This window comes from Chiloscyllium plagiosum, unplaced genomic scaffold (genome assembly GCF_037043375.1).
Source record: "Chiloscyllium plagiosum isolate Xiang-an unplaced genomic scaffold, Cpla_swu_hap1 HiC_scaffold_18, whole genome shotgun sequence".
Lineage (NCBI taxonomy): Eukaryota > Metazoa > Chordata > Chondrichthyes > Orectolobiformes > Hemiscylliidae > Chiloscyllium > Chiloscyllium plagiosum.
The window spans coordinates 9,573,761-9,645,849 of NW_028270156.1; the positions used below are offsets into that span (position 1 = coordinate 9,573,761).

Below are 72,089 nucleotides of genomic sequence, written 5' to 3' on the forward strand. Positions count from 1 at the left end.
TCCTTTCCACCACTGTAATACTATCTTTGACAAGCAATGCCACACCTCCCCCTCTTTTACCCCCACCTCTGACCCTACTAAAACATTTAAATCCAGGAACCTGCAACAGCCAATCCTGTCCCTGTTCTAGCCATGTCTCCGTAATAGCCACAACATCGAAGTCCCAGGTACCAACCCACGCTGCAAGTTCACCTACCTTATTTCGTATACTTCTTGCATTGAAGTATACACACTTCAAGCCACTTTCCTGTTTACAGACACCCTCCTTGGAAATTGATGCCATGTTCCTAACCTCCCTACACTCCAGGCCCTGCACCCTGAAGCTACAATCTGGGTTCCCATGCCCCTGCAGAGTTAGTTTAAACCCTCCCCAAGAGCACTAGCAAACCTCCCCCCAAGGATACTGGTGCCCCTCAGGTTCAGGTGTAGACCATCCTGTTTATAGAGGTCCCACCGTCCCCAGAAAGAACCCCAGTTATCCAAAAACCGGAATCCCTCCCTCCTGCACCATCCCTGTAGCCACGCATTTAAGTGTTCTCTTTCCCTATTCCTCGACTCTCGATCACGTGGCACGGGTAACAAACCAGAGACAACAACTCTGTTCGTTCTAACTATGAGCTTCCAACCTAGCTCCCTGAAAGCCTGTCTAACATCCTCTGCACTCCTCCTACCTATGTCGTTGGTGCCAATATGGACCACGACTTCGGGCTGCTCCCCCTCCCCCTCCAGGACCCGGAAAACACGATCAGAGACATCACGTACCCTTGCACCTGGGAGGCAACATACCAAACGTGAGTCTCTCTCGTTCCCACAAAACCGCCTATCTGTGCCCCTAACTATCGAGTCCCCAATTACTACTGCTCTGCTCTTCTTCACCCTTCCCTTCTGAGTAACGGGGACAGGCTCCGTGCCAGAGACCTGAGCCCCGTTACTTACCCCTGGTAAGTCATCCCCCCCACAAGTATCCAAAACGGTATACTTGTTCTTGAGGGGAACGGCCGCAGGGGGTCCCTGCACTGGCTGCTTCCTCCCAGTCCCCCTCACTGTCACCCATCTATCTGTCATCTTTGGAGTTACTACTTCCCTATAACTCTGATCTATGACCCCCTCTGCCTCCCGAATGATCCGAAGTTCATCCAACTCCAGCTCCAGTTCCCTAACACGGTCTTGGAGGAGCTGGAGATGGGTGCACTTCCTGCAAGTGTAATCGGCAGGGACGTCGATGGCATCCCTCACCTCATACATGTTGCAGGAGGAACATTGCACTGCCTTCACTGCCATCCCTCTGAAGCTAACTTTTATTTAAAAAAAAAACTGGGTCTAAAGAATACAACAAGCAAAATTCAGCACTTACCTACTTACCACAACAGGTGTTATTATTAGGTTAGAGGAGGAGGGCGGGTGGGAGGCACTACCCGTGTAGTGCCTCGGGTTCCTCTCCTTCGCGCTTTTAAATGTGTTTGAGTTTTAACTGCCTTCTAGTCAACTAGAGATAGACAATAAATGCTGGCTTAGCCAGCAATGTCTGCAGCACATGAACAAACTTTAAATAAAACAGATGAGGTGGGGGGCAAAGGGGTTGCCTCAAGGGAGGGGTAGGCCTCGATCACTGTCTTTCGGATTCAGAAGCTGCCAACCTCTGATTGTTCAGCAGTTCCTGACACCCAGAATTCCATGGCAAGGCGTGGAGTAGGCTGTTGGAGGTCACTTAATATTTCTAACCCCAGACATTGAGTAAAAGCAGGGGAAAATCACTGAAACCCGTGTCATCTCTGCATAGATCTGAGATATAAAGCACCCCTACAATGCTTTTTTTAGCTGCTTTGCCTTCCAACAGAAACATCTAAGGTGCCCCATTGCGACATTTGTCATTTACTGAAACCCTAGCCACTGAAAATGGAATGACGTGTTCTCCAATCGCTGAACACAATTGATGTGCAGTCACCTTTGACCCAGTTAGACACCCCTTCCATTAGCAGAGGCTGAACAATAACACTTGGAGAGTGAAAATTAAGAGCTACAGGCAGGGAGAGAGAAAAAGATGTGTGTGGGAACAATTGAATGCCATGAATGATTATAATGAGCTTTTATTTGTGTACAGCTGAGTTGCTTGCTAATTGGAATTCTACCTATCTCGGATATAGATGGCGGGGGATTTACCTATATCATTTCTGCTTTCACTTACACAGTTTTGTCCAGAAAGGCTCTTTATATCAGGTCAGGATTTTGGAATAACGAATGAAGCTTTTTGCTAATACGGTACCAGTTCGAAATGAAGTGAATTTTAGATGAGGTAAGTGATATTATTCTGATTAGTTGTGAAAGTTCTGAGCACAGATAACTGATATGCACAAGCTTCAGTGTGTTACAATGATAAAGGGTAATACAGAAGTTCAGAATCACTATTTGAAATCAAATCTAATCCAATTTTCTTCATAATGTGATGGAAGTTTTGGCCTTTTTTAAAATCTTTAACCAGGGCTACGTTTCACAAATGATCAGCAACAGATTGCACAAACTTGAAAATAAGTCATGCAATTTAGAATGAGAATTAGGGTTTATTGTCACATGTACTCAAGTACAAAAGTACAAGAGAACAATGAAAATATTACAGTATTACCAACACACGTTGCCATCTTAGGGACAAAGTACCTAGTTATTTTTTTATTCATGGGATGAGGACATCGCTGGCTAGGGCAGCATTTATTGCCCAACCCTAATTACCCAGAAGGCAGTGAGAGGCACCCACATTGCTATGGGTCTGGAGTCACATGTAGGCCAGACCAGGTAAGGATGACAGTTTCCTTCCTTAAAGGACATTAGTGAACTAGATGAGTTTTTCCTGACAATTGATTCATGGTCATCATTAGACTGTTTAATTTCAGATATCTATTGAACTCAAATTTGACAATCTGCTGTGGCGAGATTCAAACCTGGGTCCCCAGAACAATACCTGGGTCTCTTGAGTTAACAGGTCAGTGATAATATCACTAGGCCATCACCTCCCTGCTACAAGTTACAATCTTAGGAACCAAAATAGATGAGGTACAAAATTAGACAAGCAAATTAAAAAGCTAAAAGTTTTATGTTATGGTTCTTTGCAGTATAAATTAGGAAAAATAAAGAAATAAAGTTAGAAGATAAATATTACAGTCCTTCTGTAGCGTGATCAGATCAGGATTTCGGAGTAACTAATGAAGCTGCTTGCCTGTACAGTAACAGCTCTGCATGCTGGGGGCTGTCCACCGTGTAGGCCAACCCCAACCAGGCTGCCAGACCACTGACCACCCTCTGTAACAATCTGACCGCTCTGGGCCCCAGTCTGCTGACCATCCCACTCCACTCCAGCCTGCCAAGCCACTGACCACTATCTGTAACAGGCTGACCGCTGTGAACCGCAGTCTGCCAACTTTCCCTCTCTGTTCCAGGCCGCCAGCCCACTGACCACCCTCTGTAACAGGCTGACCGCCCTGGGCTCCAGTCTGCCGATCATCCCTCTCTGTTCCAGGCCGCCAGCTACTCTGCTTAGGGCCCAACAATCATTGGCTCTGGGCCTTCAGCTGCTGCAATGCTCCAATACCATCACTGTTGCTCTCTCCACAATATAAGTTTTAAAAAAAACAAACAAAAATTAAAAAAAGAGAAGAACGAGGAAAGGAAGAAGAAAGAAAAGTGGACGGAAAGGGTGAGCTCCAGGCTGAGGCCAGACCTACCGATGTCATCTTGGTAATATTGATCTGATCATCGGAACACAGATCTTCACGAGCAACTGATATTGCTGGGAAAAAACACACTAAGTCTAATTTGAACACCATGGGCACTTAGGAAGGACATACTGGCACTGGAACATGTCCAGCGGAGATTCACACGGATGATCCCTGGAATGGTAGGTCTAACATATGAGGAATGGCTGAGGATCCTGGGATTGTATTCATTGGAGTTTAGAAGATTAAGGGGAGATCTAATAGAAACTTACAAGATAATACACGGCTTGGAGAGGGTGGACGCGAGGAAATTGTTTCCGTTAGGCGAGGAGACTAGGACCCGTGGACACAGCCTTAGAATTAGAGGGGGTAAATTCAGAACAGAAATGCAGAGACATTTCTTCAGCAAGAGAATGGTGGGCCTATGGAATTCATTGCCGCAGAGTGCAGTGGAGGCTGGGACGCTAAATGTCTTCAAGGCAGAAATTGATAAATTCTTGATGTCACAAGGAATTAAGGGCCACGGGGAGAATGCGGGTAAGTGGAGTTGACACGCCCATCAGCCATGATTGAATGGCAGAGTGGACTCGATGGGCCGGATGGCCTTACTTCCGCTCCTGTCTTAGTTTATGGATCCAAAAAATGGTGATCAATATGCTATATTTTACTTTTACAGAATGCCACATTACGTTCCCCAGGTCCCTCTCTGTACAGGAGGTTCATGACATTGGTAAATTGATCATGCAGAATTTGGGACCATCTTCTGAATCACTTGATATAAGCAAGGGAGCCACAATGCAATGTTGAAATGAGTATCCCACATTTAGATCTAGAATCCCAAACATATTTTTTCCGAGACAGACCCTGATGAAGCAAACAGGTGCAACTCAAAAAGCCCCACTTAGAGAGTCATAGAGTCATAGAGATGTACAGCATGGATACAGACTCTTCGGTCCAACCCATCCATGCTGACCAGATATCCCAGCCCAAGCTAGTCCCACCTGCCAGCACCCGGCCCATATCCCTCCAGACCCTTCCTATTCATGCACCCATCCAACACATCCTCTGGCAGCTCATTCCAAACACATACCACCCTCTGCATGAAAACAGTTGCTCCATAGGTCTCTTTTATATCTTGCCCCTCTCACCCTAAACCTATGCCCTCTAGATCTGGACTTCCCCACCCCATGCTCCTATCCATGCCCCTCATAATTTTATAAACCTTTATAAGGTCACCCCTCAGCCTCCGACACTCCAGGGAAAACAGCCCCAGCCTGTTCAGCCTTTCCCTATAGCTCAAATCCTCCAACCCTGGAAACATCCTTGTAAATCTTTTCTGAAACCTTTCAAGTTTCACAACATCTTTCCAATTGGAAGGAGACCAGAATTGCACGCAATATTCCAGCAGTGGCCTAGCCAATGTTCTGTACAGCCACAACATGACCTCCCAACTCCTGTACTCAATACTCTGACCAATAAAGGAAAGCATACCAAACACCTTCTTCACTATCCTATCTACTTGTGACTCCACTTTCAAGGAGCTATGAACCTGCACTCCAAGGTCTCTTTGTTCAGCAACACTCCCTAGGACCTGACCATTAAGTGTATAAGTCCTGCTAAGATTTGCTTTCCCAAAATTTAGCACCTCACATTTATCTGAATTAAACTCCGTCTGCCACTTCTCAGCCCATTGGGCCATCTGATCCAGATCCTGTTGTAACCTAAGGTAACCCTCTTCACTGTCCACTACACCTCCAATTTTGGTGTCATCTGCAAACTTACTAACTGTACCTCTTATGCTCGCATCCAAATTATTTATGTAAATGACAAGAAGTAGAGGGCCCAGCACCGATCCTTGTGGCACTCCATTGGTCACAGGCCTCCAGTCTAAAAAACAACACTCCACCACCACCCTCTGTCTTCTACTTTTGAGCCAGTTCTGTATCCAAGTGGCTAGTTCTCCCTGCATTCCATGAGATCTAACCTTGCTAATCAGTCTCCCATGGGGAACATTGTCGAAAGCCATACTGGAGTTCATATAGATCACATCTACTGCTCTGCCCTCATCAATCTTCTTTGTTACTTCTTCAAAAAACCTCAATCAAGTTTGTGAGACATGATTTCCCATGCACAAAGCCATGTTGACTATCCCTAATCAGTCCTTGCCTTTCCAAATACATGTACATCCTGTCCCTCAGGATTCCCTCCAACAACTTGCCCACCTCCGAGGTCAGGCTCACTGGTCTATAGTTCTCTGGCTTGTCTTTACTGCCCTTCTTAAACAGTGGCACCACGTTAGCCAACCTCCAGTCTTCCAGCACCTCACCTGTGACTATCAATGATATAAATATCTCAGCAAGAGGCCCAGCAATGACTTCTCTCGCTTCCTACAGAGTTCTCTGGTACACCTGATCAGGTCCTCCGGATTTATCCACCTTTAACCGTTTCAAGACATCCATCTATTTCCCTACAGTCTACATCTTCCATATCCTTTTCCACAGTAAATACTGATGCAAAATATTCATTTAGTATCTCCCCCATTTTCTGTGGCTCTACTTAAAAGTCGCCTTGCTGATCTTTGAGTGGCCCTATTTTCTCCCTAGTTACCCTTTCGTCCTTAATGTATTTGTAAATACCCTTTCGATTCTCCTTAATTCTATTTGCCAAAGCTATCTCATGTCCCCGTTTTGTCCTCCTGATTTCCCTCTTAAATTTCCTCCTACTTTCTTTATACTCTTCTAAGGAGTCACTTGATCTATCCTGTCTATACCTGACATATACTTCCTTCTTTATCTTAACCAAACCCTCAATTTCTTTAGTCATCCAGCATTCCCTATAACTACCAGCCTTCCCTTTCATCCTGACAGGAATATATTTTCTCTGGATTCTTGTTATCTCATTTCTGAAGGCTTCCCATTTTCCAGCTGTCCCTTTACCTGCGAACATCTGCCTCCAATCAGCTTTTGAAAGTTCTTGCCTAATACCATCAAAATTGACCTTTCTCCAATTTAGAACTTCAACTTTTGATCTGGTCTATCATTTTCCATCACTGTTTTAAAACGAATAGAATTATGGTCGCTGGCCCCATAGTGCTCCCTCACTGACACCTCAGTCATCTGCCCTGCCTCATTTCTCAAGAGTAGGTCAAGTTTTGCACCTTCTCCAGTCGGTACATCCACATACTGAATCAGAAAATTGTCTTGTATACACTTAAGAAATTCCTCTCCATCTAAACCTTTAACACTATGGCAGTCCCAGTCAATGTTTGGAAAGTTAAAATCCCTGACCATAACTTCCCTATTATTCTTACAGATAGCTGAGATCTCCTTACAAGTTTGTTTCTCAATTTCCCTCTGACTATTGGGGGGTCTATAATACAATCCCAATATGGTGACCGTCCCTTTCTTATTTCTCAGTTCCACCCAAGTAACTTCCCTGGATGTATTTCCGAGAATATCCTCCCTCAGCACAGCTGTAATGCTATCCCTTATCAAAAATGCCACTTCCCCTCCTCTCTTGCCTCCCTTTCTATCCTTCCTGTAGCATTTGTATCCTGGAACATTAAGCTGCCAGTCCTGCCCATCCCTGAGCCATGTTTCTGTAATTGCTATGATATCCCAGTCCCATGTTCCTAACCATGACCTGAGTTCATCTGCCTTCCCTGTTAGCCCCCTTGCATTGAAATAAATGCAGTTTAATTTTATAGTCCTACCTTGACCCTGCCTGCCCTAACTGTTTGACTCACTTCTGTTCTCAGCTGTACCCATCTCAGATCGATCTCTTTCCTCACTATCGTCCCGGGTCCCACCACACCCCCCGACCTTACCAGCTTAAATCCTCCCAAGCAGTTCTAGAAAATGTCCCTGCCAGTATATTAGTTCGTTTTCAATTTAGGTGCAATCCGTGCTTCTTGTACAGATCACTTCTACCCCAAAAGAGATTCCAATGATCCAAAAATGTGAATCCTTCTCCCATACACCAGCTCCTCAGCCATGCATTCATCTGCTCTATCTTCCTATTCCTGCCCTCACTAGCTCGTAGCACTGGGTGTAATCCAGATATTACTACCCTTGAGGACCTCCTTTTTAAATTTCTGCCTAATTCTCTGTAATCTCCCTTCAGAATCTCAACCTTTTCCCTTCCAATGTCGTTGTTTCCAATGTGGACAATGACCTCCTGCTGGCCCCTCTCCCCCGTGAGAACATTCTGCACCCTCTCTGAGACATCCTTGATCCTGGCACCAGGGAAACAACACATCATTCTGCTTTTTCTCTGATGGCCACAGAAACGTCTGTCTGTACCTCTGACTATAGAATCTCCTAACACAATTGATCTCTTGGAAGCCGACGTACCCCTCATTGCATTAGAGCCAATCTCAATACCAGAAACTTGTCTGTTCATGCTACGTTCCCCTGAGAATCCATCACCCCCTAAATTTTCCAAAACAGCATACCTGTTTGAAATGGGTATATCCACAAAAGACACCTGCACTAACTGCCTACCTCTCTTACCCTTCCTGGAAATAACCCATCTATGTGACTGTATCTGAGACCTTCCCCTCTTTCTATACCTGCCATCCATCACATACTGTTGCTGTTGCAAATTCTCATTGCTTCTATCTGTCTCTCCAACCAACCACTCAATCTGATAAGATTTGCATCCAACAGCATTTATGGCAGATATAATCCGCAGTAACCCTTAAACTCTCTTTAAACTCCCACATCTGACAAGAAGTACATATCAGTCTATTTAAGGCATTTTTGCTCCTTCACAATCTACAGACCTAGAAAATAACACCGTCTTATTCCTTTACAAACACTGCCCCAGGTTAAATTAATATCTATGGCTTATATTTTAAGTTTAATCAAGAGACTTATCTCCAAAAACATATCATCAAGAAAGAATCCACTATAGTCACTACTGCAGCCTTTCTCTTGGACAGACTTAAAACAACGATTAACTTATCTGATTCTGTGCTGTGAACTTCGCTCAACAGTTCCTCTAAGATTAGTTGTGAATTTCACTGTTTATTAATTTTCCCAGATGCACTCTGATGTCCAGTGATACACGAATTCAAACAGCAAAGGCGGTAACTGTGCAGGTTCTCTCTCTCTCTCTCCTGCACTGTCCTCACCATGTGCTTCCTTTGTCTGCTCTTCTCCCTTTTAAACTGCTGTTGTTTTGACTTTTTTTTCCAAAGTTCCAAAACAATGCAACAGCATATAAAACAGTAATTGCTGCTCCTGGAATTCAAGGAAATCACCTCCAACACCTAAAATTTAATACTAAGAGTATTTGTGGAGTGTGAGGGAGTAGCAATGTTTTGTGTGCTTTCTTGATCAACTGCAAGACACTTATTGGCTCAGTCTCATCCCTCCTCATCACCTTCTCACCCAGGAAGCAGCTTCCCACCCCCACCCCAATTTTACATGATAGTAAAGCTAAACAGCATCATGTTTGGTGCTGGACACTTTCCAATCTTCTCGCAGAGTACTAGCACATCTCTACTCAGGTCACAGTCAGGTCATCGTTTATTTCAGAGGCTCTTGTACAAATTAATTAAATTCTATCACTCCAGAGAGAGGAATCTGTCATACCTTCTGTTTCCCCTCCAAGTATAATGGCCAAAACTGAAACTGTATGTGCAGCTTAGCCAGAATTATTGGAGCACCAATTTGATGGACTGTTGTACCCAATTCACTGTGAAAAGTCAAAGCTTATCTTCAGACCAATTTGTATTTCTTCGTTCAAAGGACGTGGGTGTTACTGGCTAGGCTAGCAATTGTTGAGCCACTCCCTAATTACCCAGAGGACAGTTAAGAGTCAACCACATTTCTGTGGGTCTGGAATCAAGGTCAGAATCAAACATTCCCTATCCTAAAGAGCATTAGTGAACCAAATGTTTTTTTTCCCTGACAATTGATAGCAATTTCATGGTCAGCATTAGACTTATTTCAGATTTTTTATTGAATTCAAATTCCAACAGCTGCCATGGACAAGATTTGGACTCAGGTCCCCAGAACATTACCTGAGTCTCTGAGATTAGTAGCCGAGCAATAATATCACTACTGCATCCCTATAAAGTACATAAACTATTAACAAATATATAGATCCTGTTGGAGAGGTGCAGAGGAAGCAACACCAATGAAAATGCTGCCATAGAAAACTTTTATACCTCGGAAACAGTATTACAGGTTTCAATTCATTAGTGCGAAAAGGAAATATGATTCACTTTCACAAGTCTGCTCATGAACTGTCTTCTTTTCACACTTGTCAGTTGAATCCAGTAACGCAGTGATACTGATAGGTTAGTCTATGTCTGTGATTAACCATACTTCTTCCAAACTCTCAGCTTATTTAAAGATGTTACAGAAAGGATATTATTAAGCAAGAGAAGGTTCAGGAAAAATTTACCAGGATGTGTAGGTTATGCAAGGTTTGAGTTATAAAGAAAGATTGGATAGGCTGGGACTTTGTTCAGTGGAGTGTACAAGATTGAGAAGTGACCTTATAGAGGTTTATAAAATCAGTGAGAGGTATAAATTGGATTAATGGTAGGTGTCTTTTCATTAGAATGGGGATTTCAAAACTAAGGTTTATATTTTTAAGGTGAGAGGAGTGGGATTTAAAAAAGGCATGAGGGGTAAATCTTTTACACAGAGGGTGCTTTGCACATGGAATGAACTTCCTGAGGAAGTGATGATGTGAGTATAGTTCAATGTTTAAAAGAGACTTAGACAAGTACATGAATATGAAAGGATTGGACGGAAATGGGCCAAGGGCAGGTTGGTGGGACGAGTTTAGTTTAGGATTATATTTGGCATGGACTTGTTGGACCGAAAGGTCTGTTTCCATGCTGTGTGACTATATAAAAGAATGATGTGGAGATGTCAGTGTTGGACTAGGGTGGACAAAGTTAAAAATCCTAATGAAGGATTTCCTCATTCCTGATGAAGGGCTTTTGCCCAAAACATCGATTTTCATGTTCCTCGGATGCTGCCTGACCTGCTGTGCTTTTCCAGCACCACTCATCTTGACTTTGATCTCTAGCATCTGCAGTCCTTACTTTCGCAAAGTTAAAAATCACACAACACCCCCAGGCTCTCGTCCAACATGTTTATTTGGAGTACCGAAAGCTTGTACTTCCAAATGAACCTGTTGGACTATAAACTGGCGTTGTGTAATTTTTACATTTGTATAAAAAAATCCATTCCATTTATCTGCATTCATAAATCAAGTGCAAATCTATACATTATTTTCATCTCGCTGATCCTTGAAAGAATTCAGAGAGTTTGACTCCATCCTTCTGACCAAAAGCCCCTTTTCAATATTTAATCAGGCTGTACGAAGAAGACCTCCTGTATATTGTTTCCTAACCTTTTATGTTATTCTGTGTTCCTATATCTTCCTCCAGTTTGGTCAAAAACAAATTTCTGAGTAAACATCCTTTGAATACTGAGTGTGATATAATATTTCCCTCTTAGAGGCTCCTTTCAGGAATAAAAGAATGACTAGGGTAGGAATAGGTCCAGTCAAGGATAGTAGTGGGAAGTTGCGTGTGGAGGCTGAAGAGATTGGGGAGACCCTGAATGAATACTTTTCGTCAGTATTCACTCAGGAACAGGATATTGTTGCCGATGTGAATACTGAGTCACAATTAATTAGAATGGATGGCTTTGAGGTATGGGGGGAAGAGGTGTTGGAAATTCTGGAAAGGGTGAAAATAGATAAGTCCCCTGGGCCTGATGACATTTATCCTAGGATTCTCTGGGAAGCAAGGGAGGAGATTGCAGAGCCAATTGCCTTGATTTTTATGTCCTCGTTGTCTACAGGAATAGTGCCAGAAGACTGGAGGATAGCAAATGTGGTTCCCTTGTTCAAGAAGGGGAGTAGGGATAACCCTAGTAACTATAGGCTGGTGAGTCTCACTTCTGTTGTGGGCAAAGTCTTAGAGAGAATTGTAAGGGATAGGATTTATGAACATCTGGATAGGAATAATGTGATCAAGGATAGTCAGCATGGTTTTGTGAAGGGCAGGTCGTGCCTCACAAACCTTATTGAATTCTTTGAGAAGGTGACTAAGGAGGTGGATGAGCGTAAAGCGGTAGATGTGGTGTATATGGATTTTAATAAGGCATTTGATAAGGTTCCCCATGGTAGGCTACGGCAAAAAATACGAGGTAAGGCATTGAGGGTGAGTTGGAGGTTTGGATTAGGAATTGGCTGGCTGGAAGAAGACAGAGGGTAGTAGTTGATGGTAAAGGTTCATCTTGGAGTGCAGTTACTAGCGGTGTTCCGCAAGGATCTGTTTTGGGACCATTGCTGTTTGTCATTTTTATAAATGACCTGGAGGAGGGGCTAGAAGGTTGGGTGAGCAAGTTTGCGGATGATATGAAAGTCGGTGGAGTTGTTGACAGTGAAGAAGGATGTGGCAGGTTACAGCAGGATATAGATAAGCTGCAGAGCTGGGCAGAAAGGTGGCAAATGGAGTTCAATGTAGGTAAGTGTGAAGTGATTCACTTTGGTTAGAGTAACAAGAAGATGGGGTACTGGGCTAATGGTCGGATACTTGGTAGTGTGGATGAGCAGAGGGATCTTGGTGTCCATGTACACAGATCTCTGAAAGTTGCCACCCAGGTAAATAGTGCGGTGAAGAAGGCATATGGCGTACTGGCTTTTATTGGTAGAGGAATTGAGTTCTGGAGTCCTGAGGTCATGTTGCAGTTGTATAAGACTCTGGTGTGGCCGCATCTGGAGTATTGTGTGCAGTTTTGGTCGCCATATTATAGGAAGGATGTGGAGGCACTGGAACGGGTGCAGAGGAGGTTTACCAGGATGTTGCCTGGTATGGTAGGAAGATCGTATGAGGAAAGGCTGAGGCACTTGGGGCTGTTTTCATTGGAGAAAAGAAGGTTTAGGGGTGACTTGATAGAGGTGTACAAGGTGATTAGGGGTTTAGATAGGGTTGACCATGAGAACCTTTTTCCACGTATGGAGTCAGCTATTACGAGGCGGCATAGCTTTAAATTAAGGGGTGGTAGGTATAGGACAGATGTTAGGGGTAGATTCTTTACTCAGTGAGTCATGAGTTCATGGAATGCCCTGCCAGTAGCAATGGTGGACTCTCCCTCTTTATGGGCATTTAAACGGGCATTGGATAGGCATATGGAGGATAGTGGGCTAGTGTAGGTTAGGTGGGCTTGGATCGGCGCAACATCGAGGGCCAAAGGGCCTGTACTGTGCTGTATTTTTCTATGTTTCTATGTTTCTATGTTTTCTTGTGGAAGTCTCACTGATTTTCTCGTAACTCAACAACAACAACGCAGCAGCTATGATGTGGTAATGCATCCTGCAGCACTGTCACCTGCATAAACATAATGACTGTTGGATTTCTGCTGACCACAACATTTCAGGGCACTTTAATCCAAAACTTCACTTCTTCACGTGTCACACCTATTCACATGTTAAAAATCAGAGCCGAATGAATATCTGGTCATCAATCCAAGCAAAAGGCAACACCATTTAGTTATTACAGATTCATGTCAGTTCTTCTGCTCTCTGATTAATTTTTCTTTCCTCAGTTCTCTGCTAACTCCATCTCATCACCTCCCATGAATCATTCATTTCATTTTTGCTGCGCACTGCCAATGGTACCTCTCATCACCACTACCAATCTTCTGCTTTCAGACAGCCTCAGCTGTGCAAAGTATTCAAATGAGTTTTTGCGGCTGCTTATGCATAAAGCGTGGAGTAATAGCAATTCATGTTTCACCCGCCCATACACATATGGAACATGGGGCTGTGGGAAGTGCCAAAGCAGCCAATACTCTGCTCTGCCTGACTGGTGGCAGGTCACACTGGATGGCTGCCTGCAATCAATATCCAGTTGTTAGCAAGTAAGAGCTATGTCTGTTCAGGATGGTTGAGCAGGTGAAAACATTTTTGTTCAGTTTAATGTGACAATGCTCTGCCAAATTAATGGGTGAGATCGCAGAGGCTGGGCTACTTAATCCTGTGATGCTTCAATGACAGTGAGTTATTGCCAACACTTTCGACACATCTGATAAAGGCATGTATCACTTTAGATATTAACCTTTTAAACCTGAAAGTGTTTTGTCAGTTTTGTGGCTTACATTTGTAGTCTTAAAATTATATTTCTGTGTCGTGTCCCATGGGGCATGCTATAATTTTTGTTTGTTTACAAGAGACCATAGCACAGAGACACACTCTTTGTATTAGTCTAGATTATATTAGCATTTATAATTTGTTTTTTCATTGGGCACAATTGTAATCTCTATCTCTGCAGCAAACTGATGAGGTTGCATATTGCAAACTCAAAGTAGTCACAACTGCCATCTCTTCTGTCACCATTTTTGCTTGAGTGCAGTTAACAGTGGTATGTTTGGAACTACAGATAAATTGTTCATATCACATGTCACTTAAGCCAGCTGACATCTTTATAGATTGCAACATGTTTTCATTTGTGTCCATGTTGTTTGACAATGTTGCTCTTAGTGAAACACTAACACCACGCAGGAACACACCTTCTAAAGATTCATAGGATCCCACCAGTGCAGAAAGAGGCCATTCAGCCCATCAAGTTTTCACCAACCCTCAGAAGACCATCCCATCCAGACCTAGCCCTCGAACAGACACATGGAGAACGTGTAGACTCCACACAGACAGTCACCCGAGGCTGGAATTGAACCCATGTTCCTGGCGCTGTAAGGCAGCAGTGCTAATCACTGAGCCACCAACTAAATGTTCCTAAACATGAAAAAGACTCCAACTCCAGTGTACACTAACTCTTGGGCAAAGAATTTTAAAATGTCTTTTTACAAAGGCATATCAATGCATATTAAATGCAAACCTCTTAATTAACCAGAATAATGTCTAAAGAGTAAATAAGAAAGTATGAACAACCTGAATATCTGACCATTGATTAACAGATCATTAATCAGTATCCTACTGTTTGCAAGGAGTAAAAGGTTGATAGAAATGCATCAATTTCTATCTGTGAAAGGAAAACAGAGGTCAGGAAAAGTGCGAGGGTTTCACAGGGATGGAAAACTATGATTTCATCTTGGGATCACGCCATTTATAAAAGCTGGTGTGGCATTGACTGTTAAGCTAATTCCCAGAAATACAATGTGTTAGGCAGCAGTAAGGGAACTTCATGGGCTCAACTATTCTACCTGCTTTCACAGGAGACCTTGCAGATTGTGAACCAGTTTCATTTAAGGACAATGGAAAATCCGTACTGGAGAAAGTATGGGAAGCTTCCTTTTGGTCATGACTGAATTTTGCCCATTTGGGGATGGAGGGATGGTGAGACATAACGGAAAGATCAGGAAACAAAGGAGCTCTCACTTCAGAGGCTTTTCATGTATGAACATGTCTAGCTGTATTTTATAACCTTTCTGAGATCTGCTTTTCAATTCTATTTATCTTTTGGCATCAAAGCGTGTATGGAGCATTCATGTACAAACAAAAGCAGTCAAATGTTGCCTGCAGGAGTTAACAGGAGGCCAGATGTAGTGGACGAATTTGTAAGGACTCAGGAGAACTGAAGACCTTTGAACAAGAGCTAATGTGAAAAGGGTTTTTACAAAAGCAACTTCCACTGCCACTCAACAAGTCAAATAACAGCGCGCTGTCAATTACAGGAACCTTGACTGGGTGGGAGTCAGATTTGAAATCAAGGTCATCAAAACTTTTTTTTAATAAATGTCCTTTTTCTTATACTTCCTCTTTAAACCTTTCACTCTTATGTTTTCCGTTAGCAAGCAGAATAAGATTGTGCAGTTGTAATGACACTCCATGTGAATTGGGAGGTGCCTCTGTGGAATATGACTTGTCTCTGTAACAATGTACCCTCCCTTGAGACAAAGCACTACAAATCAACCAGCCCAGTGACCCTACCATGAAGCAGCTTAATTTATCCAGTGATGGAGGCTAAATTTGAATTTAAGGCTTCTGAGCAGGAATCCATTGCCCAGAGACCCACAGGCCATTGACGAGTTCAATCATTTTTTAAAACAATTCTCACTTAAAATGAAATGAGGTAAATATGTTAACAAAACAATACTGACTGTCCTTCAACAAAAGCAAAATAGCTTAGGACCCAAGTTTAATATGAAACTAAAGGTGAAGTGAAAGCAGTTTCCATACTCTTTACATCTTTCTAATTTAATTCCATTTGCTAACTGGTTTGCAGCAGGGACCAGTGTCAATCAAACCATCATGTTGTATTGACAAATTAGCATCAGTAATGTGACAAGAAGATAAATAGGGTGACTGCAGACTTATAACAAATTAGAGCTCCCAGATTTTAATTTGGCGCAGATAGCCTATAACTCGTACTGCACATAAAGCTTTTCATCATTAATCCCTGTAAAATCTGAATTCCTCCAGAGTATTATTGCTGCCACTTCAGTTTGAAGCAGTGTCAGGAATTATAAATAGGCTGTATATAAGATAGATGAAGCCAGCTGCCATTAAAATCTAATACAATTGGTTTTGAAGAGACATAAGTGAAAATGAAATGCAAAGAAAGGTCAGTCCAGATTCAGGACCCTCTTAAACAGTGTTAATAACATTTCCCAAAATACATAAACTCAGATGTGTACAAAGACATGTGTTTCTAATTTTGTAGCACACAATGCAAAGGGCATTGCTGATATTTCATAACTTAATTGAGGATCTTACACCATCTGCTGAGGTAATATCTTTATGTCTGCTGAACCCATTTGAAAGACTAAATAGGAATATCTCTTGCTTCAATCAATCAGTTCTTTTCACTCTCCATCATACCAGATGCAGCTGTATTAAGAACAGAAAGTGCTGTCACAAATGAAACCAGAAATTGCAGCATCTTTGGAGAGAAATCAGAGTTAACTTTTCAGGTCCAGTGACCCTTCCTCAGAAAGGATTGCCAAAACCCTGGCAAAAATAACCCTTTCTCCCTCCCTTCAATGGAATAGGATTCCCTTGTTATCACTTCCCACCCACCATCTTCCATGTTCATCATGTTCACCATTTCCACATCTTCATCATGATCACCAACAGTAACTTTCCATCCTCGCTCTGTCAGCGTTCTAAATGAACGATCTTTGACACTATGATCTATTCCTCGATCATCTCCAACGCCTCACCCTCCTGCCACAGCACCTTCAGATGCAATCACAGGAGGTGTAGCACTTGCCCTTTCACCTCCTCCCATCTCATCATCCAAGGTGGCCCTTCCAGACGAAGCAATCATTCAGTTGCACTTTTTTCAGTCAAGTCTCCAGTATTCGCTGCTCACAATGCGATCTCCTCGACATCTACAATCACAGACTGATTGACCACTTCACTTAGCATTTCACCTCAGTCTGAAAGCATGACTCCAAACTTCCAGTTACATGAAGCCTCAATCAAATCCTCTTGCTCTCATGCTCACATTTCTGTCCCCGGTCTACTGCAGTGCTCCAGCCAAGCCCAGTGCAAGCTGGAGGAATAGCACCACATTTTCCACTTTGTCATTTTACAATCATCTGGACTGAAAAGTGAGTTCAACAACTTCAGAGCATGAACAGTAACCCGCATTATAATTCTTTTTCCCTCCAATGTCTGTGTCTTGTTTTCTTTTCAGCTAGTACAGGCTATTATTTTGTTATTAACACTTATTCTGGGTCTGTGTTTTGCTTTCTCTCTGCAATCGTGACCACTCCCATCTTGTTCTATGGACACCTTTCATCTCTAATCCCCCTCACCATCTAACCTTGTCCTGACCTTTGCTTCAGTTCTACTTGTTCATTTCCCCTTTTCCCAGACTATACAACTAATTACAGTCCACCTCTCTTCAGTTCTGAAATAGAGTCGCATTAGACTTGAAACATTTGTTATGGATCAGAAATGACCCCCTCAAAATACATTAAGAAGATATTAAGAAGATCTTAGTTTTTTTTTATTTTAATGGTAAGTGTAAGGGCACTGCATTTCAGATGCAATTCGATTGGTCAAACTACCAGATGTGAAACAAAACACATTTCATTCATACCCTGGTTAAAAGAGTACAACAAAAGAAAGAATAAAGAAAAGAATTGGCTTAACTGTAACTCTGTTGGAAAATTTAGCAGAATAATAGATTAGTTAGCTACTATATAGTAGTTGTTCTAATATAGTAACAACTCATGAACACACCCTTGGTGAAAGGCAACTTCAGAAAACAGATTGTCTCACACGCAATTCCATTTGCCCAGGAGGAAAAACATTAGGAGAACTCTGAGAAAGCATAGTAGGGAGAGATGTACTGTAGCAACAGACCCAGCAATAACAACTACTACTGAAAAACTAAGAAACTAAAAACCCTGGTTCTGGGAGAGCTGCTTCTATTGTTCCAACTTTAAAAACAATGCCAAGGCCTCACAGTCTGCTTACTTTCTGTGTTTTCAATAGACATCTTGGCACTTCTGTGTTAAAACCTTTCTTTTAAAAAACAGGACAAAATAACCTGATTTTGTTAAAAATTTCCAGCATCTACAATATTTCGCCTTTGTCTTGTCATTGTATTGTCCGATTGTGGATTCTTCTGCTCAGGTTAGGATTAATTTCCTCTTATCCTTTGACATGGATATTGTCCGGAAATCACAGAACAAGTGGCCGAAGCATTCACATGTCTTAACTTGCTAGGAAATGAGATTTTTAAATTTTCACTTGGAATGCCCAATTGTTATATGGTACAGCAAGTAAAACAATCATCAGGGTCAACCCTTAATATAACTATATCAGAGTGCCTCATAACATCCAGGGTAGATGGTCATCAAGCCAATCTTAAAAACGTCCAAATGTGCTAACAGAGAACAGAGTATGTTAAATATATTTTCAGTTTCATGAGAAACCACCCAAAGTTTATCTTCCACTCCTAGGTTCACCAATAAAGTTTGTTGATGCGAGGGAAGTTACTGGATGAGCAACCTTCCTTTGTTTACGTCCAAAGCCACCATGATTTTACTGAACAGGACATACTACATCCCGGTGCATGTTTTTTAGGATAATGTTATGAAATGTTGTCACAGCATCACAAATTAATATTCACATCAAGGAACTCATTGTCAAGCACTGCTCACCGTGTCATGCAAAGAGGCAAGCCAACTAGACCCATTTTACTGTAGAAATAATTGCAGCTTTATAAGATGCAGTTGATGGAATGTGCAGAAATTAACTTGTCAGTACAGTTAAGGATAAATGTAAACAAATCATGCACTATAAATGAAATGTTTTAATTTTAGAAGGACTGCCGCAGAAATGCTCCTGAGATTTTAAAAATACGCTTAAGCCTTTTACCTTGTTAAGAAGCTTCTTATTTGGGCATTCTTTTGGATTTGACATCAAGGTGGTATGAACAGGGCCGAGGACAGTGGAGTACATTGGAACCCAATAAATGGGGCCTGGAACTCTCAAGGGGTAAAGGATTGTGTGTGTGTTTGTGTGTCTGTGTCTGTGTGCGTGTGTCAGAGTTGATCAGGACCACTGTACCTGGGTTTGGGGCACTGTCAGGGTAGGATCTTGGCAAGGAGTATCAGAGCCTGTAAATTCTGTTCTGGCCCTCTGGATGGCTGGACAGGTTTATCTTTAACACTTCAATGGAAAGACTGAAACTCTTTTCTTCAGCGAGGAAAGAAGGAAGGGAGTTTCCAGGATTGGGACTCCTGTTTCTGGAAAGGTCCTTGTTGTTGGTCCAGTGTGGGTTGAGGAGCCCTGGTCCCATTGATGACACAGATATTTCAGATATTACATTTGATATACATGAGTCCTTATCCTCATAACCACCTGGTGTACAACTGCATCAAGTTGTGTGAGGAACATCAGCAGATGAACACTGGGTCCCCCTATGTGCTGAGGTTCTTTCTGTCACCTATATTGTGAAGGATAGGTCTGATACGTTGCTGTGGTTTGCTCTGTTCAGTTGGACTATGCTGTACCACTTGTCTCTCATGAGGAAGTTTGTACTGAAAAATACCTTTGACAGCACATCAAACAAGCAACGGCTCACAAGGAACATCCTGGTGTTCCTGTGGGAAAAGGAGATGGTAGACCCTGTTGTATACTTCCCTGCATGGATACAGAGTAGAACTGGGAAAAGTACAGCGAGTCTAGCACCATCCGAGGAGAGGGGGAGTCGACGTTTCAGGACTGATGCAAGGTTCCAACCTGAAACATTGATTCCCATCTCCTCTGATGCTGCCTGACCTGCTGTGCTTTTTTCAGCTCCACTGTTTATCCACTCTAACTCTCCAGCGTCTGCAGTCTTCTACTTATCTCCGTACTCTTCCCTGGGTTGGCTGTCAAACTCTTTTGGTAGGTTCACCCATGGCTGGAACTTCCAACAAATGTCGACGAGTGGATTGGTGAGCAGGTTCGATGCTTCAGGAGAGATGATAGCTGAGTGGTAGTATCACGTGATTATTAATCCAGAGACCCAGGTAACGTTCTGCAGGCCTTGGTTAAAATCCTCTCATGGCAGATGGCGGAATTTGAATTCAATAAAATTCTGGAATTACAGGTCTAATGATGACCATGAAACCCTTGTCAACTGTCAGGAAAAATCTAGCCAGTTTACTGATGCATTTTAGGGAAGGAAACTCCCACCCTTATCTGGTCTGGCTAACATGTGACTCTAGACCCACAGCAATGTGTGTGTGGCAATTAGGGTCAGACAATAAATGCTGGCTTAACCTGTGAATGAATTTAAAAGAAAATTGTAGTGACAACTACACCAAGGCTTGGGAGAGCTTTTTGAAAGGCACAAGAGGGTGGATGCTAGGAAATTGTTTCCGTTAGGTGAGGAGACTAGGACCCGTGGACACAGCCTTAGAATTAGAGGGGGTAAATTCAGAACAGAAATGCGGAGACATTTCTTAAGCCAGAGAGTGGTGGGCCTGTGGAATTCATTGCTGCAGAGTGTAGTGGAGGCTGGGACGCTAAATGTCTTCAAGGCAGAAATTGATAAATTCTTGATGTCACAAGGAATTAAGGGCTACGGGGAGAATGCGGGTAAGTGGAGTTGAAATGCCCATCAGCCATGATTGAATGGCGGAGTGGACTCGATGGGCCAAATGGCCTTACTTCCGCTCCTATGTCTATGGTCTTATGGTCTTAATAGGGAAAGGCAATGCCAAGACTAGGGGGCATAAATTTAATGTAAGAAGGGAAAGATTGAAAAGGGACGTGAGGGGCAATTTTGTGACACAGAGAGTCGTTCATCTGTGGAATGAACTTCCAGGGGAACTTGAGCCTGGAGGAAGTGATGGATGCAGATACAGTTACATTATACAATGGCAGATGAGTTCACCCTGGAAAAATGAGAAGTGATTCATTTTGGAAGGTCGAATTTTAATGCAGAATACAGGGTTAAAGACAGGATTCTTGGCAGTGTGGAGGAACACAGGGATCTTGGGGTCCAATCCATAGATCCGTCCAAGTTGATAGGGTTTTTAAGAAGGCGTATGGTGTGTTGGCTTTCATTAGCAGGCGAGTTGAGTTTAAGAGTCGCGAGATCATGCTGCAGCGCTATGCAGCCCTGGTTCAACCACACTTGGAGTATTGTTTTCAGTTCTGGTCACCTAATTACAGGAAGGATGTGGAAGTTTTAGATAGGATGCAGAGGAAATTTACTAGGATTTTGTCTGAAAAAGTGGGCATGTCTTATGAAGAAGGGTTCAGAGAGCTAGAGCTTTTCTCATTGGGGCAAAGAAGGATGAGAAGTGACTTGATAGATGATGAGAGGCATAGATAGAGTCATAGTCATAGACTTTTTCCCAGAGCAGAAATGGGTCTCACAAGGGGATATAATTTTAAGGTGTGAGAGGAAAGATTTAAAAAGGACGTGAGGGGCAACTTTGTTACATAGGGTGGTTCATGTGTGGAATGGACTTCCAGGGAACTTGAGATATTTGGAGGAAGATTCAGGGGAGATATCAGAGGTTGGTTCCTTACACAGAGAGTGGTGGGTGTGTGGAATGCACTGCCAGTAGTGGTAGTAGAGTCAGATACATTCAGGATGTTGAAGCGACTCTTTGGATCGGCACATGAATGATAATATCTCAGTTAGTGTGATCTTAGATCAGGATAAAAGGTTGGCACAACATCAGGGCCGAAGGACCTGTACTGTGCTGTACTGTTATATGTTCTACGTTCTATGTTAAACTGGGAGCCAACATTGTTCAGCAAGTGATAACATGTTTCTGCTTACAAGCTCCTTCTTAAGCAGAATGAATCATAGCTTTGGCTGCGATGTGGTACATTTCCACTGCTACCTCCTACTCTTGTTCCTCTTTTTGGATTATGAATAAAGCTTCTGAATAATTCACAAGTGTCTGTCGAGATTCTCAGTCGTTTCAATTAGTGCACAATGACATAATGGAGGAAGAGTCACCATTCCTGGTGATATTACAGGACACAGCCAAGCCATGGTAACTTTTCATATCATCCTACTTTCTTGGTTAAGTACTTTAATTTTACACACTCTAACTCTGAAATGCCAAGATCACTTGGTATTTTATTGAATTGTTAAACTAGATCATGTGGGCAAGGTTGGAATGTACTACAGATGTTAGAAGGAAAATAAATGCAAAAATATTTTCCAACTGAGATTTATAATTAATTGTGTTAAAAAATAATGATATGAATATCACAACAGGTCAAATAGTATTCAATAGGGGGGCTTGTAGTTTCTAAAATAACTGTAATAAAAGGATAACTTCTGTCTTGTAAAAAGGAACATTCAGACAAACCTTCACCAAAAATTGGCTATGTGTCAATTTCAGTGAGTCTCATGGAGTCTCCCTCAGTAAGTTCAGGTGAACTTTTGCAGTGTAATTCTGTACAGCTCACCGCATGATATACTCATCACAAAGAAACAAAGAACTTAAAAAAAATTTACAGCCCAGGAACTGGCCCAAGCCTGAGCCGATCCAAATGTACTGTCTAAACCTGTCGCCCAATTCCTAAGCAACTGTATCCCTCTGCTCCCCACCTCCTCATGCATCTGTCCAGACGCATTTTAAATGAATCTACTGTGCCTGCCTCTACCACCTCTGCTGGCAATGTGTTCCAGACACCCACCACCCTCTGTGTAAAGTACTTGCCCTCTGTATCCCCCTTAAACTTTTCACCTCTTACCTTGAAAGTGTGACTTCTCGTTATCGAATCCTTCACCCTGGGAAAAAGCTTATCTCGATCTACCCTGTCTATATCCTTCATGATTTTGTGAACCTCATCAGGTCCCCCCTCAATCTCCTTTTTCCTAATGAAAACAAACCTAACCTACTCAACCTCTCTTCATAGCTATCATCTTTCATACCAGGCAACATCCTCGTAAACCTTCTCTGCACCTTCTCCAAAGCAACCACATCCTTTTGGTAATATGGCGATTGTAATTGCCTCCACCACATCTTCTGGCAGCTCATTCCATACATGAACCACCCTCTCGTGAAAAGGTTGCCTCTTAGGTCTCTTTTATATCTTGCCCCTCTCACCCTCAACCTATGCCCTCTAGTTCTGGACTCCCCCACCCCAGGAAAAAGACCTTGTCTATTTACCTTATCCATGCCCTTTTTGATTTTATAAACCTTTATAAGGTCACCCCTCAGCCTTTGATGCTCCAGGGAAAACAGCACCAGCCTGTTCAATCTCTCCCTATAGTTCAAATCCTCCAAGCCTGACAACATCCTTGTAAATCTTTTCTGAATCCTTTCAAGTTTTACAACATCCTTCTGAGGGAGAATTAGCCATTTGGATACAGAACTGGCTAGAAGGTAGAAGACAGAGAGTGGTGGTTGAGGGTTGCTTTTCAGACTGGAGGCCTGTGTCCAGTGAAGTGTCACAAGGATCGGTGCTGGGCCCACTACTTTTCATCATTTATTAGATGCGAACTCAGAGATATAGTTATTAAGTTTGCAGATGATACCAAAATTCGAGGTGCAGTGGACAGTGAAGAAGATTATCTCAGATTACAATGGGATCTTATGAGATGGGCCACTGTGCTGAGGAGAGGCAGATGAACTTTAATTTATATAAATGCGAGGTGTTGCATTTTGGAAAAGCAGATCTTAGCAGGACTTATACACCTAATGGTAAGGTCCTAGGGAGTGTTGCTGAACAAAGAGACCTTAGAGTGCAGGTTCATAGCTCCTTGAAAGTGGAGTCGGAGGTAGATAGGATATTGAAGAAGGCGCTTGGTATGCTTTCCTTTATTGGTCAGAGTATTAAGTGCAGGAGTTGGGAGGTCATGTTGCATTGGTACAGGACATTAGTTGGGTCACTTTTGGAATATTGTGTACAATTCTATGATGCCATACTTGGATATTGGTGCACTCAGCAGTGGTGAAGTATTCACTGCTGCTGGGCGCATCTAGGATTCAAGTTGTCAATGCCACATTTAAAATCCAGTTGTGCACCAGATCCCTCCCACTCCCTCAAGGACATACAGGTCCTGGGCCTCCTCCACCACTAAATCTAAGCCACCCGACAACCGGGGGAAGAACGCCTCATCTTCCGCCTTGGGACTCCTCAACCACACGGCATCAACATCCTAATCTCCCCTCCTCCCACCTTATCCCAGATCCAACCCTCTAACTCCACACCGCTTTCTTGACCTGTACCACCTGTTCAACTTCCTTCTCACCTATCCGCTCCATCCTCCCCACCGACCTGTCACCATCACCCCACACCTGCATCTAGCTATTGCCTTCCCAGCTACTTTCTCATCAGTTACACCCCCAGCCTTCTGTTTATTTCTCAATCCCCTTTCCCTTCCATGTTTCTGATGAAGGCTTATGTCTGAAACGCCAACTCTCCTGCTCCTCGGATGCTGCCTCATCTGCTGTGATTTTCCAACGCCATACTTTTCAACTCAGGTCATTCACTGCCAGCTGGGGACAACCCTTTACAGTACATGTAGAGAGAAGGAAGCACTAAAGAAAAACTTCTGAGACACATAAGTGGCATAGGTGACTCTTCATTGAAAATTGAATCTCACAATCATAAAGGTATTGGCTTATTGCATCATCATTTGTCTGATCAAATGCCATTGCAACTGCTGCCAAAACGATCAAATTACACAAGCTACCAATCCCTAGCAGAAGACTGTTTTAGAATCCTGTCTGAAGGAATGCTATTGTTTCCTTAACACCCAATGTAGCATTACTTCTTGTAATTGTTTAAAATGGGGCATCACATGTTGGAAAGTCTTCAAGCAGTTAACAATTTTAAATTTAATGAAGAATATGAAAATGAAGAAAAAATAAACAAGATATGCATTTACTTCTGGGAATAAACAAAGTTTGCTTGCCTATTGTGATGGAATAGATATACTTTATTGTTCTATTTAAATCAGCTACTTTAGAGTTTGTATTTTGAACTAGTGGCATTTGGATTTGTTTTAGGTGTATTTGGTTTTTAATACGTAAATTGTCACTTTTCCTGGAGCCATAATTTTAAGCCAGAATGTGTCAAAGAGCAGAGGACTGGAGCTCTCTTGGAGTGATATGGAACTTTTTTGTGTTGTGTAAGTTTTACAAGAATTTGCTTATTTATATTTTGGGAGAATCTTTTTTTCTTTGTTCAGGATATCTCAGAGATTGGAAAGATTTTGTTAGCAGTTCAAAGAAGGCATGGCTGAGGTCAAATCTAAAATTAGTTTCTCCTGGAGAAAGGAATTCATTCAGAATAGTTAAGAAATGGGTTACCTCAGTGTAAGTGTTTTAGTTTGACAATTCCAGAGCAGAGGTGTTTGGTTAGAACTCTGACGAGGTACTTGAAGGTAAGAAAGTCTAAGTTGAGTTGTACAAATAAGCAAGGAAAGGACTATCAATCTTTCAAGACCAGGAATTTAAAGAAACAGTTAGGACAAACCTATAAATGCCCCTCTCTCTTACACACACTGACTGATATTTGAGTACTGTAAAGTGATGATGTATGAAATATATCGGATTATATTTTGCCATGTGCTTTCAAATTTTGCTGCAGGTATTCAGTTTGGTTTGGTAGTTTTTGTCTTCATTTCTTTTGTGCAATAAGTTTCTGTTTTATTTGTTAAAACTAAGTATGCAGCTTTACTTGCTTACATTTCAGTGAAAGACCACCTGGTTAAATAAAAAAGGAATACAAAATATGGACTATCAAGCCAGATATCAGTCTGTAATCTGACTTGTCCAGTAACAGCATCAACTGGGATTATAAGATTTTCAAATATCAACAATCTACAACAATGAATGACAATCTCCAAGCTTATATCTGTTGGAGCTAGGAGTCAATTAAGTCCTGTCTGGCTTGTTATGCCCAAGGCTAGACCTCTCAATCATCCTGAAGGTGATGCTCCTCATGACCATTGTCCTTAACCTCCTCCTTGGAAGACTGTTGCTTCTCTCCAATATCTTTAGAGTCAATCAAATCTCCTCTTTGCCCACTTTGGTTGTACTGAGCACAACATACAAGGATTATGTGGCACATTCTGTCTGGACTGTATTACAATACTGATACAAGCATCATAACCTCTTCGACAGGAGGCTTATTGTTTGCTCCATAATGGCCTTGGTCAACAAACAGCCTGAATTGTAATTACATTCAGACTTAATCAGGGTAAGGCACAATGGAATCATCAGCCATAGTTACAAACAGTAACATCGATTTCCCAGAAACCATCCTTATAGAGCACCTAGTCCTTAAAATGAAAAAAGAACATGAGAGTTATCAGTGATATAGGCATCATGGCAGCTTCCAGAAACCTGATGCAGACTTCAAGGATGTGATAGTGATGATCAAAGATGGCTTATGGAGCAGGCAGATACCTAGCAGGTGAGGTTCATTGGAGAGAAATGTGAGGTGATATATTTTGGTTGGAAGAATGTTGAAAGACAATATAAAATAGGGGGTACAATTCTAAGCTGGTTGCAGAAGCATAGGGACCTGGCTGTATATGTGCACCAGACATTGAAAGTGACAGGACTGCTAGGGAGAGCTGTAAGTAAAGTCTGCACTATCCTTGGCTTTATGAATAGGAGCATAGAATAAAAGGTGATGTTGAACTTGTATAAGTCACTTGTTGGAGCTGAAGTATATATAATTCAGGGAGCCACATTGTAGAACACAATGTGAACACATTGGAAAGAGAGCAGGAAGGGTTTACAAGAATGGTTCCAAAAATGGTTCCAGGAATGAGGAATTTCAATTATGAGGATAGATTGGAGAGGTTGGGACTGTTCTCTTTGGAGAGAAGAAGGCTGAGAGAAGATTTGATGGAGATTTTTTAAATTATGAGTAAGCTGAATAGGGAGATATTGTTCCCACCTGTAAGAGGAACAAGGTGAGGACACTGATTTCAAGTCATTTGCAAAAGAAGCAAGAGTGATGTGGGGATGAATATTTTGACTCAGTGAGTAGTTAGGATCTGGAATGCACTACCTGAGGTTGAGGCAGGTTCAATTGAGACGTTCAAGAGGACGTTGGATAAAAATAATGTGCAAGGGTGTGGAGGAAAAGGCAAGAGATTAGCACTAGATAATGATGCTCATTTACCAGCTAGTGTAGGCATGATGGGCTGAATGGCTTCCATCTGTACATTAACAACTCTCTGATTCTATGATATCAGGAACAGGACAGGTCATTAGTGATGTGAGCACTGAGCAGTGACATCACAATCAAGGGACAGCTTAGTGTCATCCTTGACACAGGGGGACAAGAGAAATCCAACAGGGAGGGCAATCGAATATATCTACACGGACCATGGACATAGTGGGCCTTGGAGCAATGCAGGCAGCACAAGACTTGTATACAATAGGAGATTATAAATGCAGTAAGATTACTGAAACCTTGTGTCAGTTAAAACGGGCAGCATTGCACATAAGAGCATTTTGTCAGATACAGGGTAATTAGAGTTCAAGGTGAGAGGAAATCAGCTTAATGTCCTTGTGCAGCCTTTGAGACCTGGGATTGTCTGTGTGAATTGGGCTCACAGGTGTCACCTTTAAGATCACTTGTAATTACTTCTGCTTCACAGCAATGACTATGATCAATTTGTAATAACCAATGACATGGTCAAGATTGCTTGTGACTAGAATTCGTATTCTATAACATTGCTCACAGTATTCTGTGGTCACAGATATTTGAAAGCTGTACTGTGTAAGTGACTGATTAATGCAACTGCCCCTTAGCGGGCCTCATAACACTTACAAATAGAACTGGAGTCCTCAGACAGAAAATAAAGCCTTACTCTGGCCATTCTGCTGCTATGACGGTCATTTTTAATTTTCAGACAAGAACAGTTGTGCTTTGCAGAGTATGTTACAGGCTCAGTGTGGTAATGAGATGACCACACAAACATAGGAACAGGCCATTCAGCCCCTCGAGCCTGTTCTGCCATTGGTTGCAATTACAGATGATCTGTGGCTTAACCTGCCTTTGACCCTTATCCCTTAATATCTTTGCTTTGCAAAATTTTGTCCTGCTCAGAATTTAAACTGACAGCTGATCTAGCATTCACTACCATTTGCGGAAGAGAATTCTAAACCTCTCCCACCCTTTGTGTGTGAAAGAAACTTCTAACATCTTTCAATCTCTGTGCCCCTGAGTTCAAGAATCTCCCACTACTGGGTATAGTTTATCTTTATCCACCCCCTTGTTACCGTTCTTCCTTGCAGCCCATTAGTTTCCATGTTCCCATGCAATTGTCATTTCAGTCTTCATTTTCTCACATTACCTTCTGAATCGCAGGCTTACAGCTTACTGATGCCAACTATTGTAATGCGCTGTCCGCCAAGTCGAAGTCAGGTTGGTGCGATCCACTGATGAGCCCTCTCATCCTGCATTGCCCATATCCTTCAATGCACTATTATCTCCCATCCTGAGATGCTGAATTGCCCGCCACCACCCCAAGCCCCGTTCCAATGCAAGGGAGGGGACCTGTCCTTGCATGCAAAGTAGCCTGGCAACAGCACTGCAATGAAAATATTGAAGTATTGCATTATTCAAGTGGTGAACTCTACGCTAGGTGATTCCTTGATACACCATGAGGATGCGGTGAGACTGATGTACATCCAATACCAACTTCCATGGAAGAAGAGCTTGGAAGATTTCATCCTTAGACTTTGTGGATAAGGGTATTTAGCAGTGGGCAAGATTGACTTTAAGTAATAAAGTCTAAGCTACTGGGACATATTAGTATCTCATCATCTCCTCAGGACTATTTGCAGTCAAACTTGCTCCAGGGTGTCCTTGATAAATACACCAAACAAATCAACAATGTCAGTGACGCAGCTCCGACAAATATATATCATTCTGATCTTTCTTTCCTAATGAAAAGAAAGGCTTTTGTCACATATATTCATCTTGTTGCCACAATAGCGTCATAGATATGTACAGCATGGAAACAGACCCTTCAGTCCAACTCGTCCATGTCGTCCAGATATCCCAACCTAATCTAGTTCCTTTTGTCAGCACTTATCCCATATCCCACTAAACCCTTTCTATTTATGTATTCATCTAGTTACCTTTTAAATGTTGCAATTGTACCAACCTCCACCACTTCCTCTGGCAGCTCATTCCATACACGCATCACCATCTGTGAAAAAGTTGCCCCTTAGGTCCCTTTTATATCTTTTCCCTCTCACCCTAAACCTATGCTCTCTAGTTCTGGACTCCCCCACCTGAGAGAAAAGATGTTGTCTATTTCTCCTATCCATGCCTCTCATGATTTTATAAACCTCTATAAAGTCACCCCTCAGTCTCCGACGCTCCAGGGAACACAGCCCCAGCCTATTCAGCCTCTCCGTATAGCTGAAACCCTCCAACCATGGCAACATCCTTGTAACCCTTTTCTGAACTGTTCCAAGATTCACAACATCCTTCTGATAGAAAGGAGACCAGAATCGCAGGCAACATTCCAAAAGTGGCTTAACCAATGTCCTGTCCAGGCACAACATGACCTCCCAACTCAATGCTCTGACCATTAAAGGAAAGCATTCCAAACACATGATTAAAGAGAGGTAAAAAAATAGTGTGTGCTGCACCTATATTTGATAAAGTGGTACAAAGAATACCAAGTCATCAGTGAAACACGCTGTATCCAATCAGAACAGATCTTGGCTCCTCTTCTAAATTGATGGGGGTTGTTTTCGAGTTGATTTTTAATCAATCATTTCAGAGATGTTATGGCGCACCTCTGGCTCTTGTGGGATTTGAACATGGACCTCCTGGCTAAGAGACAGGAGCACTATCACTGTGCCACAAGAAAAAGGAAGACAGAACTTGTTTTTTGGGCTTTCTTGATAACTGTTACAAATAGGTGTTAAGCTCCATAATGCTCGCTTCCACAAATAATTGCCAACTACAGCTGATCCTTCTTCTCACAGAATTCTTTTCATTTTAATCACTCAGGGCACATGGGCATCACGGACTGCACCAGCAGTTATTGTCTGTCCCCAGTTGCCCTTGAGAAGGTGGTGGGTGAGCTGCTTTCTTGAACCACAGCAGACCGTGTGCAGTGGGTTGATCCACAATACCATTAGGGGGAGGATTCCAGCTTTTTGAACAAGAGACAGTGAAGGACTGGCGATATATTTTCAAGTCAGGATGGAGAATGGCTTGGAGGGAAATTTATAAGTGGTGGTGTTCTGATATAGTGGGCGGCACGGTGGCACAGTGGTTAGCACTGCTGCCTCGCAGCGCCAGAGACCCGGGTTCAATTCCCGACTCAGGCGACTGACTGTGTGGAGTTTGCACGTTCTCCCCGTGTCTGCGTGGGTTTCCTCCGGGGGCTCCGGTTTCCTCCCACAGTCACAAAGATGTGCAAGTCAGGTGAATTGGCCATGCTAAATTGCCCGTAGTGTTAGGTGAAGGGGTAAATGTAGGGTATGGGTGGGTTACGCTTCGGCGGGTCGGTGTGGACTTGTTGGGCCGAAGGGCCTGTTTCCACACTGTAAGTAATCTAATCTAATCTAATATCTGCTGCCCTTGCCTTTATGAATGGTCATGAGTTTGCTTCAAAGAAACTCTGGTGAATTTCTACAGTGCATCTTGTAGATGATATACACTGCTGCCACTGAGTGTTGGTGGTGAAGGAAATGAATGTTTGTGGATGTGGTGCCAATCAAGTGGGCTGCTTTGTCCTGGATGGTGTCAAGTTTCTTGAATATTGTTGAAGCTGCACTTGTCCAGTCTAGTGGGCAGTATTCCATCACACTTCCGACTTGTGCCTTGTAGATGGGGTGCCTTGTAGATGGTGCCTTGTAGAAGATCTGCTTTGAGGAGTCAGAAGATAGAGTATTGGCTGTGGTATTCCTGGTCTCTGACCTGCTCTTGTTACCACTGTATTTATGTGGTGAATCCAACTGAGTTTATGGTCAATGGTCACACCACAGGATGCTGATTGTGAATGATATTGTGATGCTAACACTATTGAATGTCAAGGGGTGGTTGTTAGATTATCTTTTATTGCAGATAGTCGTAACCTGGCATTTATGTGGTGGAAATGTCACTTGCCATTTGTCAACCCAAGTCTGGATCTTTTCTGTGTCTAGTGCATTTTAATATGGACTGCTTCAGTATCTGATGATGCATAAATGGTGCTGAACATTGTGCAGTCACTTGTGAACATCCCAAATCCCCACTTCTGACATTACGATGGAGGTAAGGTCAATTTTTCAATAACTCCTGCCAGTGCAGTGAGTTCTTGTGATTTTAATATTGAAACCCTTATATGGTGCCAGGCTGGGCAGGATGCTCTCCCAACTCTCTACCTTGCTAGGAATTTGTATCAACATCAATCCCTAAAGAACCGATGCGTTTCGATTGCCATCTGTCCCTCACCTACTTAAAGCACTGTCTGGGCTAAGGTCAGCTATGCATTTATTGTGGGATGACAGTGTCTCTAGCAAAAACAGAATTTGTAACCCTTGAGTAGATGGTTGTGATTTACTTTCTTGAATTGTGTTGCCCATGTGCTTTAGGGAACATGCACATTGCTGGCTGAAGATCCAGGACTTTGATTCAGTGACAGTGAAGAAATGGCAACAAAGATTCTCGTCAGGATGGTACAGGACTTGGAAGGGATCTTGCAAGCGATAGAGCTGCTACACTTCAGTTGCACTTGACTTCCAGGTGATAGTGGTCATGGGGCTGAAAGGAGCTAATGAAGGAGACTTGTGTTGCTGAAGTACATCTAGTATTGTTGTCTATTATTGACACATCTATCTGTGAGATTGCTCTCCCAGTTTTCCAACAATTCATGGTATGGACTTAAGCTTTTCAATTCCTGATTTCATAGATATTTTCTGTAATCAAACTGGTTGGATTAGATTAGATTACTTACAGTGTGGAAACAGGCCCTTCGGCCCAACAAGTCCACACCGATCCGCCGAAGCGCAACCCACCCATACCCCTACACTTACCCCTTCACCTAACACTACGGACAATTTAGCATGGCCAATTCACCTGACCTGCACATCTTTGTGACTGTGGGAGGAAAGCGGAGCACCCGGAGGAAACCCACGCAGACACGGGGAGAACGTGCAAACTCCACACAGTCAGTCACCTGAGGCGGGAATTGAACCCGGGTCTCTGGCGCTGTGAGGCAGCAGTGCTAACCACTGTGCCACTGTGCCGCCCACGGTGTATTGTATACCTCTGTAGGGTAGAACATGGGTCTCCTGGGCATAGAGGTAGGGACACTGTCACTGTACCACAAACGTATATCCTAATGGGTAATGTGTATTTTCTAATCAGCCTGTTCAGAGATATTATCAAACACCTCTGGAGAAGGTGGGACTTGAACTCAGGCCTCCTAGCTTAGAGGTAGGGGCACTATGAATGAACTCCAGAGTTTATAATGAATTGCACTTAATTTTCACCAGATGTCATAAGATTTGGGTAAGGTTTGAACCCAAGTCCCCAGAGACTTAGTGTTGGCTTCTGAATAGTCAAGTGATGTTATCACAACACTATTGCCCCGCTGTTCTGCTTCAAAAGTGGAAAAATTATTATTTTTAAAAAGCCTATACCTAATATATAAACAGGAATGGTGACACAAGACACCAGTAATATGAATTTAGAGGAACATCACTTACCTAAAAATTCTTAGCTGTGACTAATGTTTTCACACTATTGGTAGGCTGAGCTAGCAGAGAGCACACCCTTGAACTTAATGAGAAAAAAAGCTAATTGTATTAACAGTAGCTTCCTGGTAAAACACAGACAGCGAGCTGGGTGACATCTGTCAACAGTTTGACCATTGAGGTTGTGTCCTCAATTAACAAAAAGAAATCAAGAAATACATCATTTTAATTTTTCACTTCAAATGACTTTTCTTGGCAGATCTATTTGCATTTGCAAATGTTCACATTTGCATACACTTTCATCGTTGCTAGTTATTTCCATGATCAAACATGTTTGAATTTCACACCAATATATGGGGCACAAAGTCTGACAGTGAAAGAAGCAAAATTAAGCAGAGGTGCAAATTAATCTCCTCACAATGCTCAATGTGTCATAAGTGCCAATTAGAATGGAATCTATTCAAAGAACAACACTGTCAGCAGAATGTGACAAAACACGCATTCACATTTCCTGTTCCCTTTTCTTTATTAGCATTTTAAAGTAAAGCAGAATACAATGTCACATGGCTGAATCTTATATCAAAGAAAATTATCAATCATAACTTCCAGCACACTGTATCTGACAAAACATTGGGAAATCCAATTTGGAAGACAAGTGTCCTCAGCAGGTAATTGAGAAGATCGCGAAATTTCCAGTCAGAAGTGCCAATCATACAATGATTTTGAGGTGCTGGTATTGACTGAGGTATACAAAGGTAAAAAAATCACACAACGCCAGGTTATAGTCCAACAGGTTTATTTGGAAGCACTAGCTTTCGGATTGCTGCTTCTCCATCAGGCTCCACAATCACCCGATGAAAGAGCAGTGCTCTGAAAGCTAGTGCTTCCAAATAAACCCTTTGGACTATAACCTGGTGTTGTGTAAATTTTTAACTTTGTAATCCCAATCATACAAGATTTACAGTTGATATGTTCTGGGACAGCTAGAAGTAACAGGCCCTGTTCATTCACTGCAGCAAATCCTTCTCACTGTCTGAGGTGTTTCCAGTCCAGATTATTATAGTAGTTGGTACCAGATGGGAAGCATAGTGGCTCAGTGGTTAACACTGCAGCCTCACAATTCGGGAACCTGGGCTTAATTCCTGCCTAGGGTGACTCTCTGTGTGGCTTTTGCACACTCTCCCTGTGTCTGTGTGGGTTTCCTCTGGATGTTCTAGTTTCCTCCTGCAGTCCAAAGATGTGCAAGTCGGGTGAATTGCTGTGTAGTGTCGAGGCTATGTGAGTTAGCCATGATACTTACAAGGTAGGGTGGGATGCTCTTTGGAAAGTTGATGCAGACTCAATGGGCTGAATGACCTAGTTCTGCACTGTACGGACTCTCCTTTGTCTGTGATTGTCCTGGCGGCCAAGGATGCCTTTCTCCCATTTTAGAGTTGTGGATCATGAAGTGCTGAAATAATCCAACGTTAGATGTACATCCCCTGCCGCACGTGGGGTGGGATGCTGTGGTTTTCACATGCACCTTCTGCTGTTTGTGCTTGGCCTCCACCCAAGTCTTTTGGAGATTGTTGGCACCTGCACAGACGATTCTTCTCCAGTTTGGGTGGTCACTGGTAAGAGATTCTCTGGGTTTATTTCAGGAAAGTTTTGAAGACTTCCTTTGTAAAGGTTTATCTGCACTTTTCCCCACTGTCGCCAGAATAGGTTGAAAGGGATACAGGTTACAGAGAGATATTGTTAGGTTAAGTAAAATGCTGGGAAAATGCAAAGTTGTTCATTTTAGAAAGAAGTGCAAAAGAACACAGTTTGATTTAAATGAAGAAAATTTGCAGACTGCTGCAACACAAAGGGACTTGGGGATACTTATTACAATATACAGAAAGTTGGCTCATGGGACAGCAGGTATTCAGGAAGGCGAATGGAACGTCGTTCTTTATTTCAAGTGGGTTGGAGTATAAGAATGGGAAATCTTACTGCAAGTGTACACGGTGCAGATGCGACCACATCTGGAGCCCTCTGAGCAATTGCAATCCCTTTATTTAAGGAATTATATTATTTCAATAGAAGCAGTTCAGAGAATAATCATTGGGATGGTCCCTGGTATAGAGGGATTCATAGAATCCCTACAGTGTGGAAACAGGTTATTTGGCCCAACAAGTCCACATCGACCCTCCAAAGAGTATCCCACACAGACCCATTCTCCCACTCTATTATTTTACATTTCCCCTGACAAATGCATCTAACCTACACATCTCTGAACAGTTTGGACAATTTAGCATGGCCAATTCACCTAACCTGCACATCTTTGGACTGTGGAAGGAAACCGGAGCACCTGAAGGAAACCCATGCAGACACGGGGAGAATGTGTAAACTCCACAAGACAGTCGCCCAAGGTCGGAATCGAACCTGGGTTCCTGGCGCTGGGAGGCAGCAGTGCTAACTGAACTGCCATGCTGCCCATGTCTTATGAGCAAAGTTTAAACTCCACTCACTGGAGTTTAGAAGAATGAGAGGTGACATCATTGGAGAAGGACGTTAATAGAGTCATTTATTGCACAGAAGGAGCCATTGTCTCCCTTAAATATCTGCAAGTTCTAGGTAGGGGAATTCAATCAGTCAGATACCTCATTCTATCCCTGTAGCCTTGTGAGTTGATTTGAAATAATTAATTACCAATCTGGATGGCACAGATGCTCAGTGGTTAGAACTGCTGCCTCACAGCACCAGGGACCCGGGTTTGATTCCAGCCTCAGGTGACTGTCTGTGTGGAGCTTGTATGTTCACCCCGTGTCTACATGGGTTTCCTCCGGGTGCTCTGGTTTCCTCCCAAGATGTCCAAAGTCCAAAGATGCGCAGGTTAGGTGAATTGGCCATGGGAAATGCTGGGTTACAGGGATGTGGTGGACCTGAGTGGGATGCTTTTTGGAGGGTTAGTATGGATTTGATGGACCAAATGCCCTGCTTCCACACTGTAGAGATTTTATGAGGAATTGCCCCAAAAATCTCAAAATAATCGAAGACCATGAGAATGACTTCTACACTGAGGGACATTAGGACTATAGTTTTGATTTGGTGCAGATATTAAGAAATCATCAGGATTAGATAGAAAAAATCTCCATTTTTGCAGCATCTTTCAATTTAAGATATCTGAAACCACTCCACAACTGATTACTTTTGGAATGTGGGCTCTGGTGAGCTACAGGAAAGCCTTTTATTCTTTAATAGGATGTCCATCGCTGGTAAGGACAACATTTGTTACCTATTCCCAGTTGTCCAAATGTTGATTAGCTGGGTAGGATCTGTTTGAATTACAGTGTCTCCAACGTCCTGAATGACCATAGCACTCCGCTCTCTCGCTCTCTCGCTCTCTCTCTCTCTCTCTCTCTCTCACACACACTAGAGAGGAACAACTGTGGTGACCACACCTCAGGCAAGGGGCTACATCAAGAGAACAGGGCCTTCATGGTGAGCTCAGACAGTATGGGAATCATTTTGCATTCACAAACCAACTGCCCAGCCAGCTGCATCAGAGGGCAGTTCAGAGTCAACCACATTGCTGTGGTCGAGAGTCAAATGTAAGCCAGACCAGGTAAAGATGGCAGATTTCATTCTCTAAAGGGCTTTACTAAACCAAATGGTTTCTTTTTGACAAAAATTGACAATGGCTATGATGAAACTAACTTCCAGTTCCAAGTTATTTTATTGAATTCAAATGTCACCATATGCTATGGCTGGGTTATGAACTCATGCCTTCAGAACATTAACTCAGTTATGAGTCACCATTATGTTGCCATCAACTGTGTTGTAATAAATGCTATGACCAGGGATAGGAAGCCAAACCAAATTAACCTTCTCAACACAGTGAAACTATAAGATTTAATGACGATGATTCTATATAACTCCATCCAAATAAATTTTGGATATTCAGATTATGGTACAGATATGATTAAAAACAAGCAAAGACATGCGGATAGAACAAGGCAGAAATAGGGACTTGCTGTTGTCAGCACTGGAACACTGGCTACTCAAATTGTCCCGACTTCTTCGTATGCTATCCCTTGAAGCTGAGGATGTTGTCCACCCACTCTGGAGCTGTGGTTCCATAATCAACTAAACACTCAAAAGTTGATTAGCTGGGTAGGATATGTTAGAGTTAGTTACTGTGTTACCCTTGCCACAGGGTTTTGTGTGTGTGTTACTTGGTGGGAGATGTTGAAGAGATGGGTCGGTGAGATGCTGGGCTTTCACATATTTCTTGCACTGTTCATGTTTGAACACCACTTGGGCTTGCTGGAGATGGTTGGCAACATTCTGAACTTTCTTTCTCCAGCTACAGCAGTCTTGGGCTGCAATTCTCATGAGTCAGTGGGGATATTGCATTTTTTAGGGAGGCTTTGAGGATATCCTTGCAATATTTCTTTTTCCCTCTTGGGAATGCCCTTCTGTGATTGTTTTGGAGACTGATGAAAGTTATCAGAAATTGCAGTAGGACCGGGGAAGTGGGCCGAGAAATGGCAAATCGAGTTTAATAAAGATAAGTGTTGCATTTTGGAAAATCAAATTAAGGAAGGAGTTTTATGGTGAATGGTAAGGCCTTAAGGAGTGTAGTGGAACAGAGGGATCTTGGAATTCAGGTGCACGGTTCTCTGAAATTGGAGCCACAAGTCGACAGGGTAGTGAAGAAAGTTTTGGCACACTGGCCTTCATCAGTCAGGGAATTGAGGATAGAAGTTGGGAAGTTACGTTTCAGTTGTACAGGATGCTGGTGAGGCTGCACTTGCAGTATTGTGTTCAGTTTTGGCCACCTTGTTATAGGGAAGGATATTATTAAACTGGAAAGAGTGCAGAAGAGATTTACAAGGATATTGCCAGGACTCAACAGACTGAGTTATAGGGAGAGGTTGGATAAGCTTGGACTTTTTTCTTTAGAGCATAGGAGACTGAGGGGGGAGTCTTATAGAAGTGTATAAGATCATGAGAGCCGTGAATAGGGTGAATGCACTCAGTCATTTTCCCAGGGTTGGGGAATCACAGACTAGAAGACATCAGTTTATGGTTAGAGGGGAAAGAATAACAGAGAACTGGAGGGGCAACCTTTTTACACAGAGGGTGGTACGCATATGGAATGAGCTGCCAGCAGATGTGGTTGAGACAGGTGCATTTACAACATTGAAAAGGCATTTGGATAAATACATGGATAGGAAAGGTTGAGAAGGATATGGGCCAAGTGAAGGGAAATAGGATTAGCGTAGGTGTACATTTTGGTCAGCATGGACCAGTTTGGTCCAAAGGCCTTTCTCTGTGCTGTAGGGCTCTATAACTCTACAACTCTATAACTGTGCAGATAATGTGTTGCACCCCAATGCAGCTAACGAGTGCTTGGAGTATTGGCCTGAGAGACAGCATTGACCTTGGAGCACTATCCTGCCATTGGACATGCAGGATCTTGCAATACAACGTTTTACTGAGTGCTTTATCCATGTCTCCAGTTGTAATGACATGGGGTAAACTCTCCTGCTTAAGTTAAAACTAGCAACACAGAAAAGATTTATCCCGTGCAGTAACCTGTGAAAATTCGATAGGCCAAGAACTAAGTAAAAATTAACAACTTAATTTCTTAAAGGAAAACAGAGAATAATTAACTAACAATTATTTACAACTCCATCCTCTAACTTATCGTTTACCTTCCCCTTTCACAATACTAGTCTGATAAAACTCCCAATTAATATTTACAAAAACAAAACTTCTTATCTCAAAACCAGGCGGCTTTCGGTTCTCCTATTTGGATCTTCCTGTGTCTTCTTTTCTTCATCTTAGGGATTCTGCTTCACAGGTTACTGGTCAATAATGGTACTTTTAAGAGAGCTATTTTTCATGCAGTCTTTACATGCTGGTAGCTCTCATCTCAACTATTCAACTTGCCCTGGTCTTATACCCCAAAGCATCGGATTGTATCATTGGCTTTTAAGATTGTTAATACACCACATCCAAACTGGATTGGAGTTTGGTATTTGTTTTGAGGTATAATTTAAACTGATTGGCCTAATTCAAATCTGTCTTTGTCTCTGGGCAACTAACTAGGAGAAAGTGAGGACTGCAGATGCTGGAGATCAGAGCTGAAAAATGTGTTGCTGGAAAAGCACAGCAGGTCAGGCAGCATCCAAGAAGCAGGAGAATCAACGTTTCGGGCATAAGCCCTTCTTCCTGATGTGGAACTACATCTTCACAACAATTCTGAACCATCATAATGAAAAGATGGCTGCATTTTGTTTGCTCTACTTTTTAAACATATTACCCTAACATATAGATAACGTTAATATAAGTTCACGTTAACTTGTTTCTATATACCTATATATATATATATATATATAAAACATTAAATAACGACAAATCTCATCTAAACTCTATCAGTTAAATCTGCGATAACGCATATGTGATTACATTCGTTCAACCCACAACATCTTTCCCAGATTTACTAAAGATCACTATATCATCCAAACAGACTGCACAGTTTGTTAACCCAGTCACAACTCAGTTCATGAGTCTTTGGAATGTGGCGGGTGCGTTCTTCATTCCAAAGGACATTACTTTAAACTGATATAGCTCATTTAGGGTTACAAACACAGAAATGTCTTTTGTCGTCTCTGATAAAGGTACTTGCTTGTAACCATACATTAAGTCCAACTTGGTGATGTAACTGGCCTGCCTGACTTTCTCAATACATTCCTCCAATCTAGGAAATGGATATGAGTCTGACTTTGTAATGGCGTTGACTTTCTGATAATCAACGCAGAATCGTTGAGTCCCATCCGGCTTGGGAACTATGATGATCAGCGAACTCCACTTCTCCTGGCTTGGTTTGATGATGTCCTCACTGAGCATGGCTTCCACCTCCATCTGGACCTGTCTGGCTTTGAAAGGACTTAAGCCGATAGGGGCGTTGTTTTATCGGAGCAGTATTCCCTACGTCTACTTCATGTACAATAGCATTTGTCCTCCCAATCTGATTCTTACATATGTCCTTATACTGCAGTAACCAATCTTTCAACTGTGTTCTATGCTCCTGAGACAGATGGCTTACTAACCTATCCCTCTCAAGGACTTCTTCATTTTTAAATCTTTTTTGAGGCACCTCAAAATCCATATCATTTGGATCTGATTCCCCACTCTGCAGCGCACTAACTAATACCTGTTTCTCCAGCTCTTTCTCTCCTGTATAACATGGTTTCAACATGTTCACATGCCATACTCGATACCTTTTTTTTCTATCTGGCACCTTTACTAAATAGTTCACTTGACTCAACTTTTTCTCAATTTGATAGGGACCGCTAAACTTGGCTTTGAAGGGATCTCCTATCACTGGTAACAGTACTAACATGTTATCCCCTCGGACAAATGTCTGAGTCTCAGAGCTTTTATCTGCCACCTGCTTTATTCTACACTGTGCCCTCATTAGGTGTTGCTTAACTAATTCAGTTACTCGATTTAGTCTCTCCCTCACCTCCGATACATAATCTAAGTGTGAGATCTTCGACTTTGGTCCTGTCAATTATTCTTTAATTAATTTCAAATAATAACACTCTGGAATATTCTTTGCCTCCTTTTCAGAGTATGCATTCACATACATATCCTTTAGCATCTTGTTTTGCTGTTGCAAGTCTCTTAGCCTTTCAGGGCTAAATACTTCTGTCTGACCCTCTGCATCTTCAAGTTTTTCCTGCACCATTACATCAAACATGGTATCTGCTAACTGAACCTCAACTCCTTCATCTTTCTCTTTACTTTTTGCTTCATGTTGTGACTTATGATAGTGGGATCTGGTTACCACACAGCTTGGGAAAATACCAGGATATTAGTGTTTTAACTCCTCAGCTTCTTGGTCTTCCTTGGGCTTCTCCACAACAAGGGGTGTCATTCCCACCTTGGATCCTGCCAAATCATTCCCAAGAACAAACTGGATTCCTGGTACTGACATTCTGTCAATCACTCCCACTGTAACTTCCCCAGTCTTGAGTTGGCACTCCAACCTAATCTTACATAGGTGAATGATAATGTTTTTGCCCATTAATCCCACAAATTATCACACTCTCGAGTAACAGATCAGAAAGAGTGCATATTCATTCATCTTTTACTATCAATGACTGGTTAGATCCTATATCTCTCAAAATTATAAGTTCTTATCTTTCTCCTACTGTTCTTTCTGAGTAAACTTTATCCACAGAGGTGAATTCTTTGTAGAGAACAGTTACTAACTCCATATCCAGCCCCTGCCCAGGCTGTGCACTCTCCTGCAGTGCTTGGCTCTTCTTGGGGTCTCCTCTACTACCTTCATTAATGCCACTGGCTTAGCCTCTTTTACCACAACTCTTCCCACAGTGCCTTTCTTCAACGACCAGCACTGTGACCTTATGTGTCCCACTTTACCACAGTGGAAACACCTGAGGCCTTTCACCCCCTTTCCATCCTCTTGGGCTTCTTTTTTATCCTGTGGTAAATTCTTACCATTGCTCTCTACTCTTGATTTAGTGTGGGATCTCTTCTTGTCCCAACATCTATCCCTCACAGGATGAAATTCTGGCCGGAAGCTTGTCTTCTGCACCAACATGTATTCATCTGCTAATTCCGCTGCCATCTCACTTCCATAACTTTCTGTTCCTCCATGTGAATTCTTACCATCTCTGGAAGTGAGTTTTTAAACTCCTCCAGCAGAATAATCTCTCTTAGAGCCTCAAATGTCTTATCTATTTTCAAAGCACATACCCATCGATCAAAATGACTATGTTAAAATCTTTCAAACTCAACACAAGTCTGGCCTGGTTCCTTCTTTGTGTTTCTGAACCACTGTCTATATGCTTCTGGTACCAATTCATAAGCACATAAAATAGCCTGTTTAACCTCTTCATAAGCTCTTGACACCTCATTGGACAGTTTAGTCTGAACGAGCATTACCCATAAATCCTCAGGCTACTCCATGTGCCTCGCCAATTTTTCTAATGAAATAAAGGAGGCTTCAACATCTTTCTCATCAAAATGTGGCAGAGTTTTGACAAATATATATATCTCACTACCTTCTTTTTTAAACTCTATCCTGTTAACTTTGCTGACTAAGTCGCAACTTCTCAAGTTCAAATTCACTTTTTGCTCCACTAAAAACTTGTTCTCTCTTTCTTTTTCCTCTCTCTCTTCTCTCTTTCTCTCTCCTTTTCTTGTCTTTCTCTTTGCTCAGCCAAAAACCTTCTCTTTCTCTCTTTCCTCTCTCTCCTGTCTTCTCTCTCTTCCCTCTGTTTTCCTTTCTCCCTCCCTCTCTCTTTGTCTTCTCACTCCATTGTCCTCAATTGTAGTTTCAGTTTTTCTATATCTACTGTACTTATCTGTTTCTCTGACACACCTAAGTTGTTGAGTAACCCCTTACAATTTCAGCTTTACCTTTGTCCTTGATTAAATCCAAATCTAACTTACTTGCTAATTCTAAAAATATGGCCTTTTACTTTCCTTCTAAACTTTCTTGGCAAATTTGAGAATCATCTTCAAATCCCAGAACCTCTTTAGCAATTTTAAGAGCCATTTCTCTCACTTTTAATTTTGAACAACCACAAGTGACCAAAAGTAAACAAAGCCCCTCATCTATGTTTTATTTAAAGATCTAGGACACTAACCTGCAAGTGTTTAAATCCGCTGGGATTTTTCATATCCCCAAATCTATTCAAATCTGTCGAAACCAGTTTAAATCCTGGACCTGAGCCCCCAAACTGTTACAACATGGGGTAAACTCTCCTGCTTAATTTAAACAGAAACACAGAAAAGATTTATCCCATGCAGTAATCTGTGAAAATTCAATAGGCCAAGAACTAGTTCAAGTAAAAATTAACAATTTTATTTCTTAAAGGAAAACAGAGAATAATTAACGAACAATTATTTACAACGCCGTCCTCTAACCTATCATTTACCTTCCCCTTCCACAATACTGGCCTGATAAAACTCCCGATTAAGAATTACAGAAGCAAAACTTCTTATCTCAAAACCAGGCAGCTTTCGGTTCTCCTATTTGGATCTTCCTGAGTCTTCTTTCCTTTTCTGCTTCACAGGTTACTGATCGACAAAGGTACTTTTACGAGAGCTATTTTTCATGCAGTCTTTTTACATGCTGGTAGCTGGGCACTTCTCCTCTCAACTGTTCAATTTTCCCCGGTCTTATACTCCCAAAGCATTGGATTGTGTCATTGGCTTTTAAGATTGTCAATATGCTACATCCAAACAGGATTGGAGTTTGGTATTTGTTTTGGGGTATAATTTAAACTGATTGTCCTAATTCAAATCTGTTTTTGTCTCCAGGCAACTAACTACCCTAGTAGCTGGACCACAGGTTTACATTGTGTCTTATTGAGAACATTTGGTGCTGTTGCTGCTAGCGCTTAACTCTCTTAAAGGTACAGTACACCCACATCTTCAAAACACCAATGGATAATGAAGGAAAGGTAACACTATTGCTCTGTAGACCATGAGTCTGATGTTGTATTGAAGGTTTTTGTAATCAGGCACTCTGTTCCTTAAATGGCTAAAGGATATAGAGTCATAGAGGTGTACAGCATGGACACAGACTCTTCAGTCCAACTCGTCCATGCTGACCAGATACCTTAAATTAATCTAGTCCCATTTGCCAGCACTTGGCCCACATCCTTCTAAATCCTTCCAGATCTCTCCACCCTTCAGGCACTCTGCCTGTATTCCTGATGATGGCTTTTGTCCGAAACGTTGATTTTCCTGTTCCTCGGATGCTGCCTGAACTGCTGTGCTTTTCCAGCACCACTCTACTCCACAACATAATTCTGGCTCTATCTGGCCATCAGTCTTTCAGGTTTTCTGCCCTACTCTAAGAGCTAGCCACAAATGCTCATTGAGCAGTGGATTCCACACTGTCAAGGCAATCGAAAAACAATTCAAGCCTCCCACTTGGGGAAAGTGCTGCTAATGCATGGCTATCAAGTTCAAAATTTCTCCCAACTTCACTATCACAATAGCAGACAGAGAAAGCCTATGCAAATTCATTACCAGACGTGTCGCAGGTATACTGCCACATAATTTCAGACATCAACAAGAATGCAGAAATATGTCTTGGGCAATGTTCCCCAGCAGCAGATCTCATGCATAGTCATATGAAATTTCAAAGTAGGACCATGAATAATGACATTCAGTTATATTTCTATCTCATTGAACTGATAGATTTGTTTCAGGATTTAAGTAAAGTAATGCAGTGAAGGCAACCATATTCATGTGTTGATCAATTATGTGACTGAAAGGGTATAGCTAATTGCATCCGAGTTTATCAATCTATTTCATACTTATTTTGGTATTGCAAAGAGAGAGAGAGAAAGACTGGATACTGTCCCCATCTTCCCTTTTGCCTTCTTCATTTTTTAATGGCCTCAGTCATTGGCATTGTGTATTGCAAGCTGTGCTGTTCTTTGCAAAATCTGCGTTGCTATGGAATTGTGGCCAAGCTGCAGCATTACATCGACTTCAATGAACAAAAAAAAATCTGGGGAACGATGTTTGAAAGAAAAGGCAATTAACACAAACTGGACCATGGGACATCTTTTCTGAAGTCCAGTGGTTGAGAGTACAGAATCAAGAGCAAATAAATTTTTGACCATATTTTAATCCATTAGTCACACAACTTTATTTACAAATAAAGCACTTAATACCTGATTATTAAATGTGTGCTGATTAATGTGTATAACATTAGATAGCGATGTAAAGACAGAAATTCAATGACTTTCTAGCTAATGACATTGATTTAAGTAAACCAACATTTAAATGAGATCTCGTGTTCCTTGATAGTACACTATCACATTATACTTAACATCTTAGGAATGTCCTTTACTTCACCAACCTGATATTTTCACTGAGTACTTTCTTTTGTTCAGAGTTCTAAACCACTGTTAAATGAATGACTGTTGCTAATGAATTCTGGACTGTTTCTTCCAAGTTCTCAGTAATGAACTTAACCTTCATTGGCACATTATGAATGTACTGATTTGACAGTGAGTGAGAGTATCTACACATGTTTTTATCTAAAATCTTAATGCCATTAATATTCTTCATTGAACCTTCTTTTATTCTTAGTGAGAAACAAAGGTGTACAAGTTGACTATGTACCATTAAGATAAAGAAGTTACAAAACAGACAAGATTAACCAGGAAACAGTAACTTAGCAAATGTTGCTTAGTTTTTCTTTGAACTATGAATTTTCTAAGAAGAAGGGAAGACTGATTGGAGATAAAAAGTTCACAGTTTATTTTGTGGCATGGTGATGAAGGAGCTGAAATAGCTGACGAGTTGGTGAAGCATAGTTTCAATTTGATAGAGGTAAAGGTGGGCAGGGCATTTGTCTGGTTTGGGATTTTTGGGAATTGCAAAGGAGCAAGGGTAGACTTTTTTAACAAAAGCAGCATCAATAAACAACAGAAGTTGTGGTGAAAAGAAGTTAGCAATTATAACTTGTCTAATGACAATCACTTTCTTCTGTTCTGAAAATGAGTGCAAAGAGGTTCGAGGAATATAGGAACAAAAGTATGCCATTCAACTCATCAAGTCTGTTCTGCCATTCAATATCTGGTCATTGACCTCAACATCTCTATCCCACCATTTTCTCTATATCCCTGAATGTCACTAGTCACTAGAAACTTATCAATCTTTCCTTGAGTTTTCATGGTTAAGTTTGCTACAGTCTTTTGTGGTTATAAAATTCCAAAGATTCACAGTCCATTGACTGAAGAAATTCATCGTCATCTCAGTTTTAAAAAAACCTGACTCTCATCTTGTGATTATATCCCATGATTCTAGAGTCACCAGTTAGGGGAAATATTCTTTATGCATCCATTGTGTCACACCCCATAAAAGGTTTGTAAGCTTCAACGTGATCACCTCACATTCTTCAAAACTGTTCTTAATACAGACCCAGTTGCCTCAAATGTCTCCTCATAACACAATCCCACCATTTGGGGAGGCACGGTGGCTCAGTGTTTAGCACTGCTGCCTCACAGCACCAGGGACCCAGGTTCAATTCTCCGCCTCGGGCAACTGTCTGTGTGGAGTTTGCACATTCTTCCCGTGTCTGTGTGGGTTTCCTCCGGGTGCAGGTTAGGTGAATTGCCCATGAGAGTTGCCCGTAGTGCTAGGTGCATTAGTCAGGGATGAATGTAGAGGAATGGGTCTGGGTGGGTTGCTCTTCGGAGGCTCAGTGTGGACTTGTTGGGTCGAAGGGCCTGTTTCCACACGGTCTTGAATCTAATCTAATCCCAGTGGTTAATCTGTTGAACCTCCAGTAGCACAACGTCTATGACAAGAATTTCCTTCCTTCCTAATGGAAACCAGAATCTATACATAATACTATGATTGTGTTTTCATCAAAACTATAAGCAGTTACAGTAAGACATCTTTTTTTTAGATTACTTACAGTGTGGAAACAGGCTCTTTGGCCCAACAAGTCCACACAGCCCCGCCGAAGCGCAACCCACCCATACCCCTACATGTACCCCTTACCTAACACTACGGGCAATTTAGCATGGCCAATTCACCTGACCTGCACATCTTTGGACTGTGGTAGGAAACCGGAGCACCCGGAGGAAATCCACGCAGACACGGGGAGAACGTGCAAACTCCACACAGACAGTCGTCTGAGGCGGGAATTGAACCCGGGTCTCTGGCGCTGTGAGGCAGCAGTGCTAACCACTGTGCCACCGTACCGCCCACCATCTTTAAACCCTTGCAATTGAATTGCTTTGTGGAGATAGCCAACATACCATTTGCCTTCCAGACTGATCACTGCACGGCATGCCGCTTTCAATGACTCAGGAACAAGGGCACCCAAGTCCCTTTGAATGCAAACATTTTCACATCCTACCAAAGTGAATAATTTCACATTCATTTACAGACATTTCGTGCCAAACATGCTATTCACTTAGCCTGACCAAATCTGTTTGAAGACTACCTGCACGTTCCACACAAACCATTTCTCCATCCAGTTTTGTGCCATCTGAAATTTTGACCCTAGCACTGATCCTTGTTATACCTTACAAGTAACAACCTGTCACCCTGAGAATTTGGATTGGGATTACATTTTGAATTTTAACTACTGACATATGGGATTTCTGTGTATTTAAAGAGATTTAATGATGAACTTGTAACTATTTCTGTAGCCATGATGATGTCTTTTTTAAAATAAATCTGTGCGGGATTTTGGATTTAGTTTACATTGGGAGAATCAATGAGTAAATAATGTAAATAAAGTGGTGTGTTAATCTTCCAAACAGAAGATTCAGAAGTTTTTAGAGCTCAGCGAAAAATAGCTTGGGAAGAAAAGTTTTTTTAGTTACAGTTGGACAGTTCTTCGGAATTTTGTCTGAATCTGAAGGTGTAAAGCAGTTGTCCATGATGAATGAAGAACACAGTTGAAAATAGGTTACCTTAGTCGAAGGAGTATAATTTGAAAATCCAGACCAGAAGTGCTTGGTTCAAGAATCAGTTGTGGGAACAATCAAGGGAGATTCTTTAGATTTACATGCCAGTGATTTGTAGTCAGAGTGAAATCAAACCCTGTGTGGGCTAGGGAAGGGCAATCTCTATGCTGTTTGAGTACCATAATAGTTTCCTGTTGGGATTAATGTGATATATTTTAGAGTGTTTCAAAATCTCTAAACTCATATTGTATGTAAATAGTTTGGTTTATTCTAATTTTTCTTCATTTCTTTTGCACAATACGCATCTGTTTTATTGTTAAACACCACTTCCTCAAAAGCCCACAAAAGAAAATATCATCTACCAAACCATTGTTCAGTCTGGGATTTGACTTTTCCAGGAATAACAACAAGTGTGATCATAAAACAATGCCCAAATATTAGCACTACTCTTTGGTGGCTGATAACGAATTTTTACCAATATTTTGTTCTGTTTGTATTTTTTCTTCGGTCCACACAAACATATTCTATACCTTGATCCTTTAATCTCACGTTCCTTCCTATTAATATATACTTACTTTGTTCCCAATAAAGAGCACTACTCCACTTTGTATTCTTTTTAGCCTATCCCTCCCAAATGACAAATGTCCTTGGATATTAATCTGCAGTGTAGTCGCCTTCTGAAACATGCTATTCATGTAGCTCTGTGCTACTTCAAAGCACTACAGTGACTCCAACCCCTGCTCAAGTTCAAAAGCCCAAACCTCAAGCTTGTGTAGACAATGAAATTTCCTGTAATGTGTTTACTTAGGACACATGGTATGCCCATGCTTTGGCATATGCCTTTGGCTGTTGGTTCCACTTGGCTGAGCTGACCTGCCATGTCATAATTTACAAACTACTTATTATGAGTAGATTAATTAAACAGTTACTAACCAAATGCCTCCTTCTGCTTCACCAAAGAAAGAACTAAATACTGGATAATGATAAATGAAGAAAGAAATGGAACACTTCCTTGCACAGATGCCAGTCTTTAAGATCTCCAGAAGCAGTTGAAGTTACTGGATGCTGCAAATGCTATTGGCCCTGACAACGTTCTGGCAATTGTACTGAAGACGTGCTCCAGAATGAGCCATGTCTCTAGTTACTAAAGAGGGCTATACATGTGATTGGTTTTATATTGTTGCAAAATAGAAGAAAAGACAGAAACAGAGGTCAAGGAAAGGACAAAAGGTGAGGGAGATTAGAGATCAAACGAGTAATAGAGAAAGAGGTAAAGGGAATAGTACCATTTGTCATTTGTCCTCCTCTCTCATCAGTTCTGAAGAATAATCCTATTGGACTTTTAATGCTAACTCAGTTTCTCTCTCATGGAGGCTGAGGAGTTTATCCAATGTTTTCTGTTTTTATTCCAGATCTCCAGCATCCTGAGCATTTTACTTTGGTTTCAATGTAGAGTTGATTTGAGTCACAAACTACACTGAGGATTGACACCAAGACCTTGATCATAGGAATCAGAACACCAACCAATGCCAATCAAATTCATCTTCAAAAACTGCAAATGTAAAAGGATTAATAGTTTATTTTGTACTGGACATCACTGATACCGTTCTGAAGATGAGTCATACCAGACTTGAAATATTTTATTTCTCCATAGATGTTGCCAGACCTGCTGAGTTTCTCCAGTGTTCTCTGAGTTTGTTTCAGATTTACAGCATTCGCAGTATTTTGCTTGAAAATAGCCCACCTGTGCTCATCATGTTTGTTCTAAAACTTTGGGAAAAGTTTTCTTTAAGTGTATTATAGTATTCAAATTTTACTGATCACTTCATGCTGTTTATTAATTTGGTTATCATCCGCCCACTATTTCTCCTTTTCGGCCATGTGGCTTTATAGGCAGTGGTCACATGACAACAGGTTATAGTCCAACGTGTTTATTTGAAATCACAAGCTTTTGGAGTGCTGCCCCTTCATCACCTGATGAAGGAGCAGTACTCCAAAAGCTTGTGATTTCAAATAAACCTGTTGGACCATTATTTGGTGTTGTGTGACTTCTGACCTTGTCCACCCCAATCCAACACTGGCACCTCCACATCATGGTTTTATAGGACAGTATGAACTATCCGATGGTAAAAACAATGACTGCAGATGCTGGAAACCAGATTCTGGATTAGTGGTGCTGGAAGAGCACAGCAGTTCAGGCAGCATCCAAGGAGCTTCGAAATCGACGTTTCAGGCAAAAGCCCTTTGCCCGAAACGTCGATTTCGAAGCTCCATGGATGCTGCTTGAACTGCTGTGCTCTTCCAGCACCACTAATCCAGAATGAACTATCCGATCCTTAGTCACATGGAATTTTCCCAATAGACAAAGCATTGATGATAAATAAATGTTAAGAAAGCTGGCTGAAAATAGAGGTCTGTATTTCTATAGAACTAACTGCAAACAGATAGCAGTACATAATTTGTTGGCTTTATTTCTGTAAACCGGGAATTCAGTGGAAATTAAGTTGAGGCAAATTTGTTTTAAATTCATAATTGACTGAACTAATTCACATAATGTTTAAAAATGATTGATGCAGCAAGCAACCTGTTTGGGCATTTTACAACATGCCTATGGGCATCATATTCTGAGGTAGGACTTAAATATGGACTATTGTAAATCAGAGGGAGGGATATTATTGCAGCACCACAAGATAATTGGTTGGTTAACTGTGATTATTTATTTGTCAATTAGTTGTGTTCTAACTACATTGTTTGCATGGAGTAAGAGGCTGGGTTGTTATGTATATTCAAAGTTGAAATAGACAGATTTTGAATCAGCGAGACAATCAAGTGTTATGGGGAAAAGGCAGGAAATTGGAGTTAAGATTGAACAGATCAACCATGGTCTCATTGAATGGTGGAGGAGACATGATGGGCTGAATGGCCTATTTTAGCTCCTATGTTGCAGTGATTATAATGAGGTCAGCCAGGTATATCTCATAGAATATGAGTTCCTTGATAGGGGCTGTTAATCTGGTCCAATCAAGGAGCCCTGGCTGACAGATATAAATAGGAGTGTCAGAGGTTCTGTTCACTCTGACAGCTGGCTCTGAGGAAGCCTGACCAGTGTCAAGTACAATGTACACATAAATAAAGGATGACTTGGTGATGGGATATCAGCCTTTGTGGAGTTATTTCATATGTCTTATTGTCTTATGGACAATTACCAATAAGCTTTGATTTATCCACATAATTTTGATACATGGTTCATGAGAACAAGTTTCAGTGTAAGAACAAACTTCCGATAAAGCATTGCCTTCAGCTGGGTCTTCAGCATAGGGCCAAACCCAAGTTACTACATTGAAATAAAAGACTCTTCAACTGATACACTATGTACATTTCCTATTCAATAATTATTATATTGCTGTATAAGATTCAAGTATGCGAAAGCAGTAAGCCAATTTATTGCTAGCAGATCAGTGTAAGGTGAATGTAATTTTTAAAAAAATAAACTCCATGTCATACTGATAAACTGGAAATGTAAATCCTAGTTGATGTTCAATTGACTTTGACACACACCCCTCCCTGTACTCCATCTTTGTTTGATTCAGTGTTGATCCAAACATTTGTGTGCTAATTCACTGACTGAAACTTTAATTTCTTGAATTTATGTTGAATCATGAACAGTTGCACTGAAAGGAAGCCTATAAGAGCATATGGCATTTAAATTGATCCCAGAATTTGCAGCCTCACAGTGCTTGTTGTTTGGATGTCTGTACAAGGTTTTTTAAAAAAATTTTGATCCCATGATGCCGAGAGCTATGATCCAGACATCTGTAAGCACCCAATCAAAATGAAAACAGGAAGTGCTGATGCTGGCAACTAATCTGCCAATTCTCTGAGCAGACACTAACAAAATTTAGGGTACAGCCAAGATTTGAAGACTTGGTAATGAAGAGCTCTGTGATGGCATATGCTTGTTTAAAAACATACACCATTACAGAATGAAGCCTTTCAAATCAGCAGAGAGTAGTCAAAATTATTCAGTTATTCAGAGTTATTCAGAATGATGTACAGCTTGTAATGGGCAAATATTATAAACAAAGAATTCCTACAGTGCAGAAAGAGGCCATTCAGCCCATTGAATCCACACTGACCTTCTGAAAAGCATCCCAACTAGATCCATCCCATTCCTGTGACCCCACAATAAACATACACTTAGCTTGTACATCCTTGGATACTCTGGGGCAATTTACCATGCCCTATCCACTGAACCTGCACATCTTTGGAGCATGGGAGGAAACCAGAGTATCCAGCAGAAACCCACACAAACACAGGGAGAACAAACAAACTCCACACAGGCAGTCACCCGAGGCTGGAATTGAACTCAAGTCCTTGGTACTATGAGGCAGCAGTGCTTACCACTGGGCCACTGTGCTGCCCTAACATGGGAGCATAATAGCAAGAGTAGGCCATTCAACTCCTTGAGCCTGTTCCACCATTCAATGAGATCATGACTATCTCTGACTTAACTCCATATTCCTGCCTTTGGCCTCCTCCCTGAATATGATCACTTAACAAAGATTTATCCATCTTAGATATAAAATTAACAACTGATCCTGCAGCCACATTCTTCTATTTTGTTGAATGACCCCCAGTGTTATCTAAATATTTTTCCGATTGCAAAAGGAAATCATGGGAATGTATTGGCATGGATGTTCTAGCAAGATGGAATGATCACTGCCAATGTGCCACCTTTCATACATTTTCACACAATACATATAGCAGAGAAGGTAGCAAGCGTGCAATGTTTGAATTATTGATATTTGTATTCATTGGTCAGTGCATTGAGTATAGGAGTTGACAGGTCATGTTGCAGCTGTACAGGATATTGGTGAGGCCACTTATATGATATTACATTCAATTCTGATCTCCCTGCTATCGAAAAGATGTTGTTAAACTAGAAAGAGTTCAGAAAAGATTGACAAATGTGTTGCCAGAGTTGCAGGGTTTGAGTTACAAGGAGAGGCTGAATAGGCTGGGGCTGTTTTCCCTGGAGTGTCAGAGGCTGAGGGGGTGACCTTATAGAGGTTTATAAAATCACAAGCGGCATGGATAGGGTGAATAGCCAATGTCTCTTTCCCAAGATAGGAGAGTGCAAAACAAGAGGGCATAGATTTAAGTTGAGAGAGGAAGGATTTAAAAGGGACTTAAGGATTAACTTTTTCATGCAGAGGGTGGTGCGTGTATAGAATAAGCTGCCAGAGAAAGTGGAGGCTGGTACATTACAGCATTTAAAAGGCATCTGGATGGGTATATGAATAGGAAGGGTTTAGACGGGTATGGGCCAAATGCTGGCAAATGGGACTAGATTAATTTAGGACATCTGGGCGGCATGGACGAGTTGGACTGAGGGGTCTGTTTCTGTGCTGTACAACTCTATGACTATGACTCTATGACCTTTCTGAGTAATTCTTTTTCTTCAAACAACGCAGACCAATAGAAAATTTTAGTAATTAGTTAAAATGCTTCTATTCCTTTACAGGATTTGGGCCTCCCTGGCAAGCCCAGCGTTAATTGCCCATTCTTAACTTCCTTAATCACCTTGTGATTTTCAAAGGGTGGCTGCAGTGGTAGTGGATGTGCTGGTTATGACTCTACAACATTCCCTTGATTCTAGAATGACCCCATTGAATTATAAGGTTGAAATATAGATCTGTTATTCAGGAAAGGAGAGGGAATGAAAACAGGAAGCTTCAGTCTAGGTGTAGCTATCAGTCATTGGGAAAATGTTAGAATCTGTTTGTAAAGAGGCCCAAATAATGCACTGAGAAAACATCAGAAAAGTCAATATGGTGTTATGGAAGAGAAATTGTATTTGACAAATTTGTTTGAGCTTTTTGCGGATAGTGTAGATAAAGGCAAACCAGTAACTGTCGTTTACTTGAATTTCCAGTAGGCATTCGATCATACATTAAAATTTTAATGGGAAGGTAAGGTCTTGTGAGATTGGGGGTTAAATATTGTTATGGAAAGAGAATTAGGCAATGGACAGAAAGTAGGGGGCAGGGATACAATGGACATTTGCAAGTTGGCAGGCTGTGAACAGTGGTATGCCACAGAATGAGTGCTGGGTCCTTAGTAATTTATAATCTGTACCAATGATTTAAGTAAAGAAACAGAGACAATCCACCTGTCAGGAGGAATGGCTATCATTGGGCTACTTCCATCAACACATCAGTGACTGGCAGAGGGGAGTGTCGTGGCAACAAGACTGACAGGAAAATGGGATGAATGTTACCACAGGAGAGGCCGAGACAAGTAGATGTCCAGTTTGTGGCTGGTGCTAACTATCCCCCAAATACAGTGGCACTCAGACCTGATGCAATTCACCAGTTAGAGGAATTTCAGATGTGCGGTCGTCTCCGATCTGTGCATATCGCCCCAGGATGGATTTTCACATTGGCCCAGGTCCCAGAAACTCCCTCAGCAACTCCATATCCCAAAGCCTGAGCTGTCTCTCAGAAATTGCCTCTATGCCCTTCCTATAATGGCACAGAGGGGTTTTGTGTATAGGGTGCTGCTGTACACCATCCACTTTCTTTCCTTATCCACTGTTCCGGAAACACCTGGGCAATCCATTCTAACATTGCAAGTCCCCAATGGAGGGCTTTCTATGTGAGTGTCCTCACCTTTTCTATCAGGGACCTGGAGTAGAGGATGTAGCATATGGTCAAACCATACAATCACAGATCCAAGTGATAACAAGACTCCCAGCCCAACTATCAATTCTGCAGCGCTGTAGAGTCCGTGAACCATACTTTCACCTTTTGCAACAGAGTGCAAACACTGCTTTAGTTATTCAAAAACTCTTTACCATTCTTCTTGCTGCCACTTCAACCTCACATTCCTGTTCTTTGGACAGCGAGACATAGGACCTCTTCATGGATCTGCTCCTGTGTCTATAGTAGTCCTCAAATGGTCCAGACTGTAGGCCATCGAAGGTGTCATAATTCCTGACTACTCCCTCTCTTCCTCAGTTACATCAGTGTCTACATGTCCTTGGACAACGTGAATGTAGAGTCCATCAGTAGCCTTGAAGGCTTTAGAGAGAGAGGTAGGGCACCTTTGGAAATGAAGTGCATCGTTGCCCCTCTGCAACACAATTGTCATTTAATCCTTTCTTTGGCATTTCCCCCTTTTGTTTGTGATTTTGGTGGGAGGTGTTCTTTATGTGTTAATTCAGTGCTTTGTTAATTTGGTGGTGGTTTTAATTTTTAAACAAAGGAACACAGAGTAATATAACAAGTTTGTTGACAATACACAAATCGGGACCAATGGAAGCTATGAGAAGGTTATGAAAAGAGGTTACAATCTGATCTGGACAGGTTACGGAGGAAGTAACAAGCAAATGAAGTATAATGTGGGAAAGTGTGAGGTTATTCTCTTTGGGAGTAAGAATAGAAGAGCAGAATAATTTTAAAAAGCTTGAAACCTCTAACGATAATGTACAGAGGGACTTAATTTATCCACACAGAAAGCTAACATGGAGGTGAAATAATGGGAAGTGCTACAGATTAGACCAAACCCCCTCAAAATATATAAAGGAAATAACCTCAACCATAACTTTTATCGTATTTAAAGGCAAGTGTAAGGTGCAGTGTTCCCGATGTGATTCAATTGGTCACACTACTAGGCTTTAAACAACTTATTATTTAACTACTACTTACCAACTGTTCCAATATGGCAGCATTAATAAACATATCCTTGGCAAAGGCAAATTCAGCAAAACAGATTTCCTCCAGTCCAGGAGAAGGAACATCGACAGAATGAATTGAGCAGCCAAAAGAGATCTCTAGCTGTTTGCAGCAGTAGAGAGAGAGCTTTATCTAGCAGCTTCAACTCCAAACATCCCAACTTCAACCCCTGAAAACAAAACTAAAACTCTGGGTCTGTGTGAGCTTGATTCCACCCACATATGCTTCTTTTTTTCTATGAATAAAAACCCAAAGCTATTTACTCTGCTTGCCATGGATCAGACACCCAGGCATGAGGTTGATAACATCCCTCTTCGAGAGAATCAGGACAGAACAAATTCCTCTTAAGGCAACATATCATGACACAAGGTATTTGATATGTTTGTCTTCATTTCAAGGGGATTGGAGTACAGGAATACAGACATCTTACTGCAATTGTATAGGGTTTTTCTAAGCCCACACTTGGAGTACTACGCACTGCATTGGTCTCTTTGACCAAGAAAAGAGGTACTTTCCTCAGAGGTGGTACAGGGAAGGTTCATCAGAATGGTTCCTAGGATGACAGGTTTGTCCAAAGATGATAGGCTGAGTATATTGGCCATTATTCCCTGGAGCTCAAAAGAATGAGAGATAATGTCATTGATAGATATCAGATTCATTAGAGACTTCACAGGGTAGATATAAAAGGATGTTCCCCCGGTTTAGGAGTCTAATCAACCAATGTGGTTTAGGTTCTAATACCCACTGGAGAACACCATTCAAGTGATTTTCTAGCATGTGTTGAATTTCTGTTTTTAGCAGAGCTTGTTCCTCCAGGCTGAAGCAATAAGGTTGTTGCATTGTTACTGACTGTCCTATATCAACATGACCTTTAGCTAAGGTTGTATGTCTGGGTATAACCTTTTGACGGCTCACTTGAGACAGTGTGCCAATATCAAACCCTAATGTTATCAGAGGTACCACAAATGTGAACATTTAGAATATCTATCAAAAGAAATTCAATTTACTTGACTGTCTGATACAGGATAAAAATAAAGCTGCATGGATGAGTTGGACCAAAGGATTTTTTTGGACTACAACCTGGTGTTGTGTGAATTTTAACTTTGTCCACCCCAGTCCAACATCGGCACCCCCAAATTATTGGACCAAAGAGTCAGTTTCTGTGCTGAACATCTCTATGACTCCATAAATACACACCAGGCTTCTGTCAGCAACGTGAAAATGATGATTTATTGTCACCAAACTGATTTTCTTAACCACTAGCAGGAAAGAAAGAAAATCCTATATGATACAACTTAAACTGTATTCCTTTTAACGAACACCCCACATAAAAGCAGATACACAGAGAGGGGCAGACAGCATAAACAATATGAGTGGAGAAAAGCATTGTTGGGAAAACACAGTTCTGTATCACTGTTTTGAGAAAAGGCATGCAGAGCTGACAGGTACAGTCAGTGAGGCCATCTTATGAGTGGTCAGCCATGCTACTCTGAGATATAATGCTTTGGCTCTGTAGTCCCTTTGCACTTGTCCTCTTGTGGAGCACCTGACAATCGGAGAGTCATGAGTTTCCTCACTGCACATCTGACTCGGAGCTGGCTGATAGTTGTTTAGCCTTTTGCTACCTTCACGAGCTGGTAGTTATTTAGCACTTCATGCTCACCCTGCTCCTTTGAAGATGCTACTCATTCAGTGTTACCTTTGGTTCTAATGCTATTCCTGTCTGGGGCTCCGGATTCTGAGGAACATGACAGACAATAATGGTGAAGGATACTGTCGAAGAGGTGTACTAAACTCTCCATCAGGCCTATTGAGAAAACCAGCAGCCAGTTCTGAAAAAGGGTAACTCAACCCTAATGTTAACTCTGATTTCTCTCCACAGATGCTGCAAGACCAGCTGAATTTTTCCAGTAACTTCTGTTTTTGAGCCAGTTTTCCTTGCACTGGTTTTCCTTGCACCATGATGGTTGCCCTTACATTCATAAACAATATTTGCGCAGATCCTCCTGCCTGTGTGTAAGAGTGGCATGAAGGGGTCAGAAACATATTGTTTTCCTTCTTTCTTCATTCATGGCATGTGGGTATCATTAATAGAGCCAAAATTTATTGCCCATTCCTAATTGCACTTGAGAGCAATGGCTACACGCTGTGAAATAGTACATTATTTTAAAAAACACTCATACAAGCAGTGTTCTTGTGATAATTTTGTTGTACCTTCTCTTTGAGGCTTAAATACTCCCTGTATATTGTAAATCCTCCACACTGTAACTGAGATGCTGTGAAAGTTTGACCAGACTTACCATTATCCCAAGGCTTTTACATTTTAAAGTCTTGTTATGAAACATAACTCTTTTCTACATTGTGACAATTGAAAAATTTCTTCACTGAAGTATAATTCAAACTCGTTTATAGACTGCCTAATGTGTCGAGCTCCTGATTCAATGGGACTCCAGTGGAGAAGAACTGAAATATTTTTAATGCATTATTCACTTCCTAGGTCTGCCGCTGAAAGCAATGTCAACTTGAATGCAGTGCAACAGACATGACAGTTCTGAAGAAGTTGGGTTTCAACTGACTCCAAGGACAGTGCAATTGTTAAAGAAACTCTCAGACAAGAAATATACAGTGGCCAGAAAACAAGGTCATGAAGCATACCTGCAGAGTCAAACCCCAAGTTCCCAGTGCCAGTGTAGCATTTGTAAAATATCTATTATTTTAGATTGTTAGTCAGGCTCGCAGCATGGTGCATTTTCATCTGCTGAAAGCCACATATAATAATGTACAGGCTCCTGCAGATAGAAAGAAGAGTTACACACGTTGTGGTTATTTCAACTCAACAAAACTGATGACAGCCATTGTCTGGTTAAAGTCTCAGGACAATGTCCTAACTAATCAGAATCAACCTGTCTGGATTAAACTTGAAACAAAAGCCTAGAAGCTAACTGTCAATCAAAGGTGACTTGCCAATCTCTCATGCAGAATAGATTATCGTTTTGCCCTTAAATTGGTATTCTTGCAAATTGTCCTGATGAGTGCAAGATGAAAAATGCACCTTCTCCCAGCAATGCTCAAGTCTGCAGCCTTAACAGAAGACATTCTGAAAAAGAGTCATACCAGACTTGAAACATTAACGCTGTTTCTTCCTCCAAAGATTTTGCCAGACCTGCTGGGTTCCTCCTGCATTTTCTCTGTCGGTTTCCTGGAACTCAATCTACTCAACTTAATTAGAAGCATTCTATGTTTTCGTTTGACAGTTTAGTTCATTTTATTCCTAACCCAACTGTGTTATGTATTTTTACGTTTCACATGATTTCACTGCAAATTCAGCTGCAATGGCACTGAGGAATAAAGCTGTGTCTGATTACAGATTACATGATCAAATTAATATTCCAGGAAAATGCAATGACCCATGAGGAATTTACAGAGCTCTTCAATTGATGGGAGTTAGTAAAGACGTTTTAGCTTTTCAATTCTGTTTCAGACAACCATGCACTGAGTACTGATACTTTCATAAATTTGGCAACATTCTTAAACCGTTATAACTAACAACAGATTGTTGTATAAGTGTACCCTGTAAATCCTGTTTGCGCAGAGCAGCCAGTGTTGTGTTTGCAATTTCTGTGGCTTCACTTCCTATTTTCTACCCTCTCCATCACACACAGAGCAATAAATGATGCAAGGAATCCCAATGGATTCACAGTCCACTTCCTCTTTGTCCCTATTAAAATGTTACACTCCTGCATTTTTTTTTGTAGCCTGGGGAAGTGTTATAATGGTGACTCTTCACTTTCCAGGTGAAAAAAAAATCCAAATGGTCAGTTTGCATTCTGACAGTGAAGTTTCCCAATATTTATTCTATGTAGACTGCAGTAAGGGCAAGGGGTGAAAAGACTGCAAACTAACAAAATTCAAGCTGTGTCATCTGTGGAATGCCTTCTTGCAGAATGGGAACAGCAGCTTACTGCTTAACTGAGCATGCTGCTCAATAACTTGTGTTCCCAGTGAAAGGAGGCCACACTACAATAATTACATGGCAATAAAATACACCTCATCACGCACAAATTAGGTTTAGTTATTCGTCGCTTCATTTTCACACTAGTCTGGTTACCAGTACCATGCTGTAGGATCCTGTGATTTATTGGATACTGTATGGGATTTCAAATTGAAGTTGGAGCTTAAGTTGACACACTGTAAAATGCTGTAGGTTTGATGCTTCGATTCTCACCACCTTCTGTCGCAAGGGATCGAATAGCGTTTTCACTTTTCCTGGACTTGTGCTTATTAAATCCATAACCACGTGTGCTGATCTCTTCCCCATCCTTCAGGCCTAAAACCTCAGTACCTGAGTCATAAAGTATGGTACTAAAAAGCAAGGTGCTGCAAATCTGAATGGTTAAAACATCCTACTATAAAAAGTTACGTGAACTTTGACAGATTTTTAAATATCATATTAATATCCGCAGTAGATGGTGGAGGCGAAGTGTGTAGGTGAATACGGTGTGTAAGAACAGTCATCTTCTTCATTAGAGAGAGAGATAAGTAGCTACCTATACCTACAGGGTAACTACTTCCTGAGCATGGGATAAGGTGAACTACCAGAAGCCAATATAGCGACTGAGTTTTTAAAATATTCATTCACAGGACGTGGCCATCTCTGGCTAGACCAGCATTTATTGCCCATCCCTAATTGCCTAGAGGACAGTTAAGAGTCAACCACATTGCTGTTGGTCTAAAGTCACATATAGGCCAGACCAGTTAAGGACAGCAGTTTCTTCTCCTGAAGGACATTAATGAACCAGATGAGTTTTTCCAACAATCGACAATGGTTTCATGGTCATCATTAGACTCTTAATTCTAGAGTTCTTCCAGTCTGCGTTATTGGCTTTGATCTGCACTACATTGCAATGCTGAGAAAATCCTCTCATTGCTATTAGAGTCTAGATTGTCGAATATCTTTGAAATCAACCTGTTCTGAAGTGTTATGACCCACATCTGGAGAAGATGGGACTTGAACCTATGCCTTCTCGCTCAAAGTTAGGGACACTAACGATGTACCAGAAAAGCTCCTTCTATATTGTTGGATGCTTGGCCATATTACTTGATAGCAGTTTATTTGTTAAATTCCTGTATCTTCTCAAACCCAATTTAGAAATATGCATTGATATTTTCCTGGGAAAAAAAAGATTTTTTCTCAATATATTTTTTGATGAGGTGAAGGGTGGCTAGGGTTATGAGAGGATGAAGTATAAGCTCATTAATGCATTAATAACAAAATAACTTTATGCAGGATTCTTAAAACACTGAGATGGGAGTCTTCTATCCCATTCCTTCTGACAGGATCTGAATCTATAAATGTCATAGATTTCCTACAGTGCAGAAAGAGGCCATTGAGCTCACTGTGTCGGCACCTGATCCACCAAAGAGCATCCTAGCCAGACCCATACCCCCACCCGATCCCTGTAACCCCACATTTCCCATGGCCAATCCACCTAACCTGCTAATCTTTGGATTGTGGGAGGAAACTAGAGCACCCAGGGAAACCCGCGCAGACACAGGGAGAATGTGCAAACTCTCCACAGAGCTGAGATCAAACCCGGATCCCTGAGGCAGTGAGGCAGCAGTGCTAACCATTGAGCCACTGTGCCGCCCTTATTTGTCCAAACATCATGTTTGCTGACAATTGCACAATGTTCAGTATCAGTCACAATTCCTCAGATACTGAATCAGTCCATGCCCAAATGCAACAAGGTCTGGACCATATCCAGGCTTCCCTCACTGTATCTACTTTACACTTAAAACTGTGTCAAATGTATCCCAGTGCCCTTATGTTTTTATAACCACAGTTCAGGTCATGACATGTGAGTACTTAAAATATTTCAACACTTTTACAGAGAGTAGAAATTATTGATGAGCGATTATTCTGATTTCTTTATTAATTCACTTATACGACATGGGTTATGCTGGCTAGAGCAGTATTTATTGCTCATTCCCAGTTGCCCTTGAGAAGGTGGTGGTGAGCTGCCATCTTGAATTTCTACAGTTTGTGTTCTATAGGTAGACCCAAAATGCCCTTAAGGAGGGAATTCCAGGATTTTGACCCAGTGACAGTGAAGGAATGATGGTATATTTCCACGTCAGGATAGTGAGTGGGTTTTAGGGCAATTTGTAGGTGGTGGAGTTCCTATGCATCTGCTGCTCTTGTCCTTCTGGATGGTAGTGGTCATGAGATTAAAACATGTTGTTGATGTCTTGGTGGAATTTTGTAGTGCATCTTGTAGGTGTTACATGCAATGGCTTCTGCCTGGCAGAGATGGAGGGAGTGAGCATTTGCAGATGTGGTACCAATCACATGTGCTAGTTTGCCATATAGTCAGAAAGTCATAGAGATAAACAGCATGGAAACATGCCCTTCAGTTCAACTCTAAACCTAAATTAACCTAGTCCATTTGCCAGTATTTGGCCCATATCCCTCTAAACCCTTCCGATTCACATACTCATCCAGAGGCCTTGTAAATATTGAAATCATACCAGCCTCCACTACTTCCTCTGGCAGATCATTTTGGAAAGACAAATAAGAATGCGGAATACAGGGTTAACGGTAGGGTTCTTAGTAAGGTGGAGGAGCAGAGGGATCTTGCAGTCTATGTTCATAGATCTTTGAAAGTTGCCACTCAGGTGGATAGAGCTTGTAAGGCGGCCTATGGTGTATTAGCGTTCATTAGCAGAGGGATTGAATTCAAGAGTCGTGAAGTGATGTTGCAGCTGTACAGGACTTTGGTTAGGCCACATTTGGAGTACTGTGTGCAGATCTGGTCGCCTCACTTTAGGAAAGATGTGGAAGCTTTGGAGAGGGTGCAGAGAAGAGTTACCAGGATGTTGCCTGGAATGGAGAATAGGTCGTACGAGGATAGATTGAGAGTGCTAGGCCTTTTCTCATTGGAACGGCGAAGGATGAGGGGTGACTTGATAGAGGTTTATAAGATGATCAGAGGAATAGATAGAGTAGACAGTCAGAAACTTTTTCCCCGGGTACAACAGAGTGTTACAAGGGGACATAAATTTAAGGTGAAGGGTGGAAGGTATAGAGGGGATGTCAGGGGTAGGTTCTTTACCCAGGGAGTGGTGGGGGCTTGGAATGCGCTGCCTGTGGGAGTGGCAGAGTCGGAATCATTGGCGACCTTTAAGTGGCAATTGGATAGGTACATGGATGGGTGCTTAAGCTAGGACAAATGTTCGGCACAACATCGTGGGTCAAAGGGCCTGTTCTGTGCTGTATTGTTCTATGTTCTATGCTCTATCATTCCATACACACACCACCCTCTACATTAAAAAGTTGTGCCCCTAAGGTCCTTTTTGAATCTTTCACCTCTCATCTTAAACCTATGCCCTCTAGTTTTGGACTCCCCTAACCAGAGGAAAGGATTTTGACTACTTACCCTATCCAGACTTCTCATGATTTTACCAAACCTCTATCAGGTCATCCCTCAGCCTCCAGAACATAGCCCCAGCCTATTCAGCCTCTCCCTATAGCTCAAATCCTCCAACTATGGCAAAATCCTTGTAAATCTTTTCTGAACCCTTCCAACTTTCATAACATCTCTCCTGTAACAAGGAGACCAGAATTGCACACAGTATTCCAAAAGTGGCCAAACCACTGCCCTATACAGCCACAAAATGACCTCCCAACTTCTGTACTCAATGCACTGACCAATAAAGGAAAGCATATCAAGTGCCTTCTTCACTATCCTATCTACCTGTGATTCCACTTTCAATTAAACTGCATTATAAGGCCTCTTTGCTTGATGATAACATTCCTCAGCACCTTACCATTAAATGTATATGTCCTGCCCCAGATGGTGTCAAAAGTTGTTGGAGCTGCACTCACCAAGACAACTGGGGAGTAGTCTGTCACACTCCTGACTTATGCTTTGTCAATGCTGGACAGGTCAACAATAGTAGGAAATCATGAAGTGAGCCATATGGCTCATCCAGTTGAGTTTCTGGTCAATAGTAAAACCCAGAATATTAATAATTTGTGATTCTGTGTTGATAATGCTATTGAATGTCAAAGGGTGATGATCTTGTTGATGATTGTCATTGTATGGCACTTGCATGGTGTGAATGTTACTTATCACTTATCAAACCCTGTAGATATTGTACAGGGAGAAAGTGCGTCTTGCTTCCTGATGAAGGGCTTCTGCCCCAAACATTGATTCTCCTGCTCCTCAGATGCTGACTGAGCTCCTGTGCTTTTCCAGTGCCACACTCTGAATATTGTACAGGTCTTGATTCCAATAAGCATGGATGGTTTTGGCTTCTGAGAAGTTATAAATGATGAAGAACATCGTGCTTTCATCAGAAACCACCTCTGTTTCTGCTCTTATGATGAAAATATGGACTGGTGAAGCAATGGAAGATGTTGGGCTGAGGAAGCTATCCTGAGAAATTCCTGTAGAGATGTCCTGGAGCTAAGATGAACTGTCTTCCAACAGCAATAACCATTATCCTTTCTGATAGATATGATCAGAAGAGAGTTATCCCATAATTTCCAATACATTTTCTGAAGTATTAAATTTTGGAATCCCCTTCCTAACAGCAGTCCTAACACCAAATGAACTGCAGCACTAAGAAGGCAGATCATTGTTATCTTCTCAAGAGCAATTCGGGATGGTTTATAAATGTGATGAAGCCAACATTTCCTGAATGAAGTAGATATTCCCTTTTCATTTTTCCCTTGCTGCAGTTGAGGTAAAGGAGCTGTATTGCCTGTATTTAATTCCTGTTGCTATGCAGATCTCCAGGTTTGTCAGACATTCAGAACCAGTAATGAATTGGTCTGCTTGCCAATTGATGTATGCAGACTGTCCAAGCAGCTGCACTACCGTGGGATCATTACCGAGTCCTTTAGAATTTGGCCAGCTCAGGAAGTGGTATGCTATGAAGGCGGTCCTGGTGATGGACATTGAACTACTCTCTCCCTGAGTACACCTGCCATCCTTAGTTCTTCTTCCTAGTAATGCTCTACATGGAGCATTACTGAATTATCAGTTGGAGTGTGTCTGCGGAAATCTGCAGGAGGTTTACTTAACCTAGTTTTACCTGATGCCATGACATTGCATAGGGTCTGATGGTAGTTGCATTCTCATGCAATTCCGTGTTATTAGAAAATCGATTATAGCAGCACTATTTAAACGAATGGGGCCACAATCGTGTTATAACCAATTCAGGCTTTAAACATTCATGCTTTAGAAACAGTGTTCCCAATTCATCAGTTATGTTATCGTGAATTTGTGTTAATAAAACATGTGTTACAGCAGAACAACCAGTATAGGTGACAGTGTTAGGATTTGAAACTCATAGCCTGATAAGGAGATGAAAATAAATTAACAGTAGCCTTCAAAGGGGAATTAGATAAATGCTTAAAGATGAAAAAAATAGTGCTTGGATGTGAGCAAAAGCCAGAAAGTAAAATTAACTGGCTGGGACTTCCAACGTGCCAGAGCAGATTTGGAGATTAGATTAGATTAGATTACTTACAGTGTGAAAACAGGCCCTTCGGCCCAACAAGTCCACACCGACCCACCGAAGCGTAACCCACCCATACCCCTACATTTACCCCTTACCTAACACTACGGGCAATTTAGCATGGCCAATTCACCTGACCTGCACATCTTTGGACTGTGGGAGGAAACCGGAGCACCCGGAGGAAACCCACGCAGACACGGGGAGATCTTCTGTCTGTACTATATTACTCGATAATTAGATTTCCTACAGAGTGGAAACAGGCCATTTAGCCCAACCAGTCCACACTGACCCTCCAAAGAGTAGCCCACCCAGACCCATTCCCCTCTGACTAATGCACCTGACACTACGGGCAATTTAGCTTGGCCAATCCACCTGACTGCACATCTTTGGACTGTGGGAGGAAACCAGAGCACCCAGAGGAAACCCACACAGACACGGGGAGAATGTGCAAACTCCACACAGACAGTTGCCTGAGGCTGGAATCAAACCTGGCTTCCTGGTGCTTTGAGACTGTAATGCTAACCATTGAGCCTCTGTGCTGCCCCATGACTTCGTTTCAATTCAATTAACATTCTCTTGTACAGACAGAAGTTTTAAGTTCTGAAGTAATCTTTTGCTCCTATGATCGAAATGGTTAAAGAACTACACAGTGCACAAGACAAAACAGTCTGGAAAATGCTTCAGTGAGGTGCAAATGCAATGGCACTTATATTTGTCCAGATCTCTGGGTTTTAATTGACAGTATGGCCTGTACCAATGGTTGTGTGCTAACTGACAAAGTCCACATCTGAGAAGGAGCCCAGAATACTCTGATATTTATCATTGATTTAATAGAAAGTAATTTTGCTGACCTTTTATTTATTCAAAAAACAACTTTGACATTCTTTCAAAACTACTTGGTGATTTTGAAGTAGGCTGTTAAATTCTAAGTTCTACCTAGTGAGTCCCAATTGGTGTACTATGGTAATTAATACCTGAGATATGGAAAGGTCAGGGCTTTGGCTTCTGTCAGAGATACACACGTATGAGGTACTGGATTGATTCCAAAACAGTACTGATATTTGTAAAGGGTAAATAACTGAAGTCTATAGATAAATGAAAAGTCAGAGTTAATGTGAACTGTGACATGTGAATTAAAAGTAAAATGTAAAGTATATGAGAAATGATTGTAATTTTGGTTAGCCACATGTTTTATGGTACACAGCATTCAGCTGGTGTGGTGTGAGGAAACCACCATTCCAATGTGCACAAGGATTGGTAATAAGGAAAGAGACAATTCAGAGCTCACATCCAAATTAAGGGAGCCCTCAAGGTACAGAGTGAATGGTGGACCCACTGAAACAAAAATTCACAGTTAAGGATTGCTTTGTAATTCATGTGTTCTGAAAATGATCCACGACAGATGAAGTGACATTTAGTACATTTAAAAAAAGACCCTCATGGAACAGGAAAAGAAATGATAGCAGACGTTTTTTGAAATAACTTCACAGAGACTGGTATCCCATCACTAAGTCATCCTTTATTTACAGATGAACAATCCTTGACTTTAGTACTGCCTCATTCAGACTCAGTGCCAGTGTCAGTATCCCTGACACTCACTTTTCTTTAAATGTCAGCCAGGGCTCCTTGATTGGACCAGATTAACAGCCCCAATCAGGGAACCCATATTCCATGAGGTTCAGCTGGTTGACATCATTACAATCAGTACAGTTTTTATGAAATGTATATGAAAGGGTACATTCTATTGACACATGCATACCTCATTAATGTTAAGCCACCTAAGAAACATAAACTAAAAGCATGCAATTATTGTGTAGTTGCAACATCATTAGGCTTGTCAATCAAAGGCCCAATTAATGTTTCAGGGAGATAGTTTCAAATCCCACGATGAGAAGTCAAGGAATTTAAATTTAATTGATAAAATCTGGAAATCAAAGCTAGTTTCAGAAAAGTGACCATGAAAACTGTGGAGGATTGAAAAAGAACTCCTCTTCACTAACATCCTCAGGTAAAGAAATCTCTCATCATCTGGTCTCTTTGACTCTCTCTATGACTTGAATGGAACTCCAGATCCAAAGCAATGATTCTTAATTCCTTCTGAAATTACTGAGCAGGCCAGTGATTTCAAGGGTAAATGGGAAAGGGAAATGAGTATTGGGCTGTGCAATCATAGAATCTCTACAGTGTGGAAACAGGCCTTTCAGCCCAACAAGTCCACACTGACCCAGTCCCCTATCCTATTACTCTATATTTACCCTGACTAATGCACCTAACATCTCTGAATACAATGGGCAATTTAATTTTGCCAATTTACCTAACCTTCTCATCCTTGGACTGCGAAAGGAAGCCGGAGCAGACATGGGGAGAATGTGCAAACTCCACACAAACAGTCACCCAAGGCTGGAATCGAGCCCGGGTCCCTGGCACTGTGAGACAGCAGTGCTAACCACTCAGCCACTATACCACCCTCACCCTCTGAAAGGTTCACCAATTTCTGCTTCAAATGTATAATTAATCTTTAAAATCATAATATAAATAAATATTTCAATATTACAGCTCATTTAAAGCATTTCTTGAAACACACATCCTTAAATAAGCTTTAATGTTGAAATAATCTTTAGAATCATACTATAGATAAATAATTATTCATTTGAAGCAGAAAGTGGTGAAACTCATTGTGGGAGGACTGCAGATGCTGGAGATCAGAGCTGAAAAATGTGTTGCTGGAAAAGAGCAGCAGGTCAGGCAGCATCCAAGGAGCAGGAGAATCGACGTTTTGGGCATAAGCCCTTCTTCAGGAATGAGGAGGGTGTGCCAAGCAGGGTAAGATAAAAGGTAGGGAGGAGGGACTTGGGGGAGGGGTGTTGGGAATGCAATAGGTGGAAGGAGGTTAGGGTGAGGGTGATAGGCCGGAGAGGGGGTGGGGGCGGAGAGGTCGGGAAGAAGAGAGGTCAAGAAGGCAGTGCTGAGTCCGAGGGTTGGGACTGAGATAAAGTGGGGGGAGGGGAAATGAGGAAGCTGGAGAAATCTGCATTTATCCCTTGTGGTTGGAGGGTTCCTAGGCGGAAGATGAGGCGCTCTTCCTCCGGGCGTCGTGTTGCCATGGTCTGGAGATGGAGGAGGCCAAGGACCTGCATGTCCTTGGCGGAGTGGGAGGGGGAATTAAAGTGTTCAGCCACAGGGCGATTGGGTTGTTTGGTCCGGGTGTCCCAGAGGTGTTCTCTGAAACGTTCCGCAAGTAGGTGGCCTGTCTCCCCAATATAGAGGAGGCCACATCGGGTGCAGCGGGTGAAGTAAATGATGTGTGTGGAGGTACAGTGAATTTGCGACGGATGTGGTAGGATCCCTTGGGGCCTTGGAGGGCAGTGAGGGGGAGGTGCGGGTGCAAGTTTTGCATTTCTCGCGATTGCAGGGGAAGGTGCCGGGAGTGGAGGTTGGGTTGGTGTGGGCGTGTGGACCTGACGAGGGAGTCGCGGAGGGAGTGGTCTTACCGGAACGCTGATAGGGGAGGGGAGGGTGGGGTCTGTTTGGAGGTGGCGGAAACTCCTTGTGGATTTGGACATGGACTATGACAAGAGAAAGAATATTTAACTTATAAACAATCTTCAATGAATATTTGGATGTAAAACAAAAATACATTTTGCTTCATAGACTATGGAAAAGCATTCAAATACTTTTATCACCTAAAGTTAAAAACTGTGTTATTGATATCGGTTAGCTCAGTTGGCTGGATGGCTGGTTTGCTGTATCTGCTGAGATTGCCATGAAGGTCCCTTCTTCATAGCCACACCCCTTATCTGAGTTGTGGTGACCTTGTGGATCAAATCTACTGCCAATCATCTCTCTCTATTGAGAAAATGATCCTGTGTCCCTAGTAGCTATACACACAGATGACAAAGTCCACAAATACAAATAGGACAATGCTATGACAATAGGACAAGCTAAACAGAGGACAGCCAGAGAAGTTCTAGAGGCACGGCACTCATCTATATGCTCCATCAATAAACACATAGACCGAGACCCAATATACCAACCACTGCGATGAACAACAGGAACTGGCAACCGGAAGCAGCAGAAACGGAACCAGGAGGCTCCAAAGCATTGAAGATATCACTGAGACAGGGGACGAAATGTCTGCAAATTAACTTCCTAGTTTGGCAACAAACCCACAACTATGGCAACTCGCACCCAAACTGCAAGTCTTTACTCAAATCTTGAATATGAATTAGCAGCAGTGGGCCATTTCGCCTATAAAGTCTGTTCTGGCTCTAGCTTATCTCTCCACGCTTCAGGCTCACTGCCTTTACTCCTGATGAAGGGCTTTTGCCCAAAACGTTGATTTCGAAGCTCATTGGATGCTGCCTGAACTGCTGTGCTCTTCCAGCACCACTAATCCAGAAACTGATTTCCAGCATCTGCAGTCATTGTTTTTACCTTGTTGATTTTAACCCTACTGCGAATCCCCTTGCAAGGATGCCTGCCTTGAAGAAGTTTTCCTCCTCTCTCTACAAGAATCTCAGGGAGTCCCTCTCCCACTGCAACTCCCAGGTCATTTCCTCTGCCCTGAAGCCCTTCAACCATGTCGTGAAACAAACTCGCTACCACAGCCACATTTGCTTCCTCAGTGCCTGCCTCCGTAACCAACTCATCCCACACGGACTCCGGACCACCTTTAAACCAGCAGAGTTCGGACCCGAACAGGACAAACAGTGCAGACTACAGATTCAAAAACACCAGCAACAGTTCTCCTTCAAGATCCTCCGCTCCACGCTTGCAGCAATGTGCCGGCATCGAACCTCTCTACAGTCAGCCCTGCCTCAGCTGAGGGCCACACTCTCTCAGAATTGCAAAGGACCCACTCTGTACTACATCCTCAGGAGAATTCATACTCTCAACAAACAGTATTTCAATTCCATCTCAAACATCAAAAACTGTAAGTACAACAAACTTTTATCTACCCACCTCCATAACCAGTGCTCCTCAAACATTCCAGAAGATTCCCCTGGCCTCGTAATCTACTCAGACCCCATTAGCCATGCAGCTGCCACCCCCACGTTGATTGATGATGTCACTTCCGGCCCCATTATGGCCCCTCCCACAACCACTTCCACCCCTCACAATTCCTCATGCATCACATGTGACATCACTTCCGCCCTTCACATCATCGCTGATGCCACACGCTCAGTGACTTCCGCTACCCTTACTACTGTGGTCACCACCACTTCCACCCCCACCAATGCCACTCACCTGCATTCTGCTGACATGCCCCCCACAGACCCCACTGTCACTATCCCCACCCACCAGAACCCCGAGGGGAAAACTACCCCTGCTCATGAATCCACCCCCATTCCCCCCATCATCACACCCACTCCAGTTACAGGTTCCGCCCCCACTCCCAGCTCTACACCCACACCAGATCCCAGCTCCCAGCCCAGCCGAGTTTTCACCATCCCTCCAGACCTCCCCCTCACTGAGGACGAACGATCAGTCCTCAGCAAAGGACTCACCTTCATCCCCCTCCGTCCACGCATCAATGAATTTAATACACGCCGTGATGTCGAACAATTCTTCCGTCGCCTCCGCCTCCGAGCTTACTTTCACAATCAGGATTCCCGCCCACCTTCTGAGGACCCTTTCGCCCACCTCCAACACACTGCATCCACCTGGACACCCAGCGCTGGCCTATTACCTGCCCTCGACCTCTTCATTTCCAACTGCCGCCGGGACATTAACCGCCTCAACCTGTCTACCCCCCTCCCCCACTCCAACCTCTCACCCTCACAACGCGCAGCCCTCCAATCCCTCTGCTCCAATCCCAACCTCACCATCAAGCCAGCAAATAAAGGGGGCGCAGTGGTAGTCTGGCGCACTGACCTCTACACCGCTGAAGCCAAACGCCAACTCGAGGACACCTCTTCCTACTGCCCCCTCGACCATGACCCCACCCCCCATCACCAAACCATCATCTCCCAGACCATAGAGAACCTCATCACCTCAGGAGATCCCCCAACCACAGCTTCCAACCTCATAGTCCGGAAACCCCGCACTGCCTGTTTCCACCTCCTTCCCAAGATCCACAAGCCTGACCACCCTGGCCAACCCATTGTCTCAGCATACTCCTGCCCCACTGAACTCATCTCTACCTACCTCAACACTGTCCTATCCCCCCTAGTCCAGGAACTCCCCACATACATTTGAGACACCATCCATGTCCTCCACCTCCTCCAAGACTTACGTTTCCCCGGCCCTCAATGCCTCATCTTCACCATGGATATCCAATCCCTCTACACCTCCATCCGCCATGACCAGGACCTCAAAGCCCTCCGTTTTGTCCTCTCCAGACGTCCCCAACAGTACCCTTCCACCGACACTCTCATTTGTTTGGCCGAACTGGTCCTCACCCTTAACAATTTCTCCTTTGAATCCTCCCACTTCTTCCAGACCAAAGGTGTAGCCATGGGCACACGTATGGGCCCCAGGTATGCCTGTCTCTTTGTTGGCTACGTAGAGCAGTTGATCTTCCGAAATTACACCGGCACCACTCCCCACCTCTTCCTCCGCTACATTGATGACTGCATTGGCGCCACCTTGTGCTCCCGCGAGGAGATTGAGCAATTCATCAACTTCACCAACACATTCCACCCTGACCTTAAATTTACCTGGACCATCTCTGACACCTCCCTCCCCTTCCTGGACCTCACCATCTCCATTAATGACGACCGACTTGACACTGACATTTTTTACAAACCCACCGACTCCCACAGCTACCTAGATTACACCTCTTCCCACCCTACCTCTTGCAAAAATGCCATCCCGTACTCCCAATTCCTCCACCTCTGCCAGATCTGCTCCCAGGAGGACCAGTTCTACTACAGAACACACCAGATGGCCTCCTTCTTTAGAGCCCGCAATTTCCCTTCCCACGTGGTTAAATATGCCTTCCAACGCATCTCGTCTACATCCCGCACCTCCGCCCTCAGACCCCACCCCTCCAACCATAACAAGGACAGAACGCCCCTGGTGCTCACCTTCCGCCCTACCAACCTTCGCATAAACCAAATCATCCGCCGACATTTCTGCCACCTCCAAACATACCCCACCACCAGGAATATATTTCTCTCCCCACCCCTTTCCACCTTCCGCAAAGACCATTCCCTCCGTGACTACCTGGTCAGGTCCACGCCCCCCTAAAACCCACCCTCCCATCCTGGCACTTTCCCCTGCCACCGCAGGAACTGTAAAACCTTCGCTCACACCTCCTCCCTCACCTCTATTCAAGGCCCTAAAGGAGCCTTCCACATCCATCAAAGTTTTACTTGCACATCCACTAATATCATTTATTGCATCCGTTGCTCCCGATGCGGTCACCTCTACATTGTGGAGACTGGGCGTGTCCTAGCAGAGCGCTTTAGGGAACATCTCCGGGACACCCACACCAATCAACCACACCACCCCGTGGCGCAACATTTCAACTCTCCCTCCCACTCTGCCGAGGACATGGAGGTCCTGGGCCTCCTTCACCGCCGCTCCCTCACCACCAGACGCCTGGAGGAAGAACGCCTCATCTTCCGCCTC

The 72,089-nt window shown here is 42.3% G+C and overlaps 1 long non-coding RNA gene across 1 annotated transcript; it reads left to right on the forward strand.

Moving 5' to 3' along the window:
• The first annotated feature begins 2,107 nt into the window (after window positions 1–2,107).
• Window positions 2,108–49,139, forward strand: LOC148146851 (uncharacterized). The gene is made up of 3 exons (XR_015760011.1): window positions 2,108–2,293; window positions 43,127–43,221; window positions 48,666–49,139. It is a non-coding gene; the product is annotated as an uncharacterized LOC148146851 (long non-coding RNA).
• Window positions 49,140–72,089: the final 22,950 nt, after the last annotated feature.